Below are 72,089 nucleotides of genomic sequence, written 5' to 3'. Positions count from 1 at the left end.
CTTCTCACCCCGGAACAAGGCCAGTGACGAACCCAAGTTTTGCACCGGTGCGACCGGCAAGGCGAGAGAAACCGGCGGACACTAGCCACTTTCGGGTGAGTGCACCTTATCTCAAGATATCAAGCGTTATTCCCGACGACCGCCGCCCAGTTAAGCCTAACGCCAGAACCAGCTCCGCGCGCTGCGCGCCGCGTGAGCACGAGCACACGAGTGCTCGCCCACGCCGCGGCGAAGAGCGCCTACGATGAGCCGAGAGGCAGCTCCTGCAAGCGAAATCTCAAACCAGAAAGAAGATGAAGCAAATGCAATGCAAACAGACCGGACGGAAGAAAACACCGGGGAAGGTACCTGGAACTATGACGCAGAAAGCGGCCGAACAATCGAGGCGGAAAGCGCCTGAATCACAAGAAACAAGAAAGCCAAGAAGGAGACCTCGAATTCAAAGACGCCGGCAAAAAAACCAACGGATGAGGAAACGCCCAATGCAGCACCTTCACACCAACAACGCAGACCCAGGATGCCGCCCCTGCCACTTGACGACTTTAAGATCGTCGTCAACCACCCGCCAAGCAAGTCTCGACCTCGCCAAATGGAATACCGTCGCAGTAGTGCACGCCATCGGTAGAGCGAGTGGACTATCACAGCAGGACTTCAATGACAAAGTACTCGTACAAGTACAGAGAATCATCAAATCAAATTTAATCATCGCAAGCACGGCCGACAAGCAAGACGCAAAGATGCTGGTCAGCATCAACAGAATACAGCTCGGAGGCACTTACCACAACGTCAAAGGCAGCATACGAACTCCTGACGACGTCTCCCGAGGCGTCATCAACGGCCTCATACCAGGAACAAGCGCCGCAGAACTTATTGCAGGAATCCGAGCACCAGCACGATACACCGTTCTTCAGGCCCGAATGATGGGTCAGTCGACCGCGGCAGTCGTATTCTTCGAACGGCCGCACGTTCCCTACTATATCATCTTCCAGAGCATAGACTTCCGCTGCAGACCATATCGCAAGTCAGTGCAGTACTGCCGCACCTGTGGCTACATGGGACACCGCCAAGACGCCTGTCCGAAACCGATCCCAGATTTTTGCTACAAATGCGGCAAGACTGTACAACTACAAGACCATGACTGCACACCGACCTGCAAGCTCTGCAGATAAGCGCACGAAGCTGCAAGTACAGAGTGCAAGAAGAGACTGAAGCGAAGTCCTCCACCCTACAATATACGGCAACAGCGCCTTAACAGACTGCAAGAGAGAGACAACCGCTGGAGCTCCAGCAGTGAAGAGTTCCCGGAGCTGGGCACCTCGGCCACCAGCTCGAGCAGTGTCAATGCGAGCAGCTCCCCCAGACGCAGCAGCTCCAAGCCAATACTGCGATGTGCTTCGCGCTCACGTTCCCGCTCTCGCTCCCGCTCAGTCAAGCGCGCGAGCTACGCCGACGCGGTAAGCGGCTCGAGCGACTCGGGTGGTACGAGCAGCTTGGATGCATCGGCCCAAACCGCAGTCATACGGGTCCTAGAAAACAAGAAGCAGAACCAGCAGAGCAAACTGCAGGATCAGCACAGGCAATTGCAAAGCCAGCCAAACCTCATAGACAAACTACTCCGCAGTCAACAGAAACAGCAAGAGCTCACCGATAAACTGCTTCAAAAATGCAAAGAACAACAAGAACTCACAGACAAGCTGCATCAAAAATGACAGGAGCTCGAAAACATAAACAGAGCGTCGGGAACGACGTTGACCAAGGCCGACGTTGAAGCCATAGTAGATGCAAGGTGCATGATATTTCAAGAAGCCTTTATGAAGAACATTCGCGCCACAATGAAAAAAGTTGTACAATCAGCAGTCGAAAAACAGCCGCTGCCTTAGAAAACAGGATCGCCACGCTAAACGCAAAAATAGATGTGATCGCACCACAGCTCAACAATTTTATCGCGCTTGTAAAAAACAAGTACATCACCAAGGCAGAGCTCGACAATTCGCGTCCCACGAGTGGGAAGAAAGCACGGGCCAACAGCCACAGCGACTCTTGCTCGGTCTCGCCCACTCGCTATCACCGACGCGAATTCGAATCCATCGACGATGGTGATCCCTAACCACACGGCAAAGAACCAGCATTCAACTATACGCATATGGCAATGGAACTGTCGGTCATACCGCCCTCGACACGCCAATCTACAAGAATTCTTCAAGCTGAATCAACCCGACGTCATAGCACTACAGGAAACCAACACGCAGAACGTCCGACTGCAAGGATACGCCACATATGCACAAACCCGACGAACTGCCATACTGGTGAAGAAAACTCTGACAGCCCAAAAACATGGCATAGAGAACACCCAGATCGAACACAGCCTAATCGAGGTTTTACCCGAACGAAAGACGCAGAAAAGCCTATTCGTGGCCAGCGTGTACAGCCCGCCTTGCGACCACTTACCGGACTTCGATCACTTTGTACGAGAAATCAGGAAATCCACGAATAGACAACAACTCGTCATAGTGGGAGACTTTAACGCCTCGCACACGGCATGGGGCTATCATGCCACCACAAAGAAGGGTGCTAGAGTGCACGATGCCGCACAGCAACACAGACTCACCCTCTGGAATGATCGAGAACCACGAGAACTGGAAACAGCATCGCCAGGGACACAAACCCCGATCTTACCGTTACTGCGGACGTTCCCTAGGCAGAGTGGAGTCGACTCCAGGAAACCTTGGGTAGCGATCACCATATTCTCCAATTAGATGTAGCACACACCCGTAAACAGACCAAGACCGGAATTGCACGGCTAACTGATTTGAAATCCTTCAGGGACAAGCTCGATTCCGGAGCAAGCATAACTGACATTGACGAGTGGCTCAAAAATGTATTAGACACAGCAGAACGTCACACCAAGATCATACAACTCGATGTCGATACACCCGCGGTCGACGCGCACCTCCTCCATCTCTGGGAGGCAAGACGTGGCCTCCTGAAGAGATGGAGCCGACAAAAGCTTAACAGAAAGCTAAAAACGCGTATCTCTCTCCTTACCAAGCAGGCTCAAGACTATGCGGACCACCTCGTCAGGCAGAACTGGCACACTTTCTGTGACAAGCTACAGGGGACTCTGAGCACGAAGAGGACCTGGCCCCTCCTGCGCGCACTCCTGGCCACTGAACCCACCAAAACGAAAGAGAAGCAACATCTTCACAGTCTTATCCACAACCACGCCGGGTCAGAAGAACACATCCTGCGAGAACTACAAAAAAAAACTATGCGGAGACGCACCCTCTACCGCGTCAACTCGCAGCAAAGAATACTCTGGAAAACCGAACCCAGAACTCGACCGACCCTTCACGCAGGCCGACAGCCACGTAGCCCTATCCAAGCTGACTAGAAATACTAGCCCAGGTAGAGACAGGATCGTTAACAAACACCTACGCGACCTACCGCAGGAGGCCGCCGAGGCTCTCCTCCTAGAATGAGCGCTGGGAGAAAGGAGAACTGCCTGCCGTGTGGAAACACTCGGACATCACCATGATCCCCAAGGCCAACAAACCTCTCAGCTTGGAGAACCTACACCCGATCTCCCTCACCTCGTGCGCGGGAAAGCTTTTCGAACATATGGTGGACGACCGCATTACCCAGTACCTGGAAGACAACGACCACCTACCAGACACCATGTTCGGTTTCAGACAGCACCTCTCAACGCAAGATGTACTCTTACAACTAAAAGAAGGCCTTCTAGATCACCTAAACAATCGAAGCAAATACTCCATAGTGGCAATAGACGTCAAAGGAGTCTTTGATAACGTTAGCCACGACGCGATCTTCTACAATCTTGAAGGCACCGGATGTGGCATACCTACGCATACGTCAGAAACTTTCTGGTGGACCGCACGGCAACAGTCGGAATCTGCAACATCCGCAGTGAAAGCTTCCTACTTCCAAACAGAGGCACCCCGCAAGGGTCGGTCATTTCACCGCTACTTTTTAACGTAGCTATGACCAAGCTACCCCCACTCCTCGAGACCATACCAGATCTGCGTCACGCGATGTATGCTGATGACATCACGCTCTGGACCAGAGCTACGAACGTTGGAAGGCAAGAAAGTAGCTTACAAGAAGCCGTCGACACCATCGAAAGCTATCTCCGAAACTGCGGCCTCCGGTGCGCCCCAGAGAAGTCTGAACACCTCGTCCTGAAAGCAAGAACGAGAGGCCGACCACCCAACTACGAAGAGCCAGACCCCAGCATCACACTCAACGGGACAACAATCCCGAAAGTCGACACCATGCGAATACTTGGATTCTACATCCACAAAGATGGATCGAGAGCTGCCAGCCAACCGAGACTAGAACGCACCCTTTCGCAACTAACGCACCTCGTCAAACGGATCTCAAGCCAAAGAAGCTGGCTCAAGGAGCAAGAAACTCTAAGAATAATACAAGCGCTCCTCACCAGCCGCATCACATACAGCACGCCGTACCTGGCTTTAAAGAACGCTGAAATAGAAAAGCTGAACATCATGATAAGGAAGACAATCAAAGTCGCCCTGGGACACCCTGTCATGGCCTCTACATCACGTCTCCTTAAGATGGGCGTCCACAACACGTGGCAAGAGCTCGCCGAAGCGTACATGAACAGCCAGCTGGAACGACTCAAGCTCACGCCCACAGGGAGATCAGTACTCCGACACCTTAACTACAGCGAGACGTATGTCGCAGACACGGACAAGAAAGAGCGAATACCGCCGGACGTTTGAGAGTGCATTTGCATCGTACGTGTCCCGCGCAACATGCATCCCATATATCACAAGGGTAGAAGACAGGCTAAAGCCAACGCCATCAAACGAAGTTTCAAGCATGACCCGAATGCCCACTACACCGACGCGGCCAAGTATCCGCATCCAAACGCGTACGCTCTGAGCGTCGTAGACTCCCAAGGCTCCGAGCTAGCATAGGCAACCATCAAGGCACGCAACCCGGAAACGGCCGAAGAAGCGGCAATCGCTCTCGCCACCACCGCATGCACAGACGCCACGGTTATATTCACCGACTCTCAAGGCGCCTGCAGAAACTTCTTGAGGGGCCGCATCTCGGCCGATGCACTCAAGATACTAAAAAGACGAAGCACTCCGCTCCTGTACACCTGCGTAACGTGGGTACCCGGACACGAGGGACTAGAAGGGAACGAAGCGGCCCGCGCCGCTGCGCGCGAGCACATCAGCCGGGCTCCTCTCTCCCCACGCGCGCTCGGACCGGTGACAGAAGAGGCGGAGGCCGTACCCACGAAGTATTCGGCCATATTGCAACATTAGAGGCTCGAGCGTCGAGTGTACCCTCCACCGCACCCTAAACTCGACAGAGAAGAAAGCCTAATCCTTAGACGCCTGCAAAGTAACACATACACGTACGGAACTATAATGCATCGCCTCTACCCGACGCTCCACGGCTACCTCTGCCCACTTTGAAACGTACCCGACACTCTGGCACACTTGCTCCTAGAATGCCCGTGGCAGGAAGGCAGCGAAATGCAACCAGAAACGCACGCAAAACGAGCAATAGAAGCAAACGACCTATTCGAAACGTGGGAGGCCAAGCTAACCCTCGGGGACCTGGAAGACGAACGACAACTCGTCGCAGGGCCAAGAGGGCAGTCGAAGCCACAGGGTTCCTGGACTAAGGCGCCCTCCCACCTTAGGGTGATACCCGGCCTCGCTCGGGACACTGTTTCGTTTAATAAACGTTTCTCTCTCTCTCTCTCTCACTCTTTCCTGGTATTATCGTACTGACTTTGTTTCCAAAATGCTTCGGTTGCTTGATTTGCCTCCACTGGCTCAACGGCGGAAGTTGGTTAGACTTAAATTTCTTTTTTTGTTATCAAAAGGCCACTTCAATATTGAAACCACACCCTATCTCTCTCCTAGGCCGGCTAGAAACGTCAGGTCAAGTAATCGTTGCATGTTCTCAATTCCCAAAGCATATCTGGACATGTACGGTTATTTATTTTTTCCGCGAACGATTAAGGAATGGAACAGTTTGCCGGCGTCTGTTTTGCAGTCCAGTAGCATTAAAATATTTGAAGATCGCGTTAAACACCTTTTATGAAATTGAATCTTAGTAGTGCCGTGCAAACATTGTCACACTATTCTAGAAATACATACAATAGTCTTTCTTTCATGCTGCTTCAGATATCACTGTCACAATGTTACAAACACGTATACCTTAGCCAAAATGTAGTATTTGTATTTCGTTATTTGTTTTGCATTGTATTTCCAACATTCATTGCTTCATGTCCTATTTACGTTTGTAATGTGTTTACAGTTTTTACGCTATGTGCAAACTTGCTGTGCCCGCCCTGTTACGGCCAAGACGGCCAACAGTATTTGAATGCTGATGAATGCTGATGAAATAATACTGATGAAACCCTAAGGTTTCATCAGTATTACAGTGTAGAAATATCCTTTAATTTCAATTGGCTCCTGCTTTTCAAAAATATACAATGGAAATTTAAACATAGAAAAAACGTGTGCAAACTCACATAGTACTGACACTATGATCGAAGACAAATATGCACCACATTACTGGCCAGAAAACGCATTTCTGGCGCAAAGCCCGTGCACTTATATGTCAGAGGTTACCGGTTGAGCTGCTAACCATCGGGCTGGTAATGTAGATAAATTGTGCAAGAAACTTTTTTTGTGTGCCATATTGCAAGACGGCAGCTCATTTGATAACGTGATGTACAGCGTATGGATGTTCCTGACTGAGAGTGCAGTGCATTTAGAAATGTGTTGTATATTCTCATGTGAGGTGCAGGTCTAGCTAGCTTTGCTTATATTTCACATAAAGTTATTCATGTATGGACTGCACCCCATTGTTTCTAAGTGTGTGTTTTCGTCGTTCTGTAGCAATATCCTGCCTGGTCTCCAACCGGTACAGAGGCATATTATATTTCTTATTTGGCTGGCCTCCTCACGAAAGTAGTTTTCTGGTGCTGCTGGGATTCATCCGTTACACTTTCTCATAAATAAATAAAAATAAATTTATAATATTATCTAGTGTGTAGCAAATGAGTATAAAACTGCAAGGAGCATTGACATTAAAATCTTGGCCATGAAATTTCCTGTCCTATATGCTAGCTTTTCATTCCCATTAGCGTAAGAATGCTATACTTCTGAGGAGCAGCTTTCATAATTACGTGATAAATTATTGTGACTCATTGAATATGCAATCTAATTAAAGTATAGCATGGCTTCAGATGTGAACAAAAAATCAGAAGTGATGAATAAGATGCATCAAAGGCGACATAAGCATAAGTACAGGCAAGGAAGTGCATGAAAAAGACAAAGAAGAAAAATATAAATTGAGAATGGCACCATCCTGTTTCACATATCCCTTTCATGCATGTGCATTTTGCATGCGACAATGCATATACTTGCACAAGGGACCAATTGTGGCACAATCGTTGCTGTGTTATGGTGTTTAGTTCTTGTCATGCCACGGCCCTTGATGCGATGCCCTGCGCATGCGTGACATGCACACATATGTATATATACTACGGAGCAGTAAAGGCGGGGGTTCATTCCCGTTCATATTCAAGACGGTGTCGTTCGTCGCGGAAACACGACATGGCGTCGGAAGTAACCTTCGCCAATTGGGTGGAACCACGGACGACGTGAGAAGATACAGGTACGGCCGACCTTCATCGTTGGCGTCCTCGGCTCGGAAACGATAACGGAACAAGAGCTTCGAGCCATGGAGCGTGAGGAAAGTGGTATTTCGTGCCAGCTATTTCCCGTACAGCCACCAACGAGCTTCAACTTTTACAAGACGTCGGAGTGGCCGGCGTGAGTGCAAGAATTCGATAATTATCGATTTGCTTCCGGCCTTAGTGAGCGAAATCAAGAGGCTCAGGTACGCACGCTGCTGTATACCATGGGGTGGCAGGCACGCAATGTATTTAAGACCTTTAAGCTGTCGGAAGAACAGTCAAATGACTATGAAGTGGTGAAACAACGTTTCGACGCCTACTTCATTGCCACACTCATTTTGGTCTACGAAAGTGCGTGTTTTCATCGTCGCCACTAAGTTTCAGGCGAATCGACGGAACAGTATGTAACGGCCCTACATACTTTGGCAGATGAATGTGACTATGGCGTGATGAAAGAACGGATGATCCTCGACAGTTTCGTGGTAGGACTACGTGACACAAAGTTGTGCGAGGCGCTACAAATGGACGCTGCACTGACTCTGAAAACGGCACTGACAAAGGCAAGGATGAAGGAAGCGGTACAGCAACAAGAACAGGAACTTCACAGCAATCCATACCACCAACCAGCCAGCCGAGAGGTGGACGGAATTCATCACCGAGCAAGCCGGGACGTCCAGAGGATCAATGGGCCAAAGACGACGTCGGGAAGTGTGCGGCTTGCGGCAGGGCCCGTCATTTGACCTCATCTTGCCCTGCAAGAGGGACAATCTGCTACAGCTTGCAACGACGGGGACATTTCGCCGTGGTCGGCCCACAAAAGCAGAACTTGACGATCACCGAAGAAAGCGCATCCGAGGTAGATTTGTGCAGTGTTCCCCGAACAGCTTCATTGAGTAAGCAAACAGAGTGTGCCATCTGTTTTGTTGGGACTTTAGCTGGTACAAATGCAAGACCTCATTTTGTTCAGGTCGCTATTAATGGGGTCACAGTGTCTGCTAAGATTCACACAGGAGCAGAGGTAAACGTCGTTCCAGCATCGTTTCCTGGCACACCCAAGACTCTAGAGCGTTCCAAAGTAATTTTTAAGGGGCCAGGCAATGAAGTGTCCGATCTGAATGGACAGTTCACTGCAGACAATCTGTGGAAGCGATGTTTGGTTAGGCAGGACGTTTTCGTCATTAACTCGGCGAGGAATGTCATTTTAGGCTTGCCAGCAATAGAAGCTTTGGGAATAGTGAAATTTGTAGGCGAAGTTTCGATCCACCAAGCTGTGCAAACGTGCTTCCCCTCTTTCTTCTGCGGTTTCGGTACCATGAAAGGAGAATGCTGTAATAATCTCAAAGCAGACGCGGTGCCCTATGCCATTTACACCGCTCGTCGTATACCCATCCCGCTGAGGGACGGCGTGAAACGCGAGCTAGAAGAAGTGGAAAAGAACGGGGTCATTCGTAAAGACGAAGGTCAACCGAGTGGTGTGCTGGCATAGTGCCCGTCTTGAAGCCGTCCGGTCAAGTGCGAATATGTGTTAACCTAACTCAACTCAATCAGTGGGTGAGACGTGAGCGATTTGTGCTCCCCACTGTTGATGAGTCACTCGGGTTACTAAGCGGAGCAGCAGTGTTTTCGAAACTTGACGCGAACTCGGGATTCCATCAAGTGAAGCTAAGCAAGGATTGTCAGCTATTGACCACGTTTATTACTCCCTTTGGGCGTTATTGCTTTGAACGCCTGCCGTTAGGCATAGCCTCCGCTCCTGAATATTTTCAACGGCAAATGTGTGAAATTGTTGATGGAATGCCGGCGGTCGTAAATTTTTTGGACGATGTGTTAGTATTTGCTTCTTCAGAAAAAGAGCATGATGAGCGATTGTTTCAGACTTTAGAACGCTTGACAGAAGCCGGCATAACCTTGAATCGTGAAAAATGTCAGTTCAGTGTAAAAGAGCTATGTTTTTGGGATGCCGAGTTAGCAAAGATGGCATACTACCAGATCCTGCAAAAGTTGTAGCGATCTCTGATACGAAGCTGCCTGAAAATGTTGCCGATATGGGGAGATTCCTTGGTCTTGCAAATAATTGCTCGCGGTTTATTGCAGACTTAGCTGAGAAGACTGCGCCGTTACGTCAGTTCCTGCACATGCTCAGTGAGTGGATTTGGGCTATGCCTCAGCAGATGGCGTTTGACAGCATAAAATGTGTTATCTGTTCTGATAGGTGTATGCCAAAGTTTGATCCACGAAATCGAACCATCCTTTCTGCAGATGCTTCGTTCGTCGTACGGTCTAGGTGCAGTTTTACTTTAGGTACAACCAAACAAAGAGTCGGCCAGCTATATTTGTTTAAAGATCACTGACTCCAAAACAAATGCGCTATGCGTAAATTGAAAAGGAAACCCTAGCTCTAACATGGGCGACTGAGCGTCTCGAAAGTTGAGTGCGTGGACTACACATAACGCTGGAGACGGATCACAAATGGTGACTTTGCTAGGAAAGACTCTCCTAGATTTGGTACCGCCGCGCATTCAGAGATTCCGAATGCGTCTGATGCAATTCAGTTTTGATGTCGAATGTGTTCCTGTGAAAATTTTGGAAATTGCTGATGCACTTTCTAGACCGCCAGTGCGAGGGCAGAAAGCCAAGAACTTCCTTTCTGTCGATGAAGTGAACTCGTTTGTTCATGGTGCGTCATCCAAGTTGGGTGAATCGGATCACTCTAGGCTGGTCGCCGAAGAGCAGGCAAAGGACGAGACCTGCCGTACGTTGTGCTGTTACCTTCGTGAAGGTTGGCCTGGCTCAACTTCTCTATCAAGCGTTATGAGGCCATATTAGCAGTATCGCGCAACATTGAGCGTCTGTAAATGGGTTCTCGTGCATGGTACTCGCCTCGTTGTGCCACTCTCGCTCCAGAATAGAATGTTAAGTCTGCTTCACGAAGGTCATCAAGGTATTGTGAGATGCAGGGCGAGAGCATGGGAGTCTGATTGGTGGCCGGGCTTGAGCTCGCAACTTGCTTCTTTGGTTGTCAATTGCCGCGTGTGTTCGCAGTTCCGAGAACAGCCGAGTGAACCAATAATCCCAACCCAGACACCTATTCGACCTTGGCAAGGGGTCGCAGTAGTTATCTTCCATCTCAACGGCCGTAACTATTTGCTCTTAGTGGATTTTCTATCTCGATTTCCAGAACTGTGTTTACTGGAATCGTTCACCAGCACTGGTGTCGTTGTTCACGTCAAAGACGTCTGCGCTAGGCACGGTATACCCGAAATGATTGTCAAGGATAACGGTGCTCAATTTGTCAGTGAAGATTTTAAGCAGTTCGCGAATGCCTATGGATTCAAAGGTGTGGCGTGTAGCCCTAGGTACCCGCAGGCAAACGGAGTGGTAGAACGAATGGTGAAAACGGTAAAAGGGCTGCTGCTAAAGTCTCATGATCCCTATTTGGCTCTGTTATCCTACAGGGACACCCCGGGACCACTAGTCAAGACGCCAGCGGAGCGGCTCATGGGGCGGCGGCTTCGTACAACCCTGCCTCTCCTTCCGAACAGGCTGGTACCGCAGACACCCAACCTGAAAGAGGTACGGAAGAAGGATGCAGTTGCCCGGGAAAAGCAGCGGCAAAATTATGACCGCCGTTATTCCGCCCGACACATTGTCCCATTGGCACCCGGTGATTCTGTCTGGGTCAAGGACTGCAGGCAGGAAGGCGTCATCTGTCAGCGGGCAAAATGGCCACAGTCGTATGTCGTCGCGTTGGGGAGCGGCATCCAGATCGAACGCAACAGGAAATTTCTAGTCAAGCAAGCGCCAAGCAGAATTCCAGACTCGTACAACGAGACATACGAGTTTCCCCCTAGCCTGGAAAATGCCGAAGTTAGCGATCAGCCTAACTTCCAAGCCCTCCAATGTGACCCCACACAGGATCAGGGTAATGTTTCGCCGCAGGTACCAGGCGAATACGTTACACGATTCGGTAGAGCTGTAAGAAAACCAAACCGTTACGGGATTTCTGAATGTAATGTAGTACGTTTCTTTTGACTGTGTTTGTGATTATTCAGTTGGTTGTTATTTTGTTCGAAAAAGGGAGATGTGGCATAATCGTTGCTGTGTTATCGTGATTAGTTCTTGTCATGCCACGGCCCTTGATGCGATGCCCTGCGCATGCGTGACATGCACCCATATGTATATATATTACGGATCAATAAAGGCGGGGGTTCATTCCCGTTCATCTTCAAGACGGTGTCGTTCGTCGCGGAAACACAACACCAATTACGTGAAACCAAAGCCTCTTTCCTACTGATGTGGTTAAGATGCCTCAAAGTAAGAAATATTATTCCACTTCACAGGTTCTTCTTCTCAAAACAAGTACATATGTGTCCAGGAAGATTAACACATCGCCTCACTGAGCACTCTGTCTTAAGTCCAGAAGAATAATGTCTACAGAAGCCATGAAACTAAGGGGCTTTTGCTTAATCCTATATGTTCACATCCGCCAATTGAACAAGTCTACTCAGATGCTCTCAGTTCTTTGCATTGAACGCATCTCGACCTCCACTAGCATACTTGGTTGGCAAGTAGATTGGAGAAACCGCAACTTTACATTTTTAAAATAATTTTCAATTCCAAGTGAATCTCCGACTTCTAAGACGTAAGGTCTGCACCACGGTATACACAGTTAAAGCCCTAATTGCTCCTTGCTTTCGCTTCGGGAGGCACGAGCGGTTCTAATGAACTGGTTTCCTGAGCATGCACGTAAACGATAACGACTTCTTAAACATGGGATTCTCTTCCCCCAATGCTTCCCCTTTCTGCAACCTAAAAGGGAGTCGTAATTCAAAAATTATGTGTAAAAAAATAGATAAAAAGAAAAAGATGAAAATCTTCCTGCGTCATGTCAGCATTTAAAATACAGAATCGGTTGTTTGTGTTTGCACCCTTGCATTCACGTGCTGTTAAATGTAAGCTATTACAGCCGTTAAATGTATGTAAGCACCTAACCATGCATGAGCTGTTGGTTTTTATAGTGAACACAGGCACCGGGCTCATTGCAAGCATGTATGACGTCACTATGGAAATATGCAATTTCATTGTACCACTATTTTTTTCACATTTGTATATCTGTTGAGAGCCAAGACAAAAAGCAGTCATTTCTCAAAACCAATCAGATTTTTTTAAACACATTTCCAACTTTTCAATGACCCTTGCTCCTAAGTGTTAGTCTCCAGAGAGCATACTTAATTTCCACTTTCCCATAGGAGACATTACATAAGTATATCATGTCAAGATGACTGCCTAGAGCACACGAGAGTTATCATTCTGGTATGACACACTGTATTTTGATTTCGTTGACATTTAGTAAAATGGTACACCCAATACACTCGCAATCTAGTTTTCTTGTCCAAATTGCATGACAATGTATTTTGATTCTTTGGCGTGCGCTCCTCTAAACTGCGTGAAGTCGCACTGGGCTGGCTCTTTGACGTCCTTGCGGCTGCCTTCTTGCGTTATATAAAGCGGGTGCCTGAAAAAGATTGTGTGCAAAAGTCAACACGAGGACATGGTGTAAAACAACATCAAGACAGCTTTCAAGCTCATGGAACTGAAAGAAAGTCTTAGCTCTTAGTCGTCCTACTGAAATACAGGCGGAACATCTAAATGACTGCAACAGTGAACTGCTAAACTAACTTTCATTTTTAGATTTATACAAAATATAACCGACAGTTCCTCCTCGTTCGGCACCAATGTTAAAATATTCCTGCTAAGAAGTCGAATATTGGTCATTGTCAGAGGCTATAGGTCAGTCATTAGTCTGGTGTGTCGCAGACACCATTTGTGAAGCATTCCAAGCACGCGCCCAGTGTGCCCCCGCACCATCTCTGGCTGTGCCACTGCTCAAGCCATAATTTGAGCATCACATCTGCAAACATGATGCTCAGTAGGGATGAAAATGTGGGCCTACAGTTCAAAAGGTATGACTGGTTGGGCCTATAAGAAACGGCAACAAGCCTTGTTATGGCAAGCTTACCCACAATGTTATGGCGAGCTTACCCAATGCCGGACAGGCCGCCATTGGAATATGAACTTGGCAACGTTTAACGCTAGAACGTTATCTAGTGAGGCGAGTCTGGTACTGGAGGAATTATAGGGCAGTAAATGAGACATAATTGTGCTCAGTGAAGTTAGGAAGCCAAAAGAAGCATGTACAGTGCTAAAAAGCGGGCACGTCCTGTGCTACCGGGGCTTAGCGGAGAGACGAGAACTAGGAGTCGGATTCCCGATTAATAAAGATATGGCTTACGAGATTACGAGAGGGTGGCAGGTCTTGTTGTGAAACTTAATAAGAGGTACAAAATGAATGTTGTACCGGTCTACGCCCCTACATCCAGTCGAAAGCTTCTATGAAGACGTGCAATCGGCGATGGGTAGAGTGAAAACAAAATACACTATACTAATGGGCGACTTTAAGGCCAAGGTAGGCAACAAGCAGGCGGGGGACAAGGCAGTGGGGGAATATGGCATAGGCACTAGGAATAGCAGGGGAGAGTTATTAGTAGAGTTTGCGGAACAGAATAATATGCGGAAAATGAATACCTTCTTCCGCAAGCGGGATGGCCGAAAGCGGACGTGGAGGAGCCCAAACGGCGAGACTGGAAATGAAGTAGACTTCATACTCTGCGCTAACCCTGGCATCATACATGATGTGGACGTGCTCAGCAAGGTGCGCTGCAGTGACCATAGGATGGTAAGAACTCGAATTAGCCTAGACCTGAGGAGGGAACGGAAGAAACTGGCACATAAGAAGCCGATCAATGACTTAGCGGTAAGAGGGAAAATAGAGGAATTCCAGATCAAGCTACAGAACAGGTATTCGGATTTAACTCAGGAAGAGAACATTCGTGTTGAAGCAATGAACGACAATCTTGTGGGCATCATTAAGGATTGTGCAATGGAAGTCGGTGGTAACTCCGTTAGGCAGGATACCAGTAAACTATCCCAGGAGAGGAAAGATCCGATCAAGAAAAACCAATGTATGAAAGCCGCTAACCCTACAGCCAGAATACAACTGGCAGAACTTTCGAAGATAATCAACAAGCGTAAGACAGCTGACATAAGGAAGTATAATATGGATAGAAATGAACATGCTCTCAGGGACGGCGGAAGCCTAAAAGCAGTGAAGAAGAAACTAGGAATTGGCAAGAATCAGATGCATGCGTTAAGAGACAAAGCCGGCAATGTCATTACTAATATGGATGAGATAGTTCAAGTGGCAGAGGAGTTCTATAGAGATTTATACAGTACCAGTGACACCCACGACGATAACGGAAGAGAGAATAGTCTAGAGGAATTCGAAATCCCACAGGTAACGCCGGAAGAAGTAAAGAAAGCCTTGGAAGATATGCAAAGGGGGAAGGCAGCTGGGGAGGATCAGGTGACAGCAGATTTGTTGAAGGATGGTGGGCAGATTGTTCTAGAGAAACTGGCCACCCTGTATACGCAATGCCTCATGACCTCGAGCGTACCGGAATCTTGGAAGAACGCTAACATAATCATAATCCATAAGAAAGGGGACGCCAAAGACTTGAAAAATGATAGACCGATCAGCTTACTGTCCATTGCCTACCAACTATTTACTAAGGTATTCGCAAATAGAATCAGGAACACGGTAGACTTCTGTCAAGCAAAGGACCAGGCAGGATTCCGTAAAGGCTACTCAACAACAGACCATATTCACTCTATCAATCAGGTGACAGAGAAATGTGCGGAATATAACCAACCCTTATGTATAGCTTTAATTGATTACGAGAAAGCGTTCGATTCTGTCGAAACCTCAGCATTCATGGAGGCATTACGGAATCAGAGTGTATGCGAGCCGTATGTAAAAATACTGAAAAATATCTATAGACAGTCCACAGCCACCGTAGTCCTCCATAAAGAAAGCAACAAAATCCCAATAAAGAAAGGTGTCGGGCAGGGAGATACGATCTCTCCAATGCTATTCACAGCGTGCTTACAGCAGGCACTCAGAGACCTGGATTGGGAACAATTGGGGATAAAAGTTAATGGAGAATACCTTAGTAACTTACGATTCGCTGATGATATTGCCTTGCTTAGTAACTCAGGGGACCAAATGCAATGCATGCTCACTGGCCTGGAGAGGAAAAGCAGAAGGGTGGGTCTAAAAATTGTTCTGCAGAAAACTAAAATAATGTTGAACAGACTCGGAATAGAAAAGCAGTTTACGATAGGTAGCGAGGCACTGGAAGTGGTGAGGGAATGCACCTACTTAGGGCGGTAATGACGGCGGATCCGGATCAGAAGAATAAGAATGGGCTGGGGTGCGTTTGGCAGGCATTCTCAGATCATGAACAGCAGGTTGCCATTATCCCTCTTGAGGAAAGTATATAATAGCTGTGTCTTACCAGTACTCACCTACGGGGCAGAAACCTGGAGGCTTACGAAAAGGGTTCTACTCAAATTGAGGACGACGCAACGAGCTATGGAAAGAAGAATGATAGGTGTAACGTTAAGGGATAAGGAAAGAGCAGATTGGGTGACGGAACAAACGCGAGGGTATGAGGTCTTAGTTGAAATAAAGAAAAAGAAATGGGCATGGGCAGGACATGTAATGAGGAGGGAAGATAACCGGTGGTCATTAAGGGTTACGGAGTGGATTCCAAGGGAAGGGAAGCGTAGCAGGGGGTGGCAGAAAGTTAGGTGGGCGGATGCGATTAAGAAGTTTGCAGGGTCGACATGGCCACAATGGATACATGACCGGGGTTGTTGGCGAAGTATGGGAGAGGCCTTTGCCCTGCAGTGGGCGTAACCAGGCTGATGATGATGATGACCCACACTTCAATAATAACAAGGAAGTTCCCAGCAACCTGCATCTAAGCTTGCTAAAATAGATGAAGTTATATTCATTTATGAGGTGCGCAGTGGAGTTACTTTTTTGACAGACTCGACTACTGCTGCAGTTTGAAATCTAGCATTTTACATTTTTGAAGGCATGCAAAAGTTGCTGTTAGCCCGCAGTAATTAGTTTATTAGACCAACTCTTTGTTTTGTGTACGACAAACGACTGGTAACGCGGAATTAAAGCAACGTTTTATTTTTACACTTTATTTCTCTACTAAAAATATTAAAGCGATAAACACAGTTTGATCTGCCATGCAGTAGCAAGATGCGCACATAACGCTTGTAGCCCTAGAGGAACGGTGCTTTAGCTGTTCATAAGACATAACTCTGAAACGCCAACTCATATTAGCAAATGCACTGGCATGTCTAACACAATAAGCGTATGCAAAGCGCCCCTCTAATTGTAATTCCACACATCAGCCGTAATATTCCATGCCGATGCAGAACTCGCTGCTTGACATTAACCGAGTTCATAGACATAAGCACCCTTTCAGATTCGCGCCGGGCACGGAAACCGCCACAGGAGACATAAAATCAGGCAAATAATCACACCATTTCAATACATGAGCGAAAACAGTTCAGTCTTAGGGCTAAGCACCACGAGAGCGATTTAGTGCGCGACGGCGACGAGCGGCGGCTTCGAACGACAATACGGGCCGTCGTTAGAACAGATCGCTCGGTTCTGGAAAACAAGAAATTGGGAAACAAGTCCGAGCGACTAGTCAATAGCGCGAAGTCGGAACTGGATGTATGCACATCGCTCAAATACTACCGATTGTTGCGCGGAACGAGCCAACGATTGAATTTTTCTACGTGCAAGGATAAGAACCTACTGCAAGACATTCGGAAATATTTTATGCTACATTTTAGTGTAAAATACATCAACTTAGATTACTAAAGCACGCGTCACGCTTGTTTCGACACATATTTGCAGCCCTCATGCCGGCAACACCGGGGAGGCATCGCTCAAAATCGTCGCTCGCACGGAGTACGACTTGTAGGCGATGAGTGAACGCGACAGCCATGTCCGTCACATCGCTTGTAGCTGTGGCGCGCAAGATCGCTTATATGGGGTTTATACGTTACTCAGCATAAAACATGGATTCCTCATGCGTTTTCAATAAGTTCAAAATAACACGCCCGATTGAACTCTTGCAGCATGCAGCTGAATGTCTGGCGGCAATGTTTCTAACTAGCACTGGTGCTGCACGTAACTTCAGTGGTCGCAGATTCCCCTTGGGCGATTGGGCGAGACACCGTCAAGCGCGCGGCTTATTTATAACAAAAGCATGCTGCCAGTAAAATGACGCCTTCTGTTATGTGACTCCTTATTTAAACAATGTTCCGTACACAGTTGACTGCCAAACTGAATAAATTCAAACATACAAAACGCAGACTAAACACGCTCCGCCTAGGCTCGGAATCACGGGCTGGTGAACAAACCATTTTAAGCGTCCTCTCGCCTCACGTCTTATTGAACATACCATGGTTCTGGCAGCGTTTGCGATTTTCACCGCTATTACGGATAGCGGCAAGTTTGAAAATCACATGCAGTTATCGCGACGACTGTTTTTTTCGAGTGACACCGAGAGACACGGAGCGCTTGCCTAGTCCGTTGTCAGTCGCGTCGGCTAAGCGCCGCGACGACTTCCTAGCGATAGTATGTCATGTACGCAGAATGTGCGCCTAAGTCCGAATTCATTCACCCTGGAGGATTTGTTGTTATATCCAACGAATGACGAACGTCTGTCCTGTTTTCGCGGTGACGTGAGACGGCTGGCACACGATCTCCCTTGGATGGCCTCCGTTGCTGCTCGCTGGAACAGAACCTTTCTCCGGTTCCGTTCTGTTCCGCGATTTAGAGCACGCGCGCGGTGGAGCAACTCCAAGTGAAAGAGCAGAATGCTCGTTCCGCGTTCCTTTGAACTGTGGCTGCCCGTTCTCTTATAAGCAGAACAGTGTGCTCTTTGCTCAGCATGCGTGAGTGATGCATTGCCATGTTCGGGGCTCGCTTCCTAGAGTTGAAGCAGAATATTACGCTACGTTTTGTTCTCTACTACCGCAAGAGTAGAACGGGCATTCTACTCTCTCTCTCAGAAGGACAGAATGAAAAGCACATTTACCTCTCCTTGGTGACGGAGTGAACAATGCATTTCACTCCGCTCGACACTTTGCGAGAGTAAAACTACGCTTTGAAGAGTAAATCCGCCGCTTCACTCTTGCGATACCCTCCTTAGTTTTTAGAGTGTAGAATCCTGGCTTCGGTTACAAAAGAAATTCTCCTTGGGGCATTTTCAACCTGTGCGGTTTACAACATGAGCTAGTATAGTGAAAAGCCATGCCAACCACTTTGTGCTATAATTCATGAACATTGTTGCCCGATAATATGAGAAGCCTGAGTAATATTCTGTGAAATGAACCAACGATGTTAATGGCCACTGAAAGTTTCTATGTTGTTTCTTGAGTAAGTAAGCCTGTGCGCTATGTTGAAGTCAATTGGGAGCTTCTTTCCAATGGAAATAGCAAAGATCACTTTCAGAAAAAAAATATGTTAGTGATAAGTTGGAACTGACAGCTCTGTGAACATATTGTGTAGTTTCACAATCTTTAAAGCAGGTAGTTGGTGTGGCTGCCATATCAGGACATCCGAGCAGAGCAATGCAGGCCAGTCACTGTCTCTTACAGGCTTGTTAGCAATGAGCACTGAAGCTCGTGTACTGGTGACAGAAGCCAGAGCCACCTAGGACTTCCAAATTCTCGAACCGCAATAAATAATTGTCCTGTTGCCACATAATCCGTTGGTCTCGTCAGTTATGTGACGTGCGGGCAGCATTCATTCGGCCTCGTGAGTGAAACTATCCAACCTGCAAAAGTATAAGGAAGAGCAATTCGGTATGTTGAATGAGAAGTAAGGTGCCATGCGAGAACTGGTATCGGTAATAACGCATTACCTCAGGTAACTTATTCACAGCTAGTGTTTAGGAGAACCTGAACTTTGGCCACCAAACAAAACTAGAAAACAGTCTAATACGGAAACAGTGCGCTCCAAAGTGGGAGTGCTGCCAACTGGTCTCTCATATTTTCCTCCCCAATAGGGCAGCGCATGTCAGCACATTTATAGCGCAGTTCATAGGAACGCATTCCTGCCGCAAGCGTCGGCCTCCTACCTCGGCGTCCTACCGGCAAACGTCGGCGTCTCAGTGGCGCTAAACTTATTCATTCATTTATTTATATTTAGATAATGCAGCCCATCTTGGGCTGCAGCAACTTAACTCCATTTGCAATGCGCCGCGCTAGGCAGATTGTCCACGCCAACTAATATATCGCGAAATGAAAACACTTATATAGCTGCGTTCAAATTTCACATTAGGGAGTATAGTTGTGATGGGTGATTTTTATTGGTCTATTAGATGGGGAAAGAAGGTAAATGTTTTTGTATCTTTGAAACTCGTGGAAACATCTCTCGATATCTACAGCATTACAAAGGGCAAGTTTGCTGAGCACTTTGTTCTCTGTACGAATGTCATAATTGAATTCCCCGTGGTTGCTCAGTGGCTATGGCGTTGGGTTGCTGAGCACGAGGTCGCGGGATCAAATCCTGGCCACGGCGGCCGCCTTTCGATGTGGGCGTAATGCGAAAACACCCGTGAACCTATATTAGGTGCAAGTTAAAGGACCCCAGGTGGTCGAAATATCCGTAGTCCTCCACTACAGCGTGCCTCATCCTCAGAAAGTGGCTTTGGCACCTAAAACCACATAATTTATTTTTTAATGTCATAATTCAAAGGGCTAATTTGAAGTGTAAGGGAATTGGCAAAAAAAGCGTAGGCATTTGTTGCCAACCTGCACAAGGGGAGGGGGGCGCGCGATAACATGTGGCATTGGTTCTCCGAAATATGGCCTCATTCATGATCGCTTGGGCGTTGGACTTCCAGACAGTGTTGCGACTCGAGGTGGCGTTTAGGCCAGGAATCCACCAAGCCCATCGACGAGTAGGTTCGGTAGTACAAATGAAAGAAAAGGGTTTATTTTGCTATATTTACACTCACTCCAGATAAAAAAGCGCAATCTATGTAGGAGCATATTAAAATTTGAGCCATATCAGGACACATCAGCCCCAGTGCACGATAGTTCCCCGCTTTTATTCCTGTCATCTTCCTTAGGTGACTAGACTAGGGAATCTGACGACTTTATCACGGTCAATGACAACTGTCCAATCGGTCGAAATATCCCGCCTATGATATCGCACCATTTCACCGAACTTCATCTGCAATGTTGTATCTTCACCCCCGAATATTTAGCAAGCACGTAGCAAGCTGGGAATCTGAGGTCGAAGCACTTCCCACGGTCGTATTCGACGTTAGCCATTTTTATCGCTAGTTCAGGCTGTCAGGTACACATAGAGAGGTCTTTTGTTGGCCCGTCAGCAGTCGCTGTAAACGCTACGTTGATGAATGAATAGACGCTGATGGATGGAAAGGGTTGCCTCGTGGTAAGAGTCTAATTAATGCCATCGGTCGTGTTGAGGCGTAATAACAATATCTAGAGGGAAATACTACAGATAGATTGTGAATTTACAGGCTGCAGCCTGTCGGGAACATTTTCAGAAACTTCGAAGTTTTCGAAGAAACAGAAAGAGCTATTGTGGACCCCTCCCCCCCCCATGTCATCTTCTAAAAACAATGAAGACGCCTACGCTCAAGGGTGCACCAAGCAAATGGAAACATGCTTGGTGCTTGGAAAATAAGCATGAGTGCCTATCTTAAAGCAAACAGAACAACCACTGTGGCAAGTTGGGGCGCTACACCACAGTCTGCAAGTCAAGACACCAGAACACGGTACAGCTTGGACAATCGAACTCTGGAAAGTCATAAGGCAGTATCCTGCCATCATTAGTTATAAATGCCTATGGTGAAGCAGTGTAGTATGGTTTGGAAAACTTTATTCAGGTCCATCAGGTCGTGCTAGTTTCCTAGCCCGAAGCGGGCCGCTCCCACGTCTGCACCGAAAGGCCTAGCCTCTCAGCCGTATCGTGGGCGCAATTGACGGCCCATGTCTGTTCTAGTTAGGGGACTACAGAGAGCCGCGTCCCAACACTCTTTGATGTTGTCCTTGTCGCTCCGTAACGCGGAGCATCGCTAGACAATGTGTCCAATTAAAAATAAGCATGAGCGCCTATCTTAAAGCAAACAGAACAACCACTGTGGCAAGTTGGGGCTCTACACCACAGTCTGCAAGTCAAGACAACAGAACACGGTACAGCTTGGACATGCAACGAGGAAGCACTGAACAGCCCATGCAGAATACATTTCAAAGCGAATTAACCTGCACTGTATGACGGCAGACGCATGGGAAAGTAAATAAAAGAGCTGTGGACTAGCAACCTTATGGACCATACATTATTTCTGTGGACTATTACTTAATGGTTACTGAGCTGCGCAAGCTCCAAGCAGCCCATACGATGAAATCTTCAAATTTTCTGAGTATTTACTTGTTACGGTATCTAAAATGTGTTTCTTTCGGACAACCAAACTTAGTATAGTTCTGCCAGATTTTAACAATACTAGAGGACAGTGTAACCAAACTATTCCCAATGCTACGGCAAGGCTGAGAGAGGGTCTCAAATTGTGAAGAACAAGCTACGGCCTACTTCACGGACACAGTAACTGTCGGGCCTGCAGTATAATATCTGGCTTAGCGCTTAATGTGTAACAGATTGAAATCTTCTCTATAACTCCAAGTCTATCGAAATCCAATTGCGGCAACACATCAAAGTCGGCAAGAAAAGCAACTAAGAGAATGAGACGCCAAGGACTCTAACTTAAGGTGGAAGACAGGAGAGAGAGCCGCAATGCATAGTATGCCGCCGGCAGCTCCACCGCAATCACGTGTTGTGCAGACATCTAAAGTCAATGTACAAAACGCAAAGAAACGCCTTCAGATCTCCTAAAACATCACTTCGCTTATCCGACAAGAATTTTACTGGAAAGGCTGGGTACTCCGATCACAGCGATCTAGCTGAGGCTGCTGCAACGCCTGAACTCGTGAAAACTCTTTAAAAGGAAGGTGTACATAGACATGTGAGCAGAGCAATGGACAATTGTCATTTATACCACAATGCTAGTCACCGCATAGAATAACCTAGACGCGAGTGAGGGTGCTCTGGGATAAATGGCTGAGCCCTTAGCCATAGTAGGATTCTCAGATTGCAGGAGCAAACTAAACGTCTTCAACGGTGGTTCCAGAATTTATCTGTCGGGAAACAGAGCATGATTCAGGAGGCTGGTCCCCTTGCGGCTGCGGCTCATGCGCACCCACTGAGCACGTGTGGCGTTGCCACAGATGGTGCGTATCAAGCAAAACGAACGTCGCTCAACATTCAGGAAACTGTGTTGCTAAGTGAGAACTCACTCAAGCTTATCTGCAGCCGTGGGCTCATACGCCATCAATGAGCCGTCCCCCTGCGCCTCTGCATGATGATTTTATGGCATTTCCTTTGAAACAGGGCGGTGACAAATAGTCACCTAGTCTGCTTGATTTATTCAGCAAGGCTATACATGTTTTTTTATGAAGCATTTTGGTATTTTTCTTCTTTATCTTTTTTTCTTCAAAATCTACCTTATACCGCTAGCAATGACTATCGGAGACTCGGTCGTATCCCTCTTTTCCCCGCTTTTCTCCCGTCAACTCCGAAAAAGTCTCTTGCTTATCTCGACTGCTGACCGGTTGAATAAATACAAACAAAACCAAAGCTGTGCTCTTTAGGCCTAAAAATAAGCCAGTGAATTCAAATATTAACATTATGTACGGAGAAAAAACGATAGAAATGGTTACTAGTATGAGAACTCTCGGCGTAACGTTTTCGAGTAATATGCTCTGGGACGAACACATTGACGCAGTCACAATCCAGTTATCTAGGGTCATTGGCATGACGTGGAAATGTAAATCACTATTGCCGTTTAAAGTTAAACTTCTCATTTATAACTCACTTTTTTATTCGTACCTCTATTATTGCTTATTGGTATGGGGTACAACTACCTTTGTTAATTTGCATAAACTACTTGTCTTGCAAAAGAAGTTTGTTCGGCTACTCTTCAATGTCCCCTACAACTCCCATACTATAAACTTATTTCAGGAAGCCAACATAATTTCTGTGTTAAAGTTATACCAGTACAAGTTAACAACTGCATTTAGGCGGGAAGCAAAACTGAACTGCTCCTTTCTACGAGAACTTTCTAACCTTGAACTTAATGACAAATTTTATGTTACCCGTCATAAAGAGATATGGCGGGTGGTCACACCCAGAACAAATTACTTAAGGGAAAAGCTGTCACACGCAATGCCAAAGCTTCTAAATAAATATAATAATCTAGGCGTTGATATCACCCAAATAACGGCCCAACAACTGAGAGACTTGTATATGCATGATTTTTAAATTACTGGTTCAGTGTACATCCTCTCGGCTAGTATGTATATAAAGTGTGTATATATGCTTCTGTATATGTGTGTGTGTGTAGGTGTGCATACGAGTGTGTATGCATATACGGGTATATGAATGCATGTGTATGTGTATATATATGTGTGTATATAATGTTCAGCGGCGTATTCTTGTCTCATTTGTATTCGCCACGAGAACCACACAAGCTACTCTAAGTATTTTTGGTTTTGTCACCAGTGGCTCTGTATGGATATGGGTGTGCATGTGTAAATGCGAGTATGTGGGTTCATGAGAGTATATATGAGTATGTGTATATGTATGTATACATATGTATATGTGTATGTGTATACATGTATGTATGATGCATATGTGCTTGCATGTATGCTGTTGCCGAATATTCTGTAGAGGGGGCTGCGGGCCTCGTCAAGCTGCTTACTGTAGCAGCTTTTACTTGCAGCCTCCTCCATCAAGTAGATGGAAATAAAGCTATTCTATTCTACATTATTCTACATTCTACTTTAAACCCAAGTGCTTCTGGGAGGTGTAAGTACAGTCATTTCTTAGTGAATCCCTTCGCATTTCATTAGGATGTGCATAGTGGGCTCCCAATTTTTGCTGTAGTATACAGAGGCCTCATCTAGTTCCGAACATTTCTTCCGGTATGCTTTTGTCGGGCAACAGGCTGGGGCTTCAAATAACATGACACTGTTCTCTGTGCTATGGTACACACTATCCATTCTTCTCATTATTATAAATCTCCATGGTCTCTTTTGTTTCCATTCTTAGCATCCAATTAACTGTCTCTATTTCTCTTACCTTCTTTCTGATCACTCCTCGTTGTTTATTAACAGTTTCAATTACCTAGTACTTGGTGCCATATTTCTTGACCTTTTCCTCCATTCTGTGTCTACGCTTTTGAAATACAGATACTTGTGCATTTTAGCGACCCATTTATTTTCTTTCATGTTCCTGAGTCCTTCTTCAGAAGTAACTTTTCTCTGTGCGTCTCTGACTTCAAAAGAGGCTTAATCCATGCCACCTTGTGATGCCTATTTGTGGTTTGACCGTGGGCTCCCAAAGCAAACGAGATTAGCCATGTTTGGTTAATTTCCAACCCCGACAAGATGTCCGATTTTAGGCATAGAATGGCTTCGGCGAACCTTAAAGCTGGCGGCATCACTCCTTTCCAAATTACACGCACCACCTCATACTTATTGTGGCCTAACGGTGCTCTGCTTCGTTATATTAGCATTCGGCTTCCCACTGATTTTGAAATTTTTTGGTGGGTGCTTGATTAATTCTTTCCTTCGTTTATGATTGCGCCGATGTATTTATATTGGTGGATTAAGGGCATGGCTTGCCGTTGGATTGACCACTATGTATTTACTCGTCTCTTCATATCCTGCCCGCCTTTAGCGACTTGGGGCTTGCAACAGACTCCAAAATGATGCCGCCCTTTCCCGAGGGCACAGCGTGGTCTCATGAAAGAGCCAAGCAAGCCTGGTGACATTCCTTGTACGAGACAGGCCTTTTGCACATAACAACACTGTGTGGCCGAATAACAAAGTGCACGACACAATGTGAGCGAGTGAGTTCTGCGGTTTTACGACCCAAAACCACAATTTGATTATGATGCACGCCGTAGTGGGGGACTCCGGATTAGTTTTAACTTCCCGGAAATCTAGAAGGTGCCCTCAGTGCACGGAACAGGGGTGTTTTTGCATTTGGCCCCCATCGAATTGCGGCCGCGATCATTTCGCGACCTCGTGGTTAGCAGTACAACACCATAGCTGCGAAGCCACAGCAGTGGGCACAACACCATGCTGTTAATCGCTGTCACACGTGTATCTGTGATATATGTATGTTGGTTACTCCTCTGAGTTTCTTTTTTGAAAGATATTTATAGGGATGCATTTATATTTGTCCGCTTTTCACATATCTCCTATTTGCTGACTTGACATCATTGTGACTTCTCTTTCCTCCGTCTTTTCTCTTAGCCTGTATCTTTCTCATGGATTCGAGACGGTTCAGGTCTCCACTGAGAAGCAACACAGTTAGGTTACCCGCAGTACTTCATTTTCTACTTCCTTTTCACTATACTTCAAGAATAACAGGTAGCAGAAGGTCAGTTCATTACTTAGGATTCTAAATTGGTAGGAGGCGGGCAGAAGAAAATATGTGGGAGGGGGGGGGGGGTTAGGTAAAGCCACTCCTGAGTCTCTGTTCTTTTACCATGCCGTCAACTGATTCCGTCAGTTATGTGGCACAGGTGGTGTTAGACTAGCTGACAGTCCACGATGGCAATTACTTGACCTGTGTGTCACTTCCTAGAATGCAAGAATATATGTTTGGGTTCGCAGTTCACCCAAGTGTTACTTTTGGAAATATACGTAAATAGAGCTACCAATTATCCATATGTTCACAGCCGCACAATAAAGGCGAGGAGGAGGAGGTATGAGGCTTTCTTTTGCACTGTTCGCTGTCTTCCCTGGAGCACTGGAGCACTGGTGGCTGCACACAAGAATAATGTATTCCTTTTCTGCATAGGGCCTCAAATAGCATCTTTCTATAGCATTGAGGCACTGGCGGAACTGGATTACTGTTCTGTGTCATGGACTCCAATGAAGTTAGTGCAGAGCATAGAAAGCTCTGCGCCGATTTCTGCGAGGTTAGCAACACGCTTTTTTTTTTTGGCTTGTGATCCTGCAGTGTGCCTTTGTTTTTCGAAGTTTCTAGAACAGCATGGCTTCTATAAAGGTTAGTCACTTAATTACGCATTGTCCATGCAGCAGTGTCCACGTGGATAGCAAGAAGGAGCAAATGGTCTCATTCGCGACATTCGATTGTCTTAGGTAAATTGATTCTGGGGGTCCTCAGCAGCGCTTGGCTTGCTAGTGCATTCACTCTTTTGTAGCGAGAAATGCCCATGTCAGAGGGTGTCCACAGAAATCTGACAGTGAAACAACTTTTTCCGAGCTCCTTAATTAGTTCTAGTGACAGAAAAGAAACATGTTAGAAGCCATCCCAAGAGATAATTGGTGAGTTGTAAATTCGGAATATATGAATATCCCGACATCCTTTACCGAGCACATCGTCATTTTGGAACATGTGGCACACACTGCGATCGATGATACCAAATGGTCTAAACAAAAACATGCATTACAAAGGGACAGAATCTAGTATGTGGCTACGCCTTCACCTACATCTACACTACGCAGTCTGATTACCTGAAGATGAGCCTAGCAAATGCTTCAGCACTAATGATCAGGTGTCTGCAGATCACTTGGGGTGCCTTAATGTGCATGTGAGGAAGCATATTGTTTCAATTCAGAAATTCAAGAACTGCTTGTAAACCCTTATTCAGATGGCCTCAATGTTGGTTACGAAGTATTTCTCAAGAGAAAATACCAACTAAGAAGCCACATTGCCTGAGTAACACCATGTATCCTTATTGAACATGTCCTATTAGAGTAAGCTTTAAATTTAGTTTGAAATGCTAGATTAAAAATTTCATCTCATAAGAAGCGAACAAACACTGACACCAAGGACAACATAGGGGAAATTACTTGTGCTTAATAAATGAAATAAGGAAACAATAAATTAATGGAAATTAATGTGGATGAAAAAAGAACATGCTGCAGGTGGGAACCGAACCCACAACCTTCGCATTTCGCCTGCGATGCTCTACCAATTGAGCTACCGCGGCGCCGTTTTCCCATCCACTTTCTTGTGTATTTATGTGTCCTAGTAGAACTCTGGGAGGGTTAGCCAGAGCCACCACTCGCAGACCTTGGCGGCGGACGTGGAACGTCCCTCTTGCCGCAGGCGTCACGAGAACGTGATGTTGTTGGGTGACGGCAACTGGTCAATAAACCCACATATGCTACCTGACGGCGTCAATGTTGCCGGATTCGAGACCCTCGTTATGTAATCAACGAGAAAAAAGGGGGTTAACCGAGGGGCCCGATTTTTATTGGTCATGTCATAAGAAGCGAACAAACACTGACACCAAGGGCAACATACGAAAAATTACTTGTGCTTAATAAATGAAATAAGGAAACGATAAATTAATGGAAATTAATGTGGATGAAAAAACAACAGGCTGCAGGTGGGAACGCACAACCTTCGCAAAATGCGAAGGTTATTTACCGTTTCTTTATTTACCGTTTCTTTATTTCATTTATTAAGCACAAGTAATTTCCCCTATGTTGTCCTTGGTGTCAGTGTTTGTTCGCTTCTTATGACATGACCAATAAAAATCGGGCCCCTCGGTTAACCCCCTTTCTTCTCGTTGATTACATAAAGAGGGTCTCGAATCCGGCAACATTGATGTCGTCAGGTAGCATATGTGGGTTTAATGACCAGTTGCCGTCACTCGACAAGATCACGTTCTCGTGATGCCTGCGGCAAGAAGGACGTTCCACGTCCGCCGCCAAGGTCTGTGAGTGGTGGCGCTGGCTAACACTCCCAGAGTTCTACTAGGACACATAAATACCCAAGAAAGTCGATGGGAAAACGGCGCCGCGGTAGCTCAATTGGTGGAGCATCGCACGCCAAATGCGAAGGTTGTGGGTTCAGTCCCCACCGGCGGCATGTTGTTTTTTCATCCACATTAATTTCCATTAATTTATCGTTTCTTTATTTCATTTATTAAGCACAAGTAAGTTCCCCTATGTTGTCCTTGGTGTCAGTGTTTGTTCGCTTCTTATGACATGACCAATGAAAATCGGGCCCCTCGGTTAACTCCCTTTCTTCTCGTAGAAATAAAAGTGTTTAATATATGAAGCAATATATTGGCAGCAAGCAGCACGCCTATCTAAAGACTTGGAATGCGTCACTTAACAGGAGTAAAATTTGTGTTTTGTTTCGCAATAGCACTCGGCACCCAAATAATCCCGAAGTGTGCAACATTGTTAGATCCACCAGAAAGCGTTGTGAACACGTCTGGTCACCTGTGGAAGAAACTTTTGCCACTAGAGTGGGTTGAGTTCTCATGATTTACCTCATATAAGAGATTTGATCTGCTTAGTAATAAATCAAGGCACAATCTTTATTCACTAAATGAGAATTGTATTCACTAAATTTCCCTTGGCACCATAATGCCTATATGCCGTCTGAACGTAGCTAGACTGGCTATGGTAATTCATGGCTTCAATTTTCTTTGTTCCATGTAACAAAAGTAGCTTGTAGAAACGCTTCTTGCTGTAGAGACAGGCGAAGGTAATGTAGTAAGCCGTTCTGAAAGAGCCCTTTTGTATGTGTACTTTTCTTTTCACACAACTTTCCAGGCACTATGTCCCAGTGAGCCGTTGTGGCAGCAGTACTGCCGCGCAGTGCTTGTGGTGACCCCTATTATGCGCCGGTACCCGGAGCTTGAGCTTGCAAGGAAGAGCATGTTTGTCAATTTCGCGGCCTCCAGTGGTGTGACGACGTGCAATGTCACGGTGCTGCCGGTTGCAACAAAGACTGGTGCTGTCTCTGTCACAATATTGATCTACAATAAGCAGAGAACCGATGACTACTTGGCAGCATTCCAGCTCTTCAAGGACAACCATCCACTCTGCTTTGGAGTTAAAGCTGCGCGTGAGGTAGAAAATGCGTATATATTTCTACATTTTGGATGCAACAACTGGCTGTCCAGTGACTACGTGACAAGAAAATCAGCCGTTACCTGTCTTATATGTCCTTAACACTTGCCAATAATCGGACCAGAAGAAAAAGGCGCTTAGGCCATCAATCAATATGCAATTTCACTCTAAATTGGTGCGGACTGAAACTTCCATTATTGCTCTCAAACAAACCTTTGTTTTAGCATGTTCTCAGTAAATGTGTACTTGCAAGTAGTTCAATGGCTATGCTTGAAATGAAAGCAAGAAAGGAACTTTGCAATAGAACAAGAATGGTTGTCAAGACAGAATAGTGAGTATCACTGGCCATAAATTCTGGTAGCCAGTATTTATTGCAAGTGTGGAACTTATTTGCGTAGTACCTAATCCTGGGTAATACCAATGTAAATTTAGAAGTCTGTTTCAAAAGACCAGTATGCAAGTAATCACTATTATCCTAAGAAAGCAACTAAGTTAACGCTCAACAATTTGCAATGAAAATATGTATGCTACTAATTCACATGACGTGACAAATTCTCGGCTTGTTGATCTGTGATAAAGCAGGGAACCTTTCCAGTACCATTTCTGCAAGTGACAGCGTTTTTACTTTTCTTGTGCTATAAATACACGCTAGTTAACACTCTCCTTATGCGAAATTTGTCCAGAGCAGTACAGAACCTTTTCCTGCTTTCAGCAAGCAAAGACTCTCTCACTTTCAACATCTCTGAAACTCTTGGTCGTTTTGCCATGGTTGATTGATTCATCATGAACCTACATGTTCTTTGCAGTTTGCAATTTGTGTTGAAAAAATGACTCCATTTGAGGTAGTAAAGCACTTTGACATCGAGAGAATAACTTAATTTTTGTATCCGGCAGAAAACACCTTCCATAGCAGCTTTTGAAAGCATTAGTAGAAATGTAGTGGGATTGAACTTCTTGAGCTGTAATCACATCGCTGGAGAATAAAACAACTCCATTATCTGTAAATGATGCCAAATCAGCACGGTATATTTTCTCATTTCCAAACAAAATAAAATATAAACGTGGCATGGCGCATGCGTTAATTTCCAACTCTCTGCTGTACTCACTGATATGTTGCTGCCTGAGCATTACAGGTATACCGAAAACTATCCAGGTAAACTTTACATAACATTTCAAAAGAGTAATTGCATTATCTTTTTGACTTGACCAAAGTGATCGCATTATTAAATGGAATCATCGGTGTGATAGTTGTTGAATAGTTGGCTGCGTATGAGCCCTAACAATGCAGAAAATACAAAATGGAAGTCCTCATTTGCATTAGCTTGCCTCCACGTCTGAACCGTTGCCGGGGAACAAGTGACAACAAAATAACTTCGCAGTTTCTGTTGCTACGGAATAAACAAGGGATACTTTGATTTCAACACCTTTGTTCAGGCTAGAAAATATGCCTATAAAAGCTTAGACGTCTGTTCACTGCGCGTGCACACCATGAACAAGCACAATACTACTTACTTTGAATTCCTGTCGCACCTTGGGAATGAGCTGCACCGTGTTCAAAATGAAGGAGATGCAACTGGACTTATACTGGCCTTCAGGGCAACTGCTACTGCTAGAGGTGCCAGAGAACTCAAATACGGGTGCAACCAACGAATATGTACAGGTGTCGACCAGGGCTCAAAGTGGCTCCAAGAGATTGCCTGCAGAACACCTGCAGCAATCTGCCAAGAGGCCAAGGAAGAAGGCTCGCTCCCTCCACTGCAGCGTCTGTCAGATCGTGCATGGTGCAAAGCTGCACTAAACGGTCCCGGCCTACAGCGTAGTGGGTTCTATGATTGACCTGGAAACACTATGAGTACCTGTCTGCCTATGTCAACTAAGTTCGGAGTCAAGCGCCTCTTCCCATGCTTCCTTCAACGGGAAGGAAACAAGGCTACATTGAAGTGCTCTGCTTACTCGGACAAATATGGTTTCCTTTTCTTCGCAACTTAAAATGCACCACCAGTGCTTTTGAATGAGCATGAGGCTGAGGACATCAGCATAAAACTGTAAACGCTGAAATTACAGAAAAATAAATTTACAACTCTTCGGATAGGTAGATGCTTAAACATTGCAGTACGTCATCCTCAATGCCGATTGTTACGCAATGAGCACGAGCTCTTGCAAGGTGCATCAATTCTCGCTGGAAAATTGTGCTGAGCTACTCCTGAATGTGACATTCTTCAAACGACTATGCTCGAGTCTCTGTAAACGTAGAATAGCTCAAGATAAGCCTTCTTTGGAGCTCTAGAATTTTAGTTAAAATAAGGTGGGCGACTTTATCCCTTCTCATACCAGTGATCTGGCAGTCACTACACAAAGAAATGACATAGTAGAAATAAAAGGCGGGCTAGTTGTTATGTTATGCCACCTTCAACTATTGTGTTCTGGTGCTCGTTAGCGTTTCTCTGACTCCTGGTAGCTTTGTGCTTGCGATGCGTGTGTCATCGTGGGTATAGTGAACTAGAAACTAGTTCACTCTAGTGTTGGCGAAGCGCGTGCACGTTTGACGTAGTTCAGACATTCGTTTCTTCATGATTTTATGCCGCGGCATACTTGTGCCGCATTAGGGTAGCGTTTTTTTAGGCTAGTGATGAGAGATTTCAGCTTTGTAAAGTGGTATTCTTTCGCGAAGACTCTTTTTGCTGAGCCGTACGAAGTATGTCGGTGATGTGAGAATACGACTGAGAACACAAAGTCATTGCGCTGTCTGAAATATGTTGAGCACTGAATTTATTTATTCATGCAATACTGCAGCCCTATGGCAGCCAAGGCCACAATAGCTAAAAGTGAAACAATAAATTTTAGGGACAATTACTTATCCCTACGTAGATAAATGTTAAAGCATTGCGACCACCGCACGATGCCTATATACTTTCAGTGGTCTTAATTTATCTTTGCCGTAAGTAACACGAAAGAGCGTTGGTCCGACTCCCACCAAAAGTCGTGGGTTCGAGTGTCTTAATTAAATCTGTCTTAATTAACTGTGTCTTAACTAACTTCAAACTTAATCAACACCAAAGGACGTGGGTTCGACCCCACCAATGGTCATTGGTTCTTGCGCCGTAATTAACTCTAGCTTACTTGAACCTGCCCTAAGTACCTTCGCCTTAATTCACTCTGCCCTAAATCACTATGCCTTAATTAACATTGCCTTAATTGACGTCATGAACTGCCTCAATTGGTTCACTTGACTTTTTCTAGCATCAGGGTCACGCCAACGCGGATAACGCCGGATTTCCCGCCTCATGAGTCAGACAATAGTTACGCATTATTAATAAACATGAGGTACAGGTGTGCGATGCGACATGAAAAACTGCCGATACAGCTTTCTGTTGTTCGATACGCGTTACATAAGAATGTTTTTCTGTGCGTGAATGTAGCCAGCAAATGCACGCAAAATTGACACGCTACTGGCGGCTCGAGAACTTTGCTTGTATTCGCGGGTTTCTTTCGCGCTCGGAAAAACACTTTTATGTAGCACAGGAACAGGGACTGGAACAGAAGGCTGTATCTGGTGTTTCTCATGTCACTCTACAATTTTCTTATTGACACTCTTCATCTAATAATATTTGAGAAGTTGATAAATAATTCAGAATAATTATCTAATTAAGTGGTACGAGATCTCGTACCACTTCGTACCAATCTATGGATAAATGTGTGAATATCTCCAAGCGGCTGCAAAAAAACGTTACTTTAGTTCTTTGCACCTACGTGACATTTGCATATGTTAAACTCTGGTTAAAGCTAGCTGGGACACCCTGTATATGCTCAGGATCCGCAATATAATCCGAGTTGAAAGCTAGCTTAGTGATGTCTAGTCTTACTCGTCCTCAGAAGAGGACTAGACAGCACTAAGCGCTTGGGCTTTTTGTTGAAACATAGTTACACTGGAAGCTTAGCGCGCAAAGGACGAATCACAAAGACTAGACAGGACAAGTGTAGAAAGTTAGCGCTTGTCCTGTCTAGTTTGTGTGGGCCGTATTTTGCGCGTTAAGCTTGCAGTGTAACTACTCGTCCTTACTGCTCCATGTTACTTGCAATATGATGAATAACCATTATGCCCAAACCTATTTCCTTCTGCTTAAGATATCTTGCTCTCTAATGATAAGGTCCTCCTAAGGTGAGAGTGAGTCGTCAGGTTCGGAAAGATATTTTTGTCGTTGGTGAATACGGACTTATATTATTAGTGCTTATTAGTGCGTCACTGATAAGAACACCTTTGATTTTAAAGTGATATGGGTGCTTGAGTTTGGGGAAACTGAACGCCAGAATTTAGCGTGACACTCTGATATAAAGGTCGGTTAATATTCTTCAATATAACGCTGTTTGTCAGTAACCGTGTGCCTTTTTAGTAGAAAAGCGAAGTAAGTGATTCTCTCTTGCAATTCCGGAAAAATAATATTTCCTTTTATCTTTGATGTGCTTCAGTTTGAGTTTAGGTGCAATGTCGCCCAAGAAAACTATGTGTTTTTCTTTTCATTTAACAATAACCGGCAAGTGACATTGAATACATTCATGCTCGATGACCTTAAACTGGTCGCAAATTTCTTGAACATTCACAGTGTTATTCGGAAATGCATAAAATGTAAAGGAAATATCATGGATAATGGAGACATCGTCAGAAAGGGAGAAGTTTCTAAGATCCATTTGAGGGCATTTTTTGTCAACAGTCAGGTGGGAAAAAATCACGTGAACGCCCTGGTGATCGGAGATAACAGGTATCAAAATGCACCTATTTATATCCAGAATGGTTTCGGAAAGAAGCAAAATAAGGGGGGGGCGCCTAATATAGATCTTGAACTCCCTCGTATTCGGGTGGGGTGCTCTGCAGTTCGCGTTAAGTCAACTAAGAAAGCTGTTCAAGCATGGCGTCGATTGATTGATCTCTGTGAGAGTTGAGTGCGAACGTTCACCTGTCAATATCCGGTAAATTGAAGTCGCCTGGTAAAATATTGCGATACATTAGCCTTATGAAACTTGTCACATCCTAGATTATCCAAAACAGCGACATACAGTGCTTCTACATCCCGCAGGGGCGTCTGCATCTGCAGGCATTTGGTACGTTGCGTCACCACGTACCCGTGCACAACAGGATAACAGTACTTGACGTCCTTCGATTTTTAATGAGCACAACAGGGTTGGAACCAACCTCGTCTAACCGTACTCGGCTTAGCCGTGTTCGGGGAAAATGTGATCCTGGGGCTCGAGCCAATGCCGGGAGTTCGGACCTTCACGGACCCTCGGCGGCGGCAAGGCACGTCTTTAGCTTCGGCTTCACGTAGACGGCACCCCTGGCCTGACCTACCCCGGCGCAATCGCTAGTGACATTTTGCTATTCTCCTCTCCAATCTTCGTCTTTGTCTCTCGTTTTTTCATCTTTCCAGTCTCTTCTTCATTTCTCACTGTCGTGTTTCCCGGCGGCAAGGCTTAACCTTGTGTGGCTAGCCAGTCTTGGTTACGCAGTAATTGGTTTTAGCAGCCAGGTACGGCTGGCGTTGGCAGAACTTTCCCTGGAGGAACTTCTGGCACGTCCCCGTGTTCGGCTCCATGGTGGGTAGTCCGCATCGCTGCGGAAAAGCCCATGCATACTTATGGATAATAGTTTACCTAAGCTTCCTGATTGCCCTCAGAAGCGAGCGCGTACCGATGATGTCTTCGAAGTTTTCGGACGCCAAGTCCAGAACTTCCCCCGCTTCATGTAATTCACTCTAAAATACCAAACAAACAAATGCGAACCATTTCACCGTTCCTGTTTCAATGTCTTTTACTGAAGTTTTTGGTCCAGGTTATAAGGCGTCCACGATGGCAAGCGGTGATCTCCTCTTGGAGCTAGGCGATCAGAAGCAACGCGAGAAACTGCTGAAAGTAGCATCATTTGGGGAGACTCAAGTAGTAGTCCCCCCGCACCACATATGAACATCACCCGCGGCATTTTCATGGACGATGGCTTGCTGCAGCTCCCTGAGGCTGAACTCTTCGAAGGCTTCAGTGAACAGAATGTACGAAATGTCAAAATAATTAGGATGAGGTGGGATGGCAAAGAAATCCAAACCAAGCAGCTGATAATCCCCTTCAGTTCAAGTGTCCTGTCCGAATCAATCAAGGCCGGGTACATTAAGCTACGTGTTAGGCCTTACGTGCCAAATACCCTCAGATGTTTCAAATGCAAGCGTTACGGCCCCAGTTCGCAGAGCTTCCTAGCCCGCCAAACTTGGGCGAAATGCAGTGCCCATGAAGACACCTCTTGGAAGAACTCTCTCCATTGTGTAAACTGTGTTGGGGAGCACGCCGCATACTCGCGGTCGTGCCCATCCTAAAAAAAGAAAAGGAAATTGTAACAATTGAAGCAAAGAAAAACATAACTTTTAAGGAGGCACGCCGGCGGGTCTCCTACCTGCCTAAGAACACATCTGCCGATGTGACTCGTCAAGGAGCGGCTACACAGCTGCTTCCGGTGGCTGTCTGGCCCATACGCAGTGAGCCGGCGGTGAGGCCATCCGGTCCGCGGCGGCTACCAGCTTGTGCTGTCCCTTCCGCCACCCCGAAAGAAGGGACTATTGGCCTCCGGGCAGGTGGCCTCAAAGGTCTCGTCTAACGAAAACGATTCTCAAAAACCACGGCGCGCGGGAGGGGGTGCTCTTCGTAGACGCCGCGCGGTACCCCCGAAACCGGGACGACACTGCTGGTGTCGGCGCTCACAAAGGTAACTCCCCTCTTCGCAATGATGGTCCAATGTACTAAAAGAAAGACCATGACTGCGGGCTTCGTAAGGACCAGATCGCCGGAGGCAGCGGAAGAAATAGCAATCGCATTGGCTATAATTAACGGTCGGCAACAATACAGAACAATAATTAGCCACTCGAAGACGGTTATTAGGAACTTCACAAAGGGCTGGATCTCCACCGAGGCGGCCAAAATCCTCAACCGCAGAGCAGAAGACTTTAAGAACGGCAAAATTACACCCTAATACCTGAAATGGATCCCGGCACATATGGGAGAAGTAACCATGAATGCCCCTCCCAACCTCAACGAGAAGGCCCACCGAGCCGCGCGCATACTAACTCTCCGCTGCATGGAGAGTGACGGCCCAACACCCCACAACCCCCGGGGAAGGGGGAAGGACGGTGGCGGAGGCGATGGAGAAGACGGAGGAGGCGACGACGACGAAGAAGCGATAAAAGACGACAGGGACAGACCGGTCATGTACCACGACATATTGACACACTACACGAAACAAAGAGAAGCGTACCCACAACCCCACAAACAACTCGACAGGTCTCAAGAAACAGGTTGGAGAAGGTTGCAAACCAGAACATTCCTAAACCCAGTACACCTAAACAGAATAAATTCATCCCAATACCCAGACGCGAGCTGCAAGCTCTGCAAACACCAACACGACGACATGGCACACATCTTATGGAAGTGCACACAGATCAGATCAGTATATGTAGAGGACAAGATAGAACCGGACCTTCTCGAGGAGCGATGGCTAAGCGCTCTGTCTAGCTCGGAACTTCACGACCGATTATGGGCTATCCAGCGTGCCCGGGCCGCGGTGAAAAGGCTATGCCTCACCGCACATAATGCCCGGCTGGCCTGAGCCCGGGCTGACAACCTCGCAGGTGCTTTTTCCATTAAATTTTTTCCCGTCCGTTCGTCCGTCTTTCAACGTGCCGAGGCCTTCAGGTCAAACACTGCAGCACTCGGAAGAGCGCGTTTCCAGCTCCTCGCAAGAGGCAACGGACACAACAACCAGCCAGACGGCGCCACCAGCGCATAAGGAGCGGCGAGCCTGTCTGAATCGATTCAAAAAAGACAAAACTCGCGTCACGGCGCCTCGAAAGGGCCCGTGAGCTAATCTTCGTCTCTTAAACACATTTACCATTATGAAGGGACAAATACTGCAATGTAATGTTAGAGGACTCATTTATAACCTCGATGATAGTAGAGAACTCCTATACAAACATAATCGAAAGTTGCTGTTTGTTCAAGAGATGCATCTAAAACGCACACATTCTTCGTCAGTACGCCGCCTTCCGAAGGACCGTGACGAGGCTAACGCCTCGTGTGGTGGTACAGCAATATTTGCAAAGAAGTCTGTAGCTTGTCGCCACGTAGCCTTATAGACACCCCTTGACTGAGTGTAAGTTAGAGGGTTCTTTTGAATAAGTTGTTAATGGTTTGTGCCATATATATATACCCCAATCTATCAGCTCTAAAAACAGACTTCTACAACCTCATAAATCCGCTTCCGGAACTCTACATACTTGTAGGTGATTTCAATGCCCACAGTTATAGAAAAACGCGCGATGCGACGCAAAGGCTGATTCATTGAAAATTTTTTTCTTACATCTGGTTGCATGCCTGTTTAATAAGGAGGAGCCGACCTAGTATAGCATCCAACACAACTCATATTCATCGATAGATCTTGCAAAGGGACATACTTCTCTTCTGCCTCAACAGGAATGGGATATCATCAATAATCCTTTCGGAAGTGCCCTCTTCCCTGAAACTTGAAACTTAATAACGCAATACGAAAACAATGTGCGTGTTCCTATTTGTAGATTAACATCGGTGGACTGGGAGCAGTTTTATCTATAGACCACAAGAATTTATAAATTATTTTACTATTCATGATGATGTTGCATGCTTTACTGCTTTTATTATCGATGCAGCCGAAAAGTTTATCCTGCAAACGAATGGTGTTTCTCTTACAAGACGTGTTCCCTGATGGAATGAAGACTGACGAGAGGCACGAAAGAAGCACAGCAAGGCATGGGACGTATTTCCTACATTGCCAAATGCCGAAAACTTAATTCAATTTAAACAAATTAAATCACAGGGAAGGCGGACCCGACATCAGGCAAAGCGAGAGAGCTAGGTGAGGCTCCTGTCGGGTATTCATTCATACACGCAGGAGGCAAAAGTGCGGAATGGATTACGAAAGCTAAAACGGCAACAAATCCATTCATTGGCTCTGGTAAACGACCAAGGGAATACCTTGCAAGACCAGACAGATTCTCTTGGAAAGCACTCTGAGGCGTATGTTGAGCTCTATCCATTATTCTTAATCCATCCTTAAATACAAACAAATAGAAGAACTTAAGCCAGTCGTACGTAAATGCAGATAGAACGAATCGTATAACCGGCTTTTTAGCATTGCCGAGTTGAGAGCTGCCTTGATCGCATGCAAGAGCACTGCACCGGGACCTGACAGAGTCATGTATGACATGATCAAAAACTTACACACTGACACATAAGTTACCCTACTCGCCTTTTCCAACACTATTTGGGTTGCCAGATACCTTCCGTCCACATGGGAAGAAGCGATTGTGGTCCCTGTTTTGAAGCGGGGTAGAGACTCTTCCTTGGCGGCAAGTATTGCGCGATAGCTCTTACAAGTTGCCTGTGTAAGATTTTCGAAAAAATGATTATTCGTAGACTAACACATTTTTTTGCTATCAACAATATACGTGATCCATATCAGTGTGATTTCAGAGAAGGACGGTCCACAACTGATCCTCTTGTGCATATTGAAGGATATATACGTGATGCATTTGTACATAAACATATTTTCTTATCGATATTCCTCGATATGGAGAAAGCGTATGACAATACGTGGCCTTACGGGATCTTGAGAGACTTGTCGAGAATGGGCGTCCGTGAAAATATGTTAACATAATAGAAAACTATTTGTCGAATCGTATCTTCTGCGTGAAATTTGACAAAGTGTTGTCGCTGCCTTTTATACAAGAAACTGGTGTCCCACAGGGAGGCGTGCTTAGCTGCACGCTCTTCATTGTTAAGATGGAACATGCGTCGTGCTTCCTTACCATCAGCCACCTTTTATTTCGTCTAGGTAGACAACATTCACATAGGCTTCAAATCCTGTAACCTCCCAGTATGCGAGAGACAGGTACAGCAGGGCTTGATCAAGGTGTTGAAGTGGGCAGACAAAAATGGATTTAAAATCAACCCCCACAAAAGTTCTTGTGTTCTTACAAGAAAGAAAGGCCTGTTTGCAGATGCTTGTGTATAGCTGTGTGGACAGCAAATAGCTCTCAACAGATAGGAAAAAAAATTCTAGGTATTATACTTGCCTGCAGGCCTACTTTCATTCCACACATTATATCTATTGAAGAAAATATCTAAAAGCAATGAATTTACTAAAAATTCAATCCCACACAACACGGGTTAGTGACCGGAAGTGTTTCATAAATCGTCATAAGAGCCTATTTCGATCACAATTAGACTATGGCGCCGTCGTATATAACTCTCCCGCTTCGAGCGTGCTCAAGACGCTAGATCCTGTCCACCATTATGGTATCCCAGTAGCCACTGACGCTTTTAGGACAAGCCCTATTGAAAGCTAATGCGCAGAATCAAATGAATGGTCAATCAATCTGAAGAGAACTTACGTCAGCCTCAAATATTTCCTAAAAATGCACTCCAATCATGAACATCTATGTTTTAATACCGTTAATGATATAACGTGTGCTACACTTTTCCGTAATCGTCCCTCTGTAAGACAGCCTTTCTCGCTGCGTGTGAGGGGGCTTACCGACGAAATGCAGGTCCCACTCCTCGAGCATCGGCTAATGCATCCAACCAAGCTCCTACCTTCTTGGGAGTGACAGGTGGTAGAACGTGACATGTCATTTATAGAAGGTACAAAGCAGGCACCCGAGGTCGAAATACGAATGCATTTCCTTGAAGTCCAGTACAAGCACTCCTGCACAGAATTCTACACAGGCGCTTCGAAGTAAAATGCCGGGGTGTCCTACGCAGCTGTCGGTCGATCATTGTTGGAGTCCGATAGACTGCATCCAGAAACAAGTATCTTTACGGCCGAGGCCTACGCACTATTGTAGGCTGTGAAGCATATAAGGAAATCAAAACTCCAAAAATCAGGTATATACAAAGACTTCCTAACTGTCGTGAAGGCCTTGATATCCCTTTGTAAGCACAAAAATGCCTTATTTATAGAGCTCTATTCCGACATGTGTAAATCGTATCTATCTAACATTACCATTACCATTACATTATCTAACATGTCATTATACGCATGGTACTTGGTCATAGGGGCCTCGAGGGTAACGTTCTGGCGGACCAGAATGCCACGTCAATTGCATCGCATTCTATTAGTCCCTCTACACCCGGCTATGTTTCTTGGTAAAGAACCGCTTTTTAACACCGAAGCAGTCCTCGATTTCTTGAATGATGTTGTCTTACATGTTATAAGCCCATTACATTTATAACGCATCCTCTTTCCAGAGGATGCAGCTGTGATAGTCGTTTTGTATTGCACATGCCTCGAGGCCCTCGTGTTTCAAGGGCTCTAATGACACAGTAGTGCTCTAGCCAATTTTAGCATCAGACATATTTTGTATATCGCATCGTTCTCTCGCAATGAATCTTAATGCTCATAGTAACCGTCATTTGTCACCGCCGTAATCTTAGTAAACATAGATTTTACGCCCTTTATGGGGGCTATTTTTAACGTCCCTTTTATAGCCACGTCACGTCAACTTCACAGAAATCATAACTCCACCGCAAACTCATTACCACTAACAAGGCTCTCCTTTGCCCTTGCGCCACTAAACACCTTTCATTCATTCATTCATTCATTCATTCATTCATTCATTCATTCATTCATTCATTCATTCAGTGCTTCTAAAATGTACCAGACATCTTTATGGTATGCCTTACGGAAAATGTAAAGATATTGGGTACTTCAGACGTGTTCAATGTATTTAAACAATTTTTAAACATTATGGTGGCTGCTCCACCGTCACTACCACGGATTTTCCGATGTACACTGCAGGATTTCGGGACAAGTTCACTTTCGTGAATGTTATAATTTAAGCATGTGCTTCTACAATTGAGATTTCTTATCTTAAGTACTTTAAGAAAATGCTTATGCTGTCAGTTATTTTTATTGCGCAGCTTGTAAGGGGTTTATTTTCATCTAAATCGTAGGTTGCGTTGTCAACGGACAATTTGTTGTGTAGCACTTGAACCTTGCCTACAATCGCTTTTCCTTGCGCCACACTCTTCCACAGGTGCCATCGTATTTCTCACGTTCTAGTGTAAACGTCTTCAGATAATAATGTTTGGGAAGTTTTTAGGTTGTCGGCTGATTGGATTGTTGACTTCTTTTCTCAGTAGTCTGAAAATATCAATATCAGAGGACGTTTTTAACTCCTCTATCACACCATTCAACGCCAGACAGTTAACCTTAAGTTGTCCATAAAGACTTCAGCCATTACCTTGCTTCTAAGTGCAGCTGCCGTCTCTTATTCATCCTCAGCTAGTCCCTACATAACCAAATTGTTTCTGCGACTCCTCTTTTCCAAGTCATCGACTTTATAAATGAGTGCAGATAACTGCTTATTGACCTTCGCAACAGTGTTCCCCATTGCTTTCAAACGGTTGTTCAATTTGTTCTAAATGTTCTTCAAAACATGGCATGCTTTTGGTCAGTGCTAAAATGTTCTCTTACGAATTGTTTTGAGAACCCTGCAAAGCTTCCGCAGATATGGTTATCTTTCCCTGGCCGGACAGGTATTCTAAAAGCATTTCTCTTTCTGTACGGCCCAGATTTGGCTCTCCATTGCCACACACCCTCAGGGCCGCTGGCATAAAAATCAGATAACTGAAAACATATGTGAGAGTTAGAGGGCAAGGCAGCAGTATTAAGAAGAGATCATTGCTTCTATAGCATTTAGTCGGAAAATACTGAATAACCTGCAGCACGAAACAGGAGGGATTCCTTAGCATGTTACCAATGATGCTGCTGCCATGCCCACTGATGACGCTCAGTGTGGTCTGGGGTTCTATTTATTCGCTGTCACAGCCACAGCGCCATTTAGGCATTGTAGTGGGGGGGGGGGGCGTTTTACATACAGCAATGTGAACAGCTTATGCCATACAATAAACAGCAGTATACTATACAATAGAATAAAAAAAGTGTGAGGGAACAAAAATGGTACATCAGGATATCAATGTACAGCACGGAAAACAAAAACAAAATTTAGGCAAGAAAAAGCAGCATGCAACCACGTAAGAAAACACTATGTAACGATAGCAAAATTTACATTAGCTATAAGCTGTAAAATAAAGAAGGATATTTCAAAGAGCAGTCGCAAAATGTTATTACGTATACCAACTAGGGTAACAGGCAGTCGATACCATTCTAAAATCGTTTTGGGAAAAAGTGTTTTTGAAAATCTTAGTTCCCTAACCTTCAGCTCATGATCTGTTCGTTTGGATATATAATGCGGCTGAATAATATACTTATTGCGGTCAACTGCAATTTGGCCATAAAATATATTGTTACGGTTAATGTTAAACCGGCTTTATTTAAGGGACGAGACTGATGGTAAAGTCAAGATGGCGACCCGAGACTGCACCAGCTAACATCTTCTTCCTCGTCTCCTCGCCCGGCTCATGCCGTAGCAATCCCCGGTTGCCAGACGAAGCCCGCTGGGCAAGTCCAAATCACTCGGAAAGCGTAGGGTGAAACCGCTTAAGACGGGCAACATGTACTAACTGGATCCGGCTAGACCGACGACCAGCGGACGTCAAACGTGCCACCACGCATGTCAAGTCACTCAAGCGATCTACAATGACGAATGGGCACGTGAACTGGGGTAAAAACTTTTCGCATAAGCGACGTTTACGTTCCGGAGTCCACAACCACACAAAGTCTCCTTTGGCGTACGAGACAGACTGGTGTCGGCTGTCAAGGCGCTCTTTCGATCGGTGTTGCGATGCCACAGTACGAAGACGAGCGATACGCCGGGCTTCATCGGCAAGATAAAGCGTCTTGGCAACAGAGTACTCGCTGTGCAAGTCAAACAGTCGTATAGTGTCAATGCAGCTTAGTGGTGAACGTGCGTAAAAGAGATAAAAAGGACTGTAATCGGTGGTCTCATGCTTTGCAGTATTATAAGCATAGGTGATAAAGGGGAGTACGTCATCCCAGTTGCGGTGATTAGGACTGTTCGGCACTTTCGCTAGTGCGCAGTGGTGCGGAAGAAAGACAGAGAGTCATTTATGTGCGTTTATAAATCTCAAAGCAACCTTTAAAATATGAATATATACAGAGAGTTGATGACAGCGTAACTGCAGTCAGTGTGTCCACGGGCTGAAACAGTCCCGGATTGCGAGGCTCACAGTTCGGTCGTCACGGCACCGTGCGGTCACCCCTGCTGGAGCAGTCCGCGACGACCACACGCTCGGGCCCCGTTCAGCATGGTTCTCGGACTCGGCACGCTCAGGAAGCCGCCGCGGCAGCAGCCAGGGGACGCCTTGTTCCACACGTCCTCGATGTCCGGCTCGGACGCCGCTCGCGACCGATGTGCTACAGTCGCACGTCCAACACGACCTCGGTGCCCAGCTGGTGCGCCACTCGCGATGCACGTGCGGCGGTCACACGTGAGGACCTCGTCTAGCACAGCAACATCTGTGCCACACTGAAACGCTGCTCGGCACGCTCAGGTGCGGCAGCTCAGGGACCAGCGGCCCTCGGGTCAGCCAGCGTCTCGAGCACTGGCAGTAGGGGCCCTGGGACGTCCACGCTCGGCTCCGCGGTCCTCCGCACCTTGCCACGGACGTCTCGCCTGGCAGGAACGGTCGCCTCGTTCCGCCCAGGAGCTCGGAGCTGCTGCCCGCCTGGATCGAACACTGCGAGCGCGCCCTCGTGCCGCCGGGCTCGTGCACCCGTTGTCTTCGTCGTCGTTCACGGAGCTTGGTGGCCGCTCCGATCTTCTAGGGGCACCTCGCGGCACTTATATATGACATTTCACCCCCCACTATAAGAAGTTGTTTCATGAAAACAACTTTTCAAAGCACGTACATGGTCAAAGTTCACAGTTTGTAAGGCGCAAAGTGTTCACATGCAAAAGTCTTTCCACACGCGCAGTAGTAGTTCCTGAAGTGTTCACAAACGCAATAAATGAAGTAGGCACACTTCACGCTCTAAGTTCACACTCGACTCACGTAGTCAGCGTCTACATTTTCGCTACCCTGTACATTTTCGCCACCCTTCGCGCCACACTGCTCGGGGCGGACACCGGCGGTTCCATCAAGGACGAAAAGCAGCAAAGCTGAACTTGAAGTCTGTTCCATCATGAGCAGTAACTTGTTTGATGGCACTTATGGCACTTTCATGGTCCTTGAATCTCAGCAGCACTTCGCCTTCACGGCGATCAATGAGCAAGGCATCAGGAAATAGCGGCCCAAGGGTATCCATGCCTTTGTCATCAGGAAGTCCTCTCACATACAGCAGGCGGTCTGACTTGTATGTTGGACTGCTCTGGAGGCTGCTAGGCTCCACCTGCACTGGCTTCCCCTTGAGCTGCTTGCTGCGCAGGAGCTCCAGCTGTGCAGTCGCCACTTCTGGGCTCTCAAAATCCAGGAATGCACTGTGCCTGTTTATAAAGCGGACCCTGCGGATGGCATCTGACAGGGCACGAACTTCATCCTTGGTCACCTGGCTTGACAGTTCCCAATGTACAATGAACACTTGCACGTGTCATCAGCCCGGACGTAACGATGTGACTCGGGTATGCTTTCATCAACATCAATACGTGACCTTGTGTCTGAATGTTCCCGAGGGGCGCGTCGCTCGTAAGAACGGAGGCCACCCCGGCATGGAGTTCCTCCTTTCCGGTCAATGTCCTCGAGCTCACTTTGGCTGTGGCTCTCAGTCTCCTTCCTGGACTTGCGCCGCTTAGGACGGCCACCAAGACTGTCTTCACTCACACGCCCATTGGCCCGGATGGATGCTCGTCTCCTGCCCTCCTGGCCTTCTCCAGCTCTTTCAGCAGCACCTTCATCCTTTGCTTCAGTAGACGGTTCCGTCTCCTGCTTGGTTGCTTCAGTCGACACAGTTGCAGGGTTTGACGCAGCACTCACGGTAGCTCTATCCGGGCACACGCTTTGGTGTCGAACAGGCTCCTCTGCTGTCGCCGAGTCTTTGTGCCGTTTTGAGACGTCAGACAGGTCATGTGACGGGTTGAAATCAGTAGGGTAGAGCACCCCGTCGATGTTCCCAAGAACAACATCATAGAGTGGCTTTTCCATGCAGAGTCCCAGTGTCCTTCCTCGGAAGAAGGGGGAGTCTACATAGACCATTGCCTCTGGAAGCCGCTTAAACGAACCGTCCAGAAGATAAATGGTACGCATGATACCGGTGAAATTCTTTTCCGGCACCATCGAACGCCTGACAACCACAGTACTGCATCCGGAATCTCTCAGCACCGACACAGGGTGTCCATTGAGCTATCCGCTTGCCGTCGGCATCTCTTGCGTCTGAAGACCAAGGCAGATGTCTTCTCCATATGTTTTTACAGGGGACCTTGTTTTCTCCTCAGATTTAGTGGTAGGACCCGGACTTGCCTCGTACCGGGCGGCAGGCATCCGGTCACAGCCAGAATGGCACTAGACGCCTCCGTGTTGCTGCCGTTTATGTTCGGGCACTCGTCAGCTTTATGTCCATGTTTCGTGCATTTCCAGCAAGATGAGGACTTCGGTCCTTTTGACCGCGTCCAACAATCTGCAGCACGGTGTCCTTGCTTGCCACATAGAAAGCACTCAACCTTTCCTTTCCTGGCCTCTGTTTCGGAATTCTTGCTTTGCAGGGCTACTTTACTAATCCCTCTATCTTCTTTTCCTCTGGCGACGTTTGTCAGGTTTTGCGCCTCCAAATAATGGTCAGCGGCTTCGGCTAGTTTGTCGAGGCCGCGGCACCCTCGCTCTTTCAGGAAGATGGCAAGCCTCTCATCGCAACTTAGCAAAAACTGTTCAGAAACAATCTTATCTCTTAATGCGTCATATGTTTTCTCTGTTTTTGCCATCTGCTGCCAGTGAACGAAGTACCCAAGCAGTCGACCAGCAAACTGCCGCCCTGCCTCGGAATTCTCAGGCTTAGTTTCGCGAAACTTTTGACGGTATCCTTCTTCCGTATACCGGAACCTTTGCAATAAAGTTTGCTTCAGCTTTTGATAGTCTGTGACATCCTACGCAGCCATGCGTCCGATCACGCTAAAGGCTTCGCCTGACAAACACAAGCTTAATGACAGCGCTCACCTGTCGCTTGGCCATCCTTGGCTCGTGGCTACCCGCTCGAAGCTCTGTATGTACGCGTCGAGTTCGTCGCGGCTCTCGTTGTAGGGAGGAATAAGCTTGTGGGGACTTCTAAATGCTTCACCGCTGTTTTCCGCGCGTTCGCTACCGGTTTCGACCGTCCCAGACGCGTGCTCTGCAAGACGACATCTAGCCTCTAGCAAAGTTCGTTCCGCCGTCATTCGAGCGATCTCCTGTTCATGGGCTACTCGCGCTGCTTCCCTGTCCTCAGATCGTTTATCGCGTCCTCTGTTAAGCTGTTCGTCAATCCACTCTCTTAGTTCTTTACCTGACAAGCCGAGCTCATTGCCTATCGGAATAAATTTCTCCCAGTCCATTTCCGACCACTGCACACAAACGAAGTACGGCTCTTAAGGATGGAATTAGAGCTTAGTCCTGTCGCGGACGCCAGAAATTGTGGTGATTAGGACTGTTCGGCACTTTCGCTGGTGCGCAGTGATGCGGAAGAAAGATAGAGAGTTATTTATGTGCGTTTATAAAACTCAAAGCAACCTTTAAAATATTAATATATACAGTGAGTTGATGACAGCGTAACTGCAGTCAGTGTGTCCACGGGCTCAAACAGTCCCGGGTTGCGAGGCTCACAGTTCGGTCGTCACGGCACCGTGCGGTCACCCGTGCTGGAGCTGTCCGCGACGACCACACGCTCGGGCCCCGTTCAGCACGGTTCTCGGACTCGGCACGCTCAGGAAGCCGCCACGGCAGCAGCCAGGGGACGCCTTGCTCTACACGTCCTCGATGTCTGGCTCGGACGCCGCTCGCGACCGATGCGCTACAGTCGCACGTCCAGCACGACCTCGGTGCCCAGCTGGTGCACCGCTCGCGATCCACGTGCGGCGGTCACACGTGAGGACCTCGTCCAGCACAGCAACATCTGTGCCAGACTGAAACGCTGCTCGGCACGCTCAGGTGCGGCAGCTCAGGGACCAGCGGCCCTCGGGTCAGCCAGCGTCTTGAGCACTGGCAGCAGGGCCCCTAGGACGTCCACGCTCGGCTCCGCGGTCCTCCGCACCTTGCCACGGACGTCTCGCCTGGCAGGAACCATAGCCTCGTTCCGCCCAGGAGCTCGGAGCAGCTGCCCACCTGGATCGAACACTGCGAGCGCGCCCTCGTGCCGCCGGTCTCGCGCACCCGTTGTGTTCCTCGTCGTTCACGGAGCTTGGTGGCCGCTCCGATCTTCTAGGGGCACCTCTCGGCACTTACGTATGACACCAGTCCTTGTGATCGGAAGATACGTACATGGCCAGCATTTTAGTCAGGGTTCTGTTCGTACGTTCTACAAGCCCATTTCTCTGAGGCCGATAAGGCGTTGAATGAAGGAACTGCGAACTGCAGAGACGAAGCAGCTCTTCTACGGCCTCCGCAACGAACTGACGACCGCGATCGCTAATGATGACACGGGGGGGGGGGGGGGCATGGCGTAGAATAATGAATCGAAGCAAAAACGTTGCAACGGACGCAGCTGTTGAACATGGTACGGCCGACGTTTCCGCGTAACGGGTCACATGGTCGACACATACGATCACCCATCGGTTGTCGTTAGATGATCGGGGAAATGGGCCCAGAAGATCGATACCCACTTGTTCAAATGGCAGGCGGGGCGGCGGCAGAGGTTGGAGAAGACCTGGCGGAGTGATCGTAGGGAGCTTGTAGCGTTGACATTTTTCGCAACTGGCGACGTAGTGCTTGACTGTGTCCCGCATTCTGGGTCAGTAAAAACGCTCCTGCGTGCGGCTCAAAGTTCTGATAAATCCTAGATCAGAGGTCACATCGTCGTGCATGGCTCTCAGTATGTCCGTTCGCAGACTCTGCGGCATCACCAGAAGGAAGCGTGCGCCTTTAGCCGAATAATTGGTCTTGTAAAGCAGGCCGTCACGGACACAAAATCGACCGGTGGCTCCAGGACGCAATGCGGCTACAAACAGAGGTTCCAAACTAATATCATTTTCCTGCTCTGTGTTGAAAGTCATCTACTCTGGGAATGTAGAAGAAATGGGAGCAAAACAGTCATCAAAATTGTCTTCGTCACACTCCGTCGTCGTCAGAGGACTGCGGAAGAGACAGTCCGCATCTGCGTGGCGACGCCCTGACTAGTAGGGAATAACGAAGTCGTACTCCTGCAGTGAAGAGCCCAACGTGCCAGTCGTCCACTAGGGTGACGGAGATTCACCAACCAGGACAACACGTGGTCGTCAGTAATGATAGTGAACGGGCGCACGTAGATATAGGGCGGAAATGTGTGGCCAGCGAAAACAGCTGCCAAGCATTCTTGCTCGGTCACAGTGTAATTGCGTTCCGCCTTAGTCAAAGACCGACTAGCATAAGCCACAACGTGTTCAGACCCTTGCTGACGTTGCACTAGTACAGCACCGATGCCGACGCCAGTGGCATCAGCGTGCACTTCCGTAGGTGCGGATGCATCGAAGTGACGCAATATGGGCCCTGACGTTAACAGAAACTTTAGCTGGCGGAACGCGTCGCCGGAAGCCAATGTCCACTTGAAAGGGACGGCTTTTTGGAGAAGACATGTTAGGAGGTACACCACGTCGGCGAATCTTGGGACGAAGCGACGAAAATACGAGCACAGGCCCCCGAAACTCCTCAACTGCCGCACTGACTTCGGTGCTTCGAAGGAGCTGACTGCCTCGATCTTCCATGGATCTGGCCTCGCACCGTTTTTGTCGACCAGGTGCCCAAGTACTAACGTCTCGGTTTATCAGAAACGACATTTCTTGAAATGTAGGATCAAACCGGTTTTTTTTACACAATCCAGAAGAAGATTGAGATTGCTGTTATGCTCACTCAATGTGCTGCCGAAAATCAGCACATCATCGAGGTAGCACAAACAAATTTCCCATTTGAGTCCTCGGAGGATAGTATGCATGAATCGTTCGAATGTTGCTGGCGCGTTACAAAGACCGAACGGCATAACGTTAAATTCATAAAGACCGCCTGGTGTCATCAACGCCGTTTTCTCCTTATCGTCTGGGTGCATGGGTATCTGCCAATGCCCTGCTCGGAAATACAGTGATGAAAAGTTGGCAGCGTAATGTAGACAATCGATGACATCATCAATTCTAGGAAGCGGATACACATCCTTTTTGGTGACCGCATTCAGTTTCCTGTAATCAACGTAAAACCGCCACGATCCATCCTTCTTTTTTACTAAGATTACTGGTGCTGCCAACGGACTAGAGGACTCTTGTACAACACTTTTCCGCAGCATGTCTTTCACCTGTTCAGCAATAACAGTCCTCTCTGTTGAAGAAACGCGGTAAGGCTTTTGCCAAATGGGGTGCGCAGATCCGGTGTCAATTATGTGGCGAGCACGAGAACACGGGAGTGAAGTCTGCTTGTCGCGGTGTGTGAAATCGACCACAGAAAGATGTGCCCACAAAACTTGCGCGAGAGCGTGGCGCTCACGTGAAGGCAGTGCCTTGTTGATCATTCGTAGGATCTGCTTTTGAGAAATGCTTCGGTGGGGATCGCTAGCATGAGACTGCTCCTCCTACGTTAGAACTGTAAGGTAGGAGGAGCAGTAAGTAATCTGTAAGTAAGTGGAGCTGTAAGTGATCTCGTCAAATTCAGCGAGCTTCATATCACGCGGGAGAACAGCAGGAGCGCAAGAACAATTGAAAGCCCACAAATTTGAGGCGCCATTCACTACTCTCACGACAGAGCGTGGTACAAGTACATCTTTCCTTGCGCAGCTCGACGTAAGTGGCTGGATTTGCGCGTCAAACGATGAAAGGTCGGCAGCAGCGAAATTGACAAGGATACGTGACAGCGACCAAGGCGGCAGCAGCGAATCGTTCGAAACAACACAATAGTTTTTCACTAGTAAGTATGTGTCGGCAAGGGTTCAGAGAAGCACGCTATTCAAAGTAATTTCGCCTGTGCCACAGTTAACGGATGCACCACAATCCTGAAGAAAGTCAATCCCGAGAGTCACATTATGAGTGCACCGCGGTAGTACGAGAAATTCTGTTTGAAGATCTTCTCCTCCGAATAAAACACTTGCAACACAAATAGCAAGGGGAACTAGGCACTCTCCACTGACACCACGAAACGTCACACCATCATTCCACGGGAACATAACTTTCCGACCCAGTCTCTCTTTGAAAGTCACACTCATGACGGAAACGGTAGCACAAGTATCCACTAATGCTGTTGCAGGTATGCTATCAATTAACACACGCACTTTGTTCTTCACCATCATAATAGGCAGAGGCCTATTTCGCAGAGACGCAGACTGTCCGGCGACCTTACCGCCATCGGCCGCGCCGGCTAGTTTCCCGACGGCGGTGGTGACGTAGCACGTCGCCGTGGTGACGGTGAACGGCGTTGGCGACTGGTTGGGGGCGTAAGGCTGTGGTGTGAAGCTGGCGAGCCACTTCTACTATATTGACGGAAGGTATTCCGGGGTGGCACCCCTGTGGTGTGTGCAGTATCAGGGTCTGTCGGCCAATGGTCGTCATAACTGTCACGTTCAAAATTAGGCCAAGTTGGTGGTGAGCCATATGTGGTTGTCTGTCGGCGCCAGCGACAAAAACGAGCGATGTGTCCTGAGGCGCCACAGCTGTAACACACAGGCGATGCGCGACCGATGTTGTAAGCTTCGGAGTCAACCCTGGGACGCTGCGAATGATAAACGCGATCTTCCGAATTCCAATTTGTAGTGGTAGCTCGACGAGTTCGTTGATTGTGCGTCACGTCGTCGTGAAAGGTACATCGGTACTGTCGCAGCTGATCAACTGGACAGTCTGCAACGCCGGGCATGGCAGACAATGCGGACACAGCAGACGCATGTTCTTGAGGTTGATTCGAAGCGCAACCAGGCTGTTCGACATCCGTCCCTTTGGTGTGTCGTTCAAGTTCTTCGCGGACAATTTGCCCTATAGTCGCCGCAAGGTCAAATTGAAAACTGTAGTTGTCGTTTTCGTCAACGCTTGCCACCGTTGTGACATTTGCTAACCTGTCGAACTTTGACGTGGTACGGCGCAGCTTCAAGGCCTCCAATGTGCGGCAATGCTTGATCAGGTCGGCGACCGAGGCAAGACTGTCCTTTCCGATTAAATAATTGTAAACATCCTCGGCTATGCATTTGAGAAGGTGACCAGCCTTGTCCTCTTCGGACATTTGAGGATTGACCGTCTTGCAAAGCTTCAGGAACGCCTCTGTGTACGTAGTACAGGTCTCACCTGGTACTTGAGCGCGCTGAAGCAATGTCTGCTCCGCCCGCTTCCTTTTCGTGGTGGAACCGCGAAAGCACTCTGTGAGGTGAGTAAGGAAGCTGTCCCACGTTGTGAACGTATCTTCATGGTTCTCGAACCACACTAGCGTAGTGTGTGTGAGGAACAGAACCACATTGTCGAGCGGAGCCGTGGAGTTCCAGCCGTTGTACTTGCTCACAAGCTTGTAGCGGGTGAGCCATTCATCCACGTCCTCGCCGAATTTTCCAGAGAAATAGCGGGGCTCCATCAGATGCATCCAGGCGCCGGTTGTTCGCACTGGAGCAGCCAGAGAAGGTTGTTGGTCGCTGCTGTGGAACATCCGGATCTCAAGTGGTGTTGGAGGCAGTCGAGCGAGGCGTCGGCTCCGGCGTGACACTTGCTGCAGCATCTCCGTCGTCTCGGTCGAAGTACTCCGCACCTCCACCACAAAACTGTTAGGGTTAATGTTAAGCCGGCTTTATTTAAGGGACGAGATTGATGGTAAAGTCAAGATGACGTCCCGAGGCTGCACCAGCTAACGTCTTCTTCCTTTTGATGATAACCGCTTGATGATAGCTCCGTTCGCAGCAGAACTGCCACAACCTGGCACAACCTGGATGTTGTTGTTGTGGCTGCTACCATGTCCACTGGTGAATTTCGGTGTGCTCTGGCCTTTTATTTTAGCTTCACGTTCTCGCGTTGAAATTCAGTAAGGGCACTGACGGAGTGGTCGAGTGGATTCTACGGTTATTATGGGATGCTTAGCAACTTGTGTTTGTGGAATCCTTGATGACGACAAAAACACAACCTTGTATTGAGGAGACCTTTGAGCAGTTCTTTTTTATGGCTGGGAAAGGACGGAATAAAAAGTTCGGCGCATGTGACACGCTTGTAACAGAAGGCGAAAGCCTGCTGCACATTTGGTAATGCATGAAGTTATACAATCGGGGCTAAAACTCTTGCAAGATATAAGGAGCCGCATTGAGAAGTACACGTGTGGCACTAAGGCGACCTGCTCACTAAGGCACAGCACCACGCGCTGCTTCTGCACTGGCGTACTTGCCCGGCCGTCCTCGTGAGCCGCAAGAGCGCGTGCGCTCCTGCATCGCTCGCGCCGACAACCACCGCCGCCGTTCTGACTGCGACGTCAATGCACAGACTCCGGGCAAGGGAGGACCTGGAACTTCGTGCCACTCGCATGCTGGGCCAGTGGCTCAGTCAACGGGCCGCCACCCTCGATCTCCCTGTGGATCCCCCCCTGCCTACTACCGCTTCGAAGCCTCTCCAGGACGGCCACCCAGTACAAGAGCCCCATGCTTCGGTCCCGCTCCCCCCCCTTTGACGACGAGGACATGGATATGTCCAGCTCCCGGAAACGCGCCCGCGAGACGGAGAGCGAGGACGAGGAGCCAACCGGGCAACGTAAGCAGCCGTCGAGCTCTCCCCCCAGCCCGGAGCAGCACACGGCAGCCAGCTGCCACGTGCAGCAACCGGACCGCGGCAGCGCCATTTCCCCACACTCGGGCGAAACAGCCGCCACCTCCTCTCCGCCTGCCGCCCAAGACGGAGGCCCTCCAAGAAGGGCGAGCACCACCTCTCGACATCCCGCCGAGTCTACAGCCGCCGCCTCCGCGCCCCCTCAGAGCAAGGGCGCGCCCGGAACCATCCTCGACGCGCCGTCTGCTCCTGATGGCGGCGCGTCCCCTGCAGCGTCTGCTAGCGAACCATCTACAAACGAAAGCGCTGCCGACGAGATGGAGCTGACGGACGCAACACCCACTGTTTCGTCACATCAGGGCCCTGATCACCCCGCGGCGCGGTTCCTGAAGGACGCACCATGCCAGCCTGCTTCGCGGCCGAAGCCAAAGGGGCAGAAGAAGCAGAAGAAGAGGAAGGAGCCTGCCCATGTTTCCCGTTCGTCTCCCGGGGCAACGGACGACTCGCGGCGCCCGCCCGCTACCCTGGTCACCCCCAGTGTGCCTACAGCCGCAGCACAGAGAGTGACACCATCCGCCCGCGAGTCCACCACGTCCGACTTCACGCTCGTGCAGTCAAAGAGGGACCGGCGCCGTGCACGAGCCCTGGCGACTGCTGCACTTCCGGTTGACCCCGCGGTCGTCGGTACGGTGCTCTTCCGTCCCTCGGCGCCCGGCGGAACCTTCCGAGGAGCACCGCGCCTCTCACTCGCTGCAACCCTCTCTTCGCGGCCCGGTGTTGCAGTGGTTCGCGTTAACCATAAGCGCAACATCGTGGCCGCCGATACTACCACCCGGGAATGCCTGGAGGAGCTGCTGGCAGTCACTGAGCTGCACGGAATTCCAGTGACTGCCCGACTGCAAGCCGAGCGCGGCAAGAGCACCGGCTTCCTGCACGGGGTGGTCGGGTTACCCGCGGACACAGACCTGCTGGGAGCCATCGAGTCGAGCGTTCCCGTGCTGTCGGCAACGAGGGAGGAGAGCACCATCACCATCCGATTCGCGGGACCGGTCCCCCCTGAACACGTGCGCCTTTTCAAGCTCGGGTTCAGGGTGCGACCTGCCCGGCCCCGTCCAGTGCAATGTCGGCAGTGCGGCCACTTCGGGCACGTGCTGGAGTCCTGCAGATGGCCGACCGACTGCATCTCCTGCGGCAAAAGCCACGCGGAGGGCGCCTCCTGCGAGAAAGTCCGCTGCCGGAACTGCGGGGGCCCCCATAGGGCCGACACTCCCGCCTGCCCCAAATGGCAGGAAGAACGGGAGGTGGCCACCATCATGGCTTCCTCCACCTCGGCATTGTCGAGGCGTGCTGTCATAGCAGGAGTCCGGGAGGAGAAGCAGCCACAGCAGTCCTCATCTTCGGCGCGGTCCTATGCGAGCGTGCTGAAGGGCCCCACTCCTGCACCCAGGCATCCGGTACCAGCCCCTCGTGCCTCTCAACGCCAGCAGACACAGGATACTGCTGCTCCACCCGCCCAAACTACTATGGTTCAGCTGGTAGAAAACCTGCTGCTCACCATGCAAGCAGTCAGCACCTTGCTGCCAGCTGACCATCCGCTCCGGGCCATCTGCCTGCAGGCAGTGGCATGTCAACAGCAACACAATCACCATGGCTAGTCGCACAGCAAAACGTCGGCCGCGCATCCTGCAGTGGAACGTGCGCTCGCTGCGCCGACGACACGCCGAACTTTCTGAACACCTACTTCTGCACGAGTACGACGTGCTCGCGTTGCAAGAGACATACACGCGCGACGGGGAGTGCAACTTTCCGGGATTTGTGGGCTACCACAGTGCGACCACCTGCGAGTTACGGACTTGCGCCAACGTGCAGTGCTGTGATCCGCTCCATCAACCCGGTCGCTCCCGCGCGTCTATTTACGTCCGTGGGAGTCTTGCCCAAGCCGTCGTTCGTGTGGCCGACATTGTGCCCACCTCCGTAGAGTGTGTGGCTGTGACTGTACGCGTTGGGGGGGTCGACACTTGTGTCGCCAGCGTGTACGTGCAACCCGTACGACGGTGGGATACGACCTTCATCGAGAGCCTCACCGCGCGCATCGGTGGTGACTGTGTCGTGTGCGGTGATTTCAACTCCCACCACACGGCGTGGGGAAGCGCCCACAGTGAGCCGAACGGCAGGGACCTGCTGAGTTCCATCCATGCTTCGGGCCTGCTAATCATCAACACCGGAAGTCCCACATTTGTGCGTCGGAGGGTACACGGGAGTGCGATAGACTTGTCGCTGGCGAGTGAGCGATGCCACTACGAGTGGGTTCGCAGCCCTGACACGCAGGGGTCGGATCACTATCCGATCTCTCTCGACCCACTCGGCCTGAACCGCACGAGGACATGTACGTACCGCGTCACGGACTGGTCCCATTTTCGGTCCCTCTGCGCAATATCCCCTCCGGCAAATACAAACTTTCTTACGCATCTTACGAGGTGTTTGGATGCCGCTACAAAATCGTGCGCGGTGCCTGCTGGAACGCCGGTCCCCGATATCAAGCTTCTCAATCTGCGCGCTGTCCGTCGTCGCGCCGAACGCCGTGCCATCAAGAGCGACAAGGTGGAGCTTTGGACTTTATACAACCGCCTGGACGCTGCGTGTCGCCGTCACGCCAGGCAGCGCCGCAATCAGAGCTGGCAAAGTCTCTGCGTGTCATTGGAGGACACACGCGACAAGTCGCGCCCTTGGCGCATTCTCGCTTCCCTCCTCCGTCCCAAGATCCCTCGCCATCCTGCACTCTCCATCGCGGTGGCTACGGGCTTGAGCACAGAGCAACTGGCCGAACTCTTCGCCGATGCCTTCGCCCCACCGCCACCGTCTGTGCGCCCCGTCAGTGCATCCTGCGAACTACCGCCGCACAACAAGGCTGAACTCCTCGCTCCCTTGCGCTACTTTCCTACGAGGGCAATCTTGGAGCACGTTGAGGTGCTTTGCTCGGCCGAGTTTACCCTCAGTGAGTTGCGCATTGTTTTGAACACGCGTAAACGACGCTCAGCGGCTGGTGCCGACGGACTAACTCATCAGGTCCTCAGGAACGTCGACGCAGCGCAGCTCCCTTCCCTACTCGAGGCCTTCAATGCCGTCTGGCGCAGTGGCATTACTCCTGCTGACTGGAAAGAGGCGATAGTCGTCCCTATTCTCAAGCGCGCAAAGCTGCCACGAGCGTCAGCTCCTATCGCCCAGTGTCGCTTACTTCGGTAGCCGGCAAAACTCTGGAGGCCATGGCTTTGCGCCGCCTTGAGTGGATTGCCTCCGCCCTCGACGCTTTCGCCCCTGAACAGAGTGGTTTCCGGCGACTGCGCTCAGCAGCTGACTCGCTCGCGGACGTCGTAGCTACGCTCGAGCACGCAGCAAGTCGCCAAGAAGCCGGATATCTCGTGCTGCTCGATGTGCAACGCGCATTTGATGGTCTCCCTCACACCACCATCATTCAAGCCCTCCGTGAGCTACGTGTCACCGGCCGCCTCTTTGACTACATTGCGGCCTTCCTCAGTGACCGCACGCTCAGAGTGCGAGTTGGTGACACGCTCAGTGCCCCTCGCAGCGTGACCTCCGGGGTTCCCCAGGGCAGCGTGATCAGCCCATTTCTTTTTAACTTGGCTCTGGCAAGACTACCTGACTACATCCCCAAGATGACAGCCCACGAAGTCCACGTGGCGATCTACGCCGATGACATTGCACTGTTCGCCTGCGGGCCCACGTCCCTCGGCTTCCAAGTGCGAGAATTCCTGCAGTCGGCGATCAATGCCGTCGATGAATATCTCGCCAGCATAGGGCTCCAGCTCTCGGCGTCAAAAACTGAGGCGTTGTTGGTACACCCCCGTGCTCGTGCGCGCTTCGAAATGCCTTGTCTCACGCTGCGCGGAAGCCCCCTCCCGTGGCAGAGAAAAGTGCGCTATCTCGGACTTGACATCGACTGCCGGGTCAACTTTAACGCCGCCGTCTCCCAGCTCTGCAAGAATTCTAAGAAGGTGGCTGGCGCCGCACGCTCCCTGCTCGCCCGTGGTCGTGGCTGTACACCGCAACTTGCGCTTCGAGTTTACAACTCTGTCGCAACAACGCGAGCACTCTATGCGCTTCCCCTCACGAACGACAGAGCCACCAACTGGAACGCCATCGACATGGAGCACCGCACCGTAATTCGCCAACTTTACGGGCTTCCTCGCAACTCGCAAGTAGGAGCAACTCTCGCCGAAGCGGGAGACTGGCCGCCCTCACTTCGCGCACGGAAGCAAGCGATGAACCACATCGAGCGCCTTCAACGTTCGCCACAGGGACAACGCCTCGTTTGTCGCCTCCACACCCTCGAGGGCTCGGGCATGGGCCAGCGTGCCACCGAGTTCAGCGCACTCGTCGCGTCGACGCCGCAACTCCTACCACTGCCGGTATCGCCGCACGCCTCCGCGCTACTCGATGTAAACACCACGGTGCCAGGCGTCAAGTCCAAGCGTCAAACAGCTGTTTGTGCTATGCAGCAGGAAACGGCCGCATTGCTACACGAGCGCCTAGGGGGCCGGCTGCTCGTTTACACCGACGGCTCCGTGGTGAGTGATGGTTCTGGTGCTGCAGCGTGCACGGCGCCGGATATTTGCGCTACACGGCAGTGCCGCCTTCGTGCTGTGTGGTCGTCGACGGTGGCCGAGCTTGCTGCGATCGACCTAGCAGCTGATCTCCTGCTTCAACAGCGCAGTGTTGTTTCTGCCGCGATCCTTTCGGACTCGCGCGCGGCACTGTGTATGCTGGCGAAGGATTACCTTGGACCTCCATTGGTGCAGCGCGTCGGCTCAAAGCTCCGCCATCTCGTCAGCCAGGGCTGCGATTTGGCGTTGCAATGGGTTCCAGCGCACATCGGCCTGCAAGGGAACGAAGCCGCGGACGCTCTCGCAAAGCAGGCTCACTCCCTGCGCTTCCCCCTCGCTACCTCGGTCAGCGGCTTCGACGTGGCCAAAGCAACCATTCTGCGAACGCTCCGTGCGCAGCACCCGGACCAGCGCGTCGCCGCGGGTGCGTCACTTCGGCTCCTCCCCAGCGTGGGCTTCTCCCGGGCGGACCGCTCTTTCCTGCTTCGCCTGCGCGTCGGCTGCTACAGGACGGCTGCCAGAACGCACAGGCTGCAGGGAATTGGCGACCCCGCGTGCAGCAACTGCGCCGACACGGAGACGCTCGACCACTTGCTACTTCGCTGCCCTGCCTTCGATGTGGAGCGCACGGACTTGTGTACAGTCTATCGGCGACTGGGATTGACTTACGATACGGCGACCGCGCTGCTATTCCCTGCAGCCCACTCGTCCATCGTGAAGCATGCTCTCTCGGCACTGCTAGACTACTGCAATGCGACGCACTTGAGAGCGCGGCTGTGAGCCCCGCACTCACATTCTTTTTTTCCGCCTTCCCACGTTCGTCCAGTCTTTCTCTCCTTCATCCTTTTCTTCCCATTCCCCCTTCCCCGTGCAGTGCTGTTGAGGTGTCCTCCTGTGAGAGACAGTTACGGCGCTGCACTCATCTCTTCCGTTTCCTTTCCAAAAATCACTTCACACACACACACACACACACACGTGTGGTAATTCGAAAGATGATACATTTTGTAGATCTGAGAATGTGAAGAACGAACGCGCTCATTTTATACACTCAGGACCTGGCGCCACCTCTTCTGCACCGTCATGTGCGCCGTCCGGTGACGCGCGCACTAATCAGCGAGATGGCTGCGACGTAACGTGTGCCATCAGGCACGCACTGCGCACACCTTTACTGAGCTAGGACTGCGGCCTTAGGGAAGCGTGCTCGCCTCACTCCCCTGAACACCGGGCTCGATTCCCAACCAGACCGAAGTGTACCAAATTTCCTTTTCAAAGTCACTAATTTACTTTGTTTCCAGGAGCCTCCCTGAATATGTGACGTCAATCTTAGCATTTTTGTCGTGTTTTTGCTCTTTGCAGCGTCGGCGATTTTTCCTCAGGGTGCAGTTTCGCCAAGGTCACCTCCAAGGGCACCACATACATAGGTACCTGAAGCTTTCGGCTTATTATCGAAAAGTGATTCGGGAACCACGCACCGTTGTTATATCTTCGACGGAATTTGAGAGGACAAGTGCATCGCTGACGGCTGTAACTCCTATATATGCGATCTGCGTGCCCTTGTTCAGATGTTTATATTCCTGGCTGATGTTTGTCACCATTGTCTACGATTAGGGACTCCAAGTGACTGCTGGATCTCCTCTTGGATGATGTCAGCAATGGCGGCTAATTCAGGTTGCGTTCAGGTTAACATACTGCGCAGTTCTTCGCGCACAACGGCTCTAATGAACTCTCTCGGAGCTCGCGGGAGCCTATTGCTTGGATTTCGCCCTTTGGTGAAGGCACTTGGCGGTCATCTTTCCTGGTGCGCATTTCCGGCGTCTTCTAGATGACCGTGGCTCTTATGAGTTCTGTAACGGTTTTGGGTGGATTACGAATCAATCCGCAGAAACACTGTTGCTTTACACCGCGCATGAGGAGGCGAGCTTTCTTGTCCTCGGACATGTCCTGATCGGCGTGGAGGAGCAGGTGGGTCACATGTTTCGTGTATGTCGCAATGTTCTTAATCGGGTGTTGCCCACGGGATTCCAATGTCACCACAGCCCTCTCTTTACTGGACTACACTCGTGAAGGTGTTCAAGAAGGCGCAACGCAAGAAGTCCCACCTTGGCAGGTTTCTCACTATTCTAGAACCACGTTTTGGCGGCATCGTCTAAGAAGCATAAATGCTGTAGTTTCTCATCGAAGTTTGAGTTATCGAATGTAGCGACCCTTTCGTATGTTTCCAACCTGTTGTCCGGGTCTTCAAGTCATGATCCGCGGAAAGTAGGTAGCTCCTTTGGCTGTTGCCTAACGATGGGGGACGCTGAGGCTGCCATTGTGTTTGTTATGGCGACGATCGTCCCGGTTCTCTCAGGTAGAGGTCCGTGCTCCGGGGGCAGGTTTTGTAGCATGTCGCTTTCTCGATGGTCCGGGGCCACACTAGTGTTGTCTTCGGAGGGTCGGTTTGACGGGGGCGCCACGAACATGAACGCAAAGGCACTTCCACCAGATATCACGTAGCGGTGCACCTAGAGTTTCATGCCATAATCACTAGAGGGAACTTTGGCGCTAGTGTTCTGCGGGAGCTGCAATGAGTATGGTTGTACCAGCACGGGAACTATGGGAAGTACTAAAGTGGAAAGTTGGGTGAGTTAGTATACATTCATAGTGGCAACAGCGCGAACAAGACGAGGACAGAGTGAAAGGAGACAGGACGAGCGCTGACTCACAATTAAGCTTACAAAACACACATCAGGTACAGAAGCGACGCAGGCGATTACATGGTCAATCAAGGAACGCCCAACCGGGCGACGTGTATACAAGGCATCTGTTACCGTATCAAGCTATCTGGGTACGTTAATTCCTGCTGAGAAAGCGCAATCGAAGGCTAACTAATCCACCACGTGCCCTTTCGCTCAATGTGGGCTCCTTCCACGACAATCTGATGGATGCATTAGTATGCTAAAACAAAATTGCCTCTTTGGCCAGAGGCTTATACTTACATTGCCGAAAATGGACCGACACATGCGTTTAATCATTCTTGTCCAAGGACAATTCATGCTCCCTAAGTCTTACATTGATGCACCGGCCGGTTTGCCCTATGTACACTCGTCCACACGTGAGCGGGAAAGAGTGTACGACATCGGTAGTGCAGCCTGCACACTTATTAACATGTTTTACTTTACACCTTACGTCACAATTACTTTCTGCTCCACTTTCTCGCCTTTCAACCGCCAGAGAAACAGAACTCAATTTTCCAGGAGCAGAAAAAACAGCCTACACCCCATAACGACTTGCAACGTCCTTCAGGCCATGAGACAGGCGATGTGCATAGGGTGCAACTGCCATGTTCTTCTTCCTGCTCTTTGTTTCGGCCTTCTGCCTCTTCGAGTTTTAACCCAAATTCCGAGAGCGTTGTGGAATACCTCTCATCAAAATATCCAGGAAAGTGTGCCCTTTTAGTGTGGATGTAGAGTACCTTTTTTATTCTTTGCCTCACAACCAATTAATGTGCAGTGTCAAGGCATGCATTATGGAGCACAATGATGAAATGTGGTTTGTCCAAAAATATGGTGTTACTGTTGAAAGTTTCCTTGAACTTTTGTCATGTTACCTGGGGTCGTCAATGATTGGATGGAATGACTTGCTTTTCGTACAAAAGGCTGGTATCTGTATTGGATCAAGAGCGGCTCCCGTCCTCAATAGCATTTTTTGGCGCAGGTGGATGTGGCATTATACCGCCGCCTTTCTGGGATAGCTATCACGACGTTGATTTTTTGGTTTTAATTGACAGAGACGACTCTACTGACAAGGTTGACTAAATAGTGGGTCCTTTTAGTCAGCTTGATCAGGGTTTGAGGTTCACCTTGGAGCTACCAAAAGAGGATGAACTACAATACCATGACCTTAGAATACGTTGCTTAAAAGATCATGTGTGTTGTGAATATTTCCGCCATTCTGCCAAGCCCCCTGTTAATCTTCACCCCAGTTCATTCTAATATATTAAAATGCCATTTGCACCTCTGTACTATAGTAATATGGATGAGATAGTTCAAGTGGCTGAGGAGTTCTATAGAGATTTATACAGTACCAGTGACACCCACGACGATTGTGGAAGAGAGAATAGCCTAGAGGAATTCGAAATCCCACAGGTAACGCCAGAAGAAGTAAAGAAAGCCTTAGGAGCTATGCAAAGGGGGAAGGCAGCTGGGGAGGATCAGGTAAAAGCAGATTTGTTGAAGGATGGTGGTCAGATTGTTCTAGAGAGACTGGCCACCCTGTATACGCAATGCCTCATAACCTCGAGCGTACCGGAATCTTGGAAGAACGCTAACATAATCCTAATCCATAAGAAAGGGGACGCCAAAGACTTGAAAAATTATAGACCGATCAGCTTACTGTCCGTTGCCTACAAAGTATTTACTAAGGTAATCGCAAATAGAATCAGGAACACCTTAGACTTCTGTCAACCAAAAGACCAGGCAGGATTCCGTAAAGGCTACTCAACAATAGACCATATTCACACTATCAATCAAGTGATAGAGAAATGTGCAGAATATAACCAACCGTTATATATAGCTTTCATTGATTACGAGAAAGCGTTTGATTCAGTCGAAACCTCAGCAGTCATGGAGGCATTACGGAATCAGGGTGTAGATGAGCCATATGTAAAGATACTGGAAGATATCTATAGCGGCTCCACAGCCACCGTAGTCCTCCACAAAGAAAGCAACAAAATCCCTATAAAGAAAGGCGTCAGACAGGGAGATACGATATCTCCAATGCTATTCACAGCATGTTTACAGGAGGTATTCAGAGGCCTGGAGTGGGAAGAATTGGGGATAAAAGTTGATGGAGAATACCTTAGCAACTTGCGATTCGCTGATGATATTGCCTTGCTTAGTAACTCAGGAGACCAATTGCAATGCATGCTCACTGACCTGGAGAGGCAAAGCAGAAGGGTGGGTCTGAAAATTAATCTGCAGAAAACTAAAGTATTGTTTAACAGACTCGGAAGAGAACAGCAGTTTACAATAGGTAGCGAAGCACTGGAAGTGGTAAGGGAATACATCTACTTAGGGCAGGTAGTGACCACGGATCCGGATCATGAGACTGAAATAACCAGAAGAATAAGAATGGGCTGGGGTGCGTTTGGCAGGCATTCTCAAATCATGAACAGCACGTTGCCACTATCCCTCAAAAGGAAAGTGTATAACAGCTGTGTGTTACCAGTACTCACATATGGGGCAGAAACCTGGAGGCTTACGAAAAGGGTTCTGCTGAAATTGAGGACGACGCAACGAGCTATGGAAAGAAGAATGATGGGTGTAACGTTAAGGGATAAGAAAAGAGCAGATTGGGTGAGGCAACAAACGCGGGTAAACGACATCTTAGTTGAAATCAAGAAAAAGAAATGGGCATGGGCCGGACATGTAATGAGGAGGGAAGATAACCGATGGTCACTAAGGGTTACGGACTGGATTCCAAGGGAAGGGATGCGTAGCAGGGGGCGGCAGAAAGTTAGGTGGGCGGATGACATTAAGACGTTTGCAGGGACAACATGGCCACAATTAGTACATGACCGGGGTAGTTGGAGAAGTATGGGAGAGGCCTTTGCCCTGCAGTGGGCGTAACTAGGCTGATGATGATGATGATGATGACTTCACGCGATCCTTGTAAAAACATATGGCCGTGCATTGGGTGATGCCTTCGCACGTCAGGTAGTCAGGCTGGAGGAAGATGGCTACCCGGGTAGCTTAATAAAGGGCAGCTCTGAGAAGTTGACTAAATGGGTAAAAAACTCGAGGAGGCAGGAGGCCGAAGGAAAGAGCGAGAAGAAAAACATGGTAGTTGTACCCTATGCACATCCCCTGTCTCATGGCCTGAAGAACGTTGCAGGTCGTTATGGGGTGCAGGTTGTCTTTTCGGCTCCTGGAAAACTGAGTTCTGTTTGTCCGGTAGCCGAAAGGCGAGAAAGTGGAGCAGAACGTAATCCTAAGGCAAGGTGCCAAGTGAACCATGTTAATACGTATGTAGGCGGCTCTACCAATGTGGCCTACTCTTTCCCGCTCAAGTGTTGGCGAGTGTATTTAGGGCAAACCGGCCAGTGCACCAATGTAAGACTTAAGGCCAGAATACATGGAGCGAATATGCGACGAATAGTCGGCGTTCGACGCCCGGCGGCGTACGCGCGACGTGCGGCGGCGGAGAAAACGTCGTTCGCCGCCGATCCAGCTGGCGCAGAAAAGTTCGTCGGGCGGCGACGACACCGGAAGTGGCAAACGAACGGCGCCCCAAAGCGAGCCAATCAGGTCTCACTATCCGCCCCGACTTCCGTCTAGGCTTCCCCGCTTGTCCGTGTATCCCGATCCCGCTCTATCGTTCACGCCGGTCTCCCGCTTTTCGTATTCATGGCATCCAAAGCGGCGCGGCTGGAATTTAACAAGTTAATAACAGCCATGGTTAGACAAGCTCACGTGCGCTACTTTCGGGTCTGCTTGCTTCGGCCGCGCGCCGGCCGCGCGCGCGTTGAGCCACAGAACAGAGCCGCGGAGTTAAAGGAGCCAAAAGTTGTTTACCCGCCCAGTGTTGCCATAACGCATAGCATCGCCGCTTTCTTTAAACTACATCGGCACATGAATGTCTCAAACACATAAAAAAGACTAGAAATCATTTCTAAACAAAATTTTACACGTTTTTAGAGTGTTCCGTAATTGAAAAGCAATAATAATTGTCGTTAAAGTTTTTTTTTGTGTCATGTGTTTCACTACAGCGCATCTGCCTCGTCTAGCCACACTCATAACAACGCAGCGACTCGCCGGCGGCGGCCGCCGTGCCTTCGCTCCATGTAGCGCAGCCCGACGAACATACGGCGTCGCGCCGCGGCAGATTTTCTGCCGCCCGAACTTCGTCGTGAAAGTTCGCTCCATGTATTCTGGCCTTTAGATAGAATGAAGTGTCCTTGGACAAGAACGATTATGCGCATGTGTCTTCCCATTGCCGGCAGTGTAAATGTAAGTCTCTGCTCAATGAGACAACAATTTTGTTTAAGCATACTGATGCGCATCCACTAGATTAGTCGTGGAAGCATCCCACATCGAGCGTAAGGACACGTGGTGAATTGGCCAGCCTTCGATCGTGCTTTCACAGCAGGAACTAACGTACCCAGATAGCTCGACACAGTAACAGATGCCCTGTACACACGTGGCCCGGTCGTGCGTTCCACTATTGACCATGTGATCGCCTGTGTCACTTATGCCCCTGATGTGTATTTCAGTAAACTTAGTTGTGAGTCAGTGCTCGTCCTGCCTCCTTTCACTCCGTTGTTGTCTCTTTCGTGCTGTTATCATTATGTATGGGAAGTACATAGCTTTGCCGAAACTTCGTCATTCGGGCTTCAAACAGCTTCGTGACTTTCCAAACTCGTCATTTTGAACAAAGCACTACGTAATAAATAATTAAATAAACATTAATAAATTTGTACGACAGCAGGATTCGATGACAGCAGCTCCGGCACAGAAGGCCGATATTGAAACCATTACATCACAGACCGGCGTATCGACAAGGGACATCAAACGCCTTTATGAATTCATGGCGGGCAAGCCAGTGCCTTGAGTGCTTCGCGCATCTCCATTTGGCCGTCTCGATAAGCTGAACGGTTCGATTAATATCGGCTGTACGTGTACGCAGCGTCTTCTGCCCGTCTAAAAGTATGCATTGCTCTGAAATTTACGACAATGAAGACACATAAAACGTAACAAACAACGCCACAATAGCGTTTCAATCCACAAGCAGGAAGATCCCACAAATCCATGTACCTTCTATCATTCCCATGGTGGCTGAACAATTGCAGCGCCATAGTTCCTTTTAGTAATTATTGTAATAAATTATATGGTAGTGAAGGTACAGCAGCAAAATAATAAATGACAAAACTATCTCTCTTTTTGGCGAACTTGTACCCCTAAATGCAAGTGACATTCAAATCGCAACGATATCAGCGAACACAGTCGCCTATCGTAGAAAATCTCATCTGCGGGGTAAGCGCGTCGGCTTTTATACATGACGCGCCGAAGGTTGCAGCGTAACCATCGCTGGTGCCCGCGTGCCTTCACAATGTACTATGCAATTAGTGACACGCATACAACCTCACAACGCAAGGTTCGGCGCCAACATACAGAACAGATATAATCAACGATAACATGCGAGCGTTTCAAATAATGCAGGCGCGTCATGCGGTGAGCGATACCATTAGGTAGTTAGCGGATGAAATGCAGTCCCTGGAAATAGGATAAATAAGTGCACGTGTGACCACGAGAATCATGCTGCCGTTATTTACTCCAGATTATGCCACCGCTTTCATGCCATCGTCGTCAGACAGCCACTATCATCCAGAAATTGTCGTACCGTTGTCATCATTCCGTCGAGGTCGTGTCACCGTCGTCATTCCAGTTTTGTTACCCGATTTTCGTCACAGTGTCTTTATTGCGCCGTTGTCGTCATTGCCTTCATCTCATCAGGGCGAGATATATTCCAACGTAACGTACACGTGAGCGCTCAACGAACTCAGCGACGTCACGGTGGAGAAGGACTGGTATCTAGGGTTCCTCAATTTTCGCTACTCCGTGCAGGGTGGTGACACGTCCGGCAGCGCCGCCATTTTGTGTCGGAGCACGTAGCGGCGCGCAATCCCAGACACCGCAAATTTAGGATTTCGGTTTGCTGATTTTAATAAAGTTAGTCTTTTCTGCGGTTTTACGCGTGTGCGTATCATTATATTTACATCTCACCTCAAAAGCAGAAGTGAATTGAACGTTTGCAATAAAGCAGGTGCTAGAGTAAGCTTCGAGCCTCGCAGACTGCGAATAGATTTCGGTGCGTCTTCGCTTATTTCATGAAATGTTTCGAAATAAAGTTCGCGCTTGTGGCCCAGACCAAACGTTTATGGAGCGACCATTCAAAATACAGGTGCGGACGGACGTAATTACCGCAATACGTTTTCAACTACGTTGTAGAGTAGATCACATAAGTCATGAATTGCAAGATGAGCAAACATGGCAAAAGGAAGAGACGGCAGTGTTAGCGATAACTGATTTTTTTTGTGGAGGGAGGCATCACGCGTTCAAAATGTACCACGCAAAAGAACATGTGCGCTATAAATGCAAGGTGTGGTGTACTTTCTTACACGCTCACAAATTAATATAAATGCAGCCATCTAGGGTAATTCTTGGGTCTCTTAAACAGACTGAGGCGCTCGGCTCGTGACTACTTACTGCGCGAACGCTAAGCAGTGCAGAATATTTTGCTCGAAAGCACACTTAACTGTTACGACGCTCCAAAATGAACAAGAGCGACATTGACACATTTTTCAAAAAGAAAGGAAAGGTTCTTTACCAGTGCATAACTACTTAAAACTACAGGAAGACATAAATGAGATCCTATATACAGCTCATCAAAGCTTTCATCTGCCTGAAGCTTCATCGGCCACACATACAAACATTGGGTGCATAGACTCAACAGGAATAGGAAGGAAGAAAAAAGTGGAGAAGGAAAGGCAGGGAGGTTAACCAGTTTAGCTTAACCGGTTTTCTACCCTACACATGAGAGCGGGATGGGGGGGGATGAAACATGTTCCTTGGGTGGGCAGCGCAACCCGGACGAAGGACGAGAGGAAGTACACAACACGAGCGCAGACTAACAACTGGTTTATTATTTCAAGCAACGGACTATAATATACAGAAAATGTAAACACGTGTAAAATGACGTTTACAAGGGTGTTAGCCTATCTTGCCATTCAAAAAATCAGCTTCTTTATCCTGTAGAGTAATAGAAGGCTGGCTGACGCATGCGCCTGAGTTCACATGCATGAAGTAGGCCTCTACAATCTCGCGGTTAGTTTGATACATATTTTTATACAGTATTTCCTTTTGTTCAAACATGGGTTTGCATGAGAAAACTCTACAATGCGCGGCCAGATTCGAACCTGTTTCATTCCTGATCGCACCTTGGTGCTCCCTAAGGCGGATGTTAAGGCAGCGTCCCGTCTGCCCAAAGTACATTTTGCCGCACGAAAGTGGGATGACGAAGACCACTCCCACCGAGCATGCCACAAGCTGCCCCGAGTGTTTGACGCGGCATGTAGCTTTGGACGCCTGTTTAGGTCTATTGACAAGATTGCAAATCTTGTTTAAGGAGTTCTTTGCTGAAAAGATTACTTGAACACCATATTTCATGGCTCTCTTTTTTAACCCATGCCCCATCTGATGCACATAAGGGATGACTGCGTACTTTTTAACTTTTTTGATCTGTCTTTAGGGTGCATCCCCTTTCTTTATTTTCTTCACTAGCCCTTCACATATTGACACAATAATGGATTTAGGAAAACCGGCCTTCTCTAGACGATTGAGTTGTTGCGAAAGGCTCAGATTGGCGAGGTGGTGGCATGACTTTCTAAGTGTGGAACCCAAACACGTCATAGCAATTCCTCTTTTCAGAAGTTTTGAGTGTGCCGAGGTGTAGTTTAGAATTGGTTTGCTAGTCCTGGGGTTATAATGCCAACAAATATGTTGTGCTGTTAATCTTAACTGCAAATCCAAAAATTGAATTTCAGTAAATCTGAGACCCATTCTTTCTTTATCAAAAGCGGCGAGAATATCTCCAACAATTTTGGAACTGTTTTGGGAGCGGATAACTACCAGGTAGTCGTCAACGAACCTGAAGCACTTGATCTAAGTTCCTGCCAAGACGCTCTCGAGTGCCCGGTCAACAGTGCCGAGAAAGATCTCGCTAAGAATGGGTGCGACCTGAGAGCCGATGCAGACCCCCCGGTTCTGAATCATTATTTGGTCATCCCAGATAACGAGCGTGGAATTTAAATAGAAAACCAAAAGATGGAATAAGTTTATGTGCTGCTTAAGAGATGAAATAATTTCAGTTCAAGTTTACACCTGCAACTCTCTTGCTTCCATACCCGTCCTCCTCATTGCTGTTTGGTTGACTCAGCCAGTGCAAATAAATGCGGAGCCGCAACGTCACAAAACTCTCCAGGAGCAAAGGCATGACATTTGGATGTTACAACCGATGGTGATGAAACATTGTGCTCGAGCAGGCTTCTTAGTGTCTTGATTGGCTGGGTTAGACGGCAAATGTTTTCGGAAAATTTTTTGAACACAGTTCACATGAAGACACAAAGTTTAACACAACATGGTTTACGTATACAAGGTTCTTGCCATCTTTCACGTATTCTTTCATGCTAACAAGAGCATGCTCCTCGTAAATGTCGTCAGCTGTGAGGATTTCCACAAACGAACGGCGAGTGTAGGCAGAGCGCTTGATTTAAGAAGCCGACGACCATCTTGCCGCCTCCCCTCGAACTGGTCGTCATCAAAGTGAAGCTAAAAGAAAAAAAAACGAGTTTTGAATGTTTGAGTCATGAGACTATAGGTACGGAAGGATTGCACTGAGGATACGAAAGGCAAACTGCAAACCCTCTTTATCCCGCTTAGGTTGTAAAGTTGCCTAACTTCACGACAAAGTCAAGTGTAAGCATGAAGGCCGCTTAAAGTGCGAATCCAATACATAAATAGAAAGCAAGACACTTACCTCGCAAATTCTTGAATTGTTTGTCGCTTTCCAATACTCTCGTATCACTTGAATTTCCCACGTTTTTCTGCGTTCCGAGTCACGAGGAAACCGAAGGTGCCTTCTCTGTGTCGCTGGTGCACAAATGTACGCAGCAGCCTGCATTGGTAGAGTTTGCTGACTATTAAACTGTGCCACACGCTTCACTGCACATACCGAACCGTACAAGACACCTCAGCAAATATGACTGCGGCCTTGTGGAAACAGCAAACACTACACAACGCGACAACACAAGGCGCGCACACGTGCTTCCGTGTCAACCGCTCCGACACAATATGGCGGCGGCGCGGTGCGGGCCTTGTCAAAAGGTGTCACCACCCTGAACGGCGGGACGCGGCGCTGATATCGAGGCACCCTGCTGGTATCTATAGTCTAGCGACACGACACAACCGGCGTGACTAGCGCCCTCGAGCGCGTTCCAACGTCTCCGGCACTTGAATAGACCTCAGACTCTGCCCAGGCAGCGCTGCGGAAAAACCCGTCACCAGCGCCCCCGTCGCAACCTTGGCGCAAAGTGAGTAGTGCGAGGAGAGCTGTCCGCAAGCGAAGGTGCATAGGCCACAATGGACCCTTCTCTTTCGTTTGTGCTGAGGCACGGTTTCCTAAAAATCAAGCACCTGGAAAGCTCCTTCCGCCCATCCACGCTTCGGAAAGAGAGCTCAGCAGGGCGAAGTACGCGGACAATATAAAATGAAGTCTCAGGTGTTATTTCGGCGCGCCGCAACTCGCAAGTACTGAGAGCATCAGGTTTGTCTACAGGCATATCGGCATAAAAACCTAAGCATTTCAAATTGGTTCATGTTGAATATGTCCTGAACACAAGACTTAAGTATCTCCTATATTTTTATGCATATTATCGTAATGTTTTGTCTCGCAATTATTTACAGAGTAAATCCTTTCATATCCATTTCCAGGGCGGCAAACAGAAAACATTGTCCAAGGCAGCAAACAGCGTGCGACCATAACGAAAGTAAGCTTCCTACAGTGCCTACGCGCTGCATCTTTCTTTCTAGCAGGAACTACAGCATCGCTCAGTACCTTAGTTTGAACTTTTCGCAGACGCTTCGAGCAACAAGCGCGTACAAATAAATGTAAATAAACGCGACATTTTTTTTCTTTACACACGCGCGCTACTTCGCAATTACTCATCCAGTGCTCTTACAGCTGCTTTATTGCTCACATTTGAAAAACACAGTCGAGCAGGCTCAGCACATTGCGAAGCGTGCTTGTTGTATCGGCGCAGGACACACAAAATACCTAAAGTAGAAATGAGCTCGCGATACAACGATGCTCTAGAACAGGATTTTGAATTCATAAACGAACCGAAATGGTTGGTTATGCTGTCCTGCCAAATCTCTCCATTCCACTTGTTGAGTCAAGCGGAGGCGGATGTCTGTTAAAAGGTGGAGATATCGATAGCACATAAGGAGGATATGGTTGGCAACGTTGTTTTTTCTGTTACCAACGAAGTGGCGACTGCAGATTCTTGAGTTTTCGCTTGGTTACCACGGTCCTCAGTCAGGGCTACGCAACACAATTACAGAATACTAAAATTGTCGCACCTTCTCATGCGAGCCGCTGTGTTGTGGGGAATGCAAGTAATTCGATTACCCAACAGGTTGAACGGCCCGTATGCAGCGCTCTCGCCTTTCCCCTTCATACGATCGCGATGGAAATCGGTAAAACTGAACGTTGTTATTCCGTCCTTCATGTTCATGGCAAATTACAACACAACAGTAGCGTCGATTGCGGCGTTTCTTCGTAGCGCGTGGAGCTATCGCGGTTGCCGTTGTTTCCGCCATCAGTCAGAAGAGTGAGCCAGCAAGCGCTTTATGGCAGTTCGGCGGCGCGTCCGACTAGCGTAGAAATCCATAGCTCTCTGTCTGGGTGTTAAATGCGCAAAACACTCGCAATATGGACCACAATCTAGTTAAATCGTTGTGTCGCAGTCGCTAGCTGCATAGGCAACTTAGCAAGGGAGTCTGTCTGGCTTCGCACTACTCAATTACTGCCTCTTCGCACCAGCAGGTGACGCTACGCGTCTTGCAGAACTCCAGAGTCTGACGTCCATAGCTCCGCTCCTATTTATCGCCGCGTGCGTCTATTTGCGTCACAACTGAAAATAATGAGCACAATGTAAACCTATGTGCCCTTTCCATTCTTAGTATGCTTTACTGCACGATGCTTATTTAAACCCCTGTATTGCAGAGTAGCAAGCTACAAAAGAAACGTTGCATAATTAGGCTTTTTACGATTATCTTTCTCGCAATACACTAATATTTCGCAGTGAAGCCTAAGCAATGTACTGCGGTGAAGCATACTAAAAGTGAAAAGGGGCCACTGTGACTGGACATAATAAGAGTTCAT

General features: G+C 48.4%; 1 non-coding gene and 1 pseudogene across 1 annotated transcript; one reads left to right on the top strand and one right to left on the bottom strand.

Annotated features, from left to right (window-relative positions):
* The first annotated feature begins 28,579 nt into the window (after positions 1 to 28,579).
* On the top strand, positions 28,580 to 28,652 carry TRNAW-CCA (transfer RNA tryptophan (anticodon CCA)). Its single transcript has one exon. It is a non-coding gene; the product is annotated as a tRNA-Trp (tRNA).
* Positions 28,653 to 43,699: 15,047 nt separating this feature from the next.
* Positions 43,700 to 46,367, bottom strand: LOC142584122 (uncharacterized; annotated as a pseudogene).
* Positions 46,368 to 72,089: the final 25,722 nt, after the last annotated feature.

Source organism: Dermacentor variabilis, chromosome 6 (genome assembly GCF_050947875.1).
Source record: "Dermacentor variabilis isolate Ectoservices chromosome 6, ASM5094787v1, whole genome shotgun sequence".
NCBI lineage: Eukaryota > Metazoa > Arthropoda > Arachnida > Ixodida > Ixodidae > Dermacentor > Dermacentor variabilis.
This window is presented reverse-complemented; position numbering and strand designations above follow the sequence as displayed.